Source organism: Anguilla anguilla, chromosome 5 (assembly GCF_013347855.1).
Source record: "Anguilla anguilla isolate fAngAng1 chromosome 5, fAngAng1.pri, whole genome shotgun sequence".
NCBI lineage: Eukaryota > Metazoa > Chordata > Actinopteri > Anguilliformes > Anguillidae > Anguilla > Anguilla anguilla.
This window is the reverse complement of record NC_049205.1, coordinates 39,373,538-39,434,485: the sequence shown is the minus strand read 5'-3', so window position 1 is coordinate 39,434,485 and position 60,948 is coordinate 39,373,538. Positions and strand designations below refer to the sequence as shown.

Sequence of the window (60,948 nt, the reverse complement as noted above, 5' to 3'; positions counted from 1 at the left end):
CCCTATGCGCAACATCAGTGCCCAACTTCACTAGTGCACTTGTGGCTGAATGGAAGCGAATCCTTGCAGCCATGTTCCGAAATCTACTGGAAAGCCTTCCCAGAAGAGTGGAGACTTTTACAGTAGCATAGGAGGGTCCAACTCTTAGCATATTAATGCCCATCATTTTGGAGTGAGATGTTCAACAAGTACATATGGGGACGATGTTCAGAAGTCCACATACTTTTGGAAATGTAGTGTAGAACATATACTTAGTTCTACTGAAAAGGGTGGTGAAATGAGTTATTGTGATTTAATCACATCTCCTTTCTTTAAAATTATGACTGGTGAAAAAACTGTAATATATTTTTTTCTACTACATTTTTAGCAAAACTGCCTGGTAAAATTATAAATGCACATTATGGTAATACTTGCCTTAAGGTAATAAGAGACATTTAATAATTTTTATAATTTCCAATATTTACACAGAAAATAACAATTTACACAGGAATAACAACTTTCAGCAGTCATTAGGTGAGTCAGTAGGTGATCCAATTAGATTGCATAGTCAAGCACGATATATAATTTCTCATTAACATCATAACAATTACAAATGAATCATGAAGATAATTACAAATTACCACCTATCAGATACTACGTATGTTATTGTAATTACATTTTCAAATCAAAGCTGACTGCTGGCTAATCTGCTGTTAACGCATGGTGTTTCATCCTACCAGTGTACTAGCAGATAACACTCACAGACTCTTGCACTAAAAAAAGTCCTGGCATTCCAGCCTGTTTTCAGAGGAAGGCCAGCAAATCAGCAGAGAGCATGAAATGCACAGGGGAGGCCTGCATGTGAGACAGTTGCCTATTGTATTCCTCTTGGCACCACGCAAAGACTTGTCATCTGCATGAGCATAAAAATGTCCAAAAGTGATGGGTAACCATAGAAACTGTCGCCCAGCACGTCTGCCAGCACTCCATGAGCCTGCCCCAATGCATTCACCTAAATTAAATCCAACTTTCCTTTTGTCAACACATTCTACCTACCTAATTCTCTAGCCTGGAGATGGAGAGTGGAGATGAGAGAAGAATCATGGTGAGGGGAGAGTGAGCCAAAATTTGTCAGTAGAGGTGTTTCTCGTTTATCGGCCTCATCCAGGGGCAGATGGGACAGCAATCTGTTCCAGTGGGAGGAACACATATGAACTGGAGCATCTTGGTAGAGGTGAAAAACATCAGCCAAATATATCAACCTCCTGCAGAGACCTCTGATCGAGCACGTCAAAATTTAGATGGACTCATCTGTCGAAGGTGCTGAATGATTGGTTTGACACACATGCTAGTAATAGATTTTTTGCAATTACACACATCCTACTCTTACATTGTCAATAGTGCTGCATTCACTGAAAATGGTCCTCACCGAAGGAGTCAGCACAGAAGTCCAGGTGATGAGCAATAGCAGCTGTATGGGAGGGAAGGGCCAGCACCAGCCAGGTGTGGTTTTCATGGTCAAGGCAGCACGTAACGTCCATGCAAACGAAAGATGCACACAGGCATTTTCAAGATGCTTACTGGCTAATTTGAAAAGATCTTTTGCCCTTTTGCCTAAAAACAAAAATCACTCCAATCACCCCTGAAGGAATTGCACAATTCAATAAGTATTTGCACATAGTTAAGCAGTGTTGCCAGCAGTTCACTTCCTGTCCATACATTTAGCTTAAATATGATGCATTTTCACATGGACATAAGCTAACAGGCCAGTAATGTAAAAACCAGATCTGTACATAAATTTATATTTATTGTCCTTTCAACAAATTAAAAAAGACTCCTCCTTAGGCTAGCTTGCCAACTGATCACCAAGACTACCTTTCATACAATGCAGCCTTCTGGAAACGTAATATTCATTTCCATTTAGGAGTACATAATTTTCCAGACACTCTTATCCAGAGCAAATAACTTCAGGATGACAGATTTGCATCATCCACATATTAGCATTTGATTTTTACATTGGCAACACCTCACATACATTAGGATCTGCACACTGCAGGCAGAAGTCCAACAATGGCAGTATGGTGATGCCTCGTATTCTCATAGTACAGCAGCTGCATCCTGTTTCACTTCCCAGAGAGTAATAAAAAAAAAAAACAACCTTGTGATACTTCGCGATTTCAGTGTTTCGATCTGTCAGAACAAGCCAGGCAACACTGTCATTCTACAGACTGAAAACATGACTTTCAGATTCTTAACCCCTTAAGTTCGGCTTTATTTGCTTTCACTCAATTTTTTTATGGTGATATTCTCAATCTGGTCACACGATTCAAAACCGGCCATCTGCAGAAGTATACTACTTCTGCCACAATTATGCATGAGCAAGGGGAAAGACGGCAATTCTACTAATTCTAGCACAGCAAATAAATAAATCCCACAGCAATTCAGATTAAGTGAATGGGTCACATTTTTGACTCAATCTTTTGTTTTTTTGTTTTGACACAAAACATTTTATAAACGGCTCAATCAGGTTATATTAATGATGCTCAGTTTGAAAATGCACAAAATTGTTTGTTATATGAAGTAAAACTGATAAACCAAATTTGTAAATGGCACGGATTTATACTTAATACTTTTCGCTATGTGCCAGAAAGTTGAACGTTGAATCAACCTGAAATTACCTCAGATGAAATACAGAAGAAAACAATTTAGTGGGAACTCAGTCCTGAGCAACAGCCATTTATTTGTCAGCCTTCAAACCACCAAGTAGTAGCAGGGATTCATCACAAGTTTTCATTTTCCTTTTCAGCATTACATCACCATGACTAATATCACACAGTACATGTTATGTCACCCTTTTGATCAGCATGTCAACAACGTCTGTATGGCATACAATGGCCCACATTCCTTCAAATAAAACCTTAAGGAACAATACCACTCACAAATTGCCACAGTCAAATTACAGTGGCAGATTCATTCTAATACTCATTAACGCCAGTTCAGAGCATCTTTGAGCAAAGCATTGATTTCCTTTCACCTCTTTACTACATTATTTCTTTCCAGGTCATTATTCCCAGATCCTTCAAATTATAGCCTACATTACATTTCCATTGACCGCAACTTCTAAAGCAGAGCAGGCTTCCTTTTCAAATAGAATCCGCACACTGTGCAATTTCTAGGCTATTTCTCATGGCTGAAGGCACACTAAATGGACCGACTGGGGGTCCAGTTGTGAGCCGCCACCTGCGGCCCCTTATCAGAACTCCTCCTCGGCGTTTCGGCAACGGGACTGGCTCAGCAGTGTCAGCCTGGCCAGCACCTCCGCCACGGACAGCTCCCCGTGGACCTTGTTGTCTCTGGTGCGCACGTTTACGCAGTTAGTCATCTTCTCCTTCTCGCCCACCACTGCCAAAAAACACAAAGAGCAGCCGCTCTGTTAACAGGGAAAGCAAGGCTGCAACAATATACTGGGCAGATTGCAAGCAAAGTGCTATGGGCAAGTAAGCCAGTTTAGCTTCCTTGTCCGCCTGTCACAAAATGTTAACACGCTGGCCACCATCAACTGTTAATATGTTGCAACAGAAGGCGGCCTCCAGTGACAAGTGGTCATGTGCACCCATGCGTGCACAAAAGTAATGACCCATTTATGACTGGTTCATTCACCCATTATCAGGAGTGCACTAGTTCCTCTTACCCAAGATGAAGTTATACTGGGCCAATTGTGCATTACGGATCTTCTTGTTGAGAAGGCAACTGGAGTCAAGGTCAGCATCTGCCATAAAGCCAGCTTCCACAAACAGCTTGCAGACCTGTGGAAGAGGAACAGCAGCAGACCCCACTTCAATGAGTCAAACTCCAGCCTGCTGGCAGACAGCACACAAACTGTAAATAACTGTATTCAGACCCCTGCGCTTGAACATAGAATTTGCTGGTTTGGGTGGTTATCACATCAAATACAAAAAGATTAAAAGGGGGGGGGTTGTACCTTTTTGGCATATTCCTCACATGTTGGGTTGACAGGGACCAGCATCACCTGTCGGGGAGACAGCCAGAGAGGCCTGTGGGACAGCAGAGAGATAGCCAAATCCCGAGAAGTGAACAAACAAACCAAAAATGCATAGAAAACCACACTCCCTCGCTTTATCACATACACATAAAACAAGTGAACTGATCACACCAGTGGCACTCAAATACAAAAATTGACCTGTTATCAAACATCAGTAGATTCGTCAGTGTATTTCTCATTAGAAATGGCCGTATACATTCTTAGATCATTTAGACACCCCCACTTTTGATCCTAATAAGAAGGAAAAATTAGATTAACCTTTCAGCTTAGAGGACGTCACCAGCACATCAATGCAAAGTGGCAAGGCCCCCAGACCTGATGGATGTCCAATTGAATTTTATAAGGAATTCTCAACCAAATTAGCCCCTCTCCTCCTTGCAATGTTTGAGTACTCTCTGCCCTGAGGGTCCCCGCCACAAATTCTTACAGAAGCTTCTATTATACTTTTATTGAAGCCTGAATAAGATGCATCAGAGTATAGCTCCAGCAGGCTTATTTCACTTCTAAAGTGAGATACAAAAATATTAGCTAAGCTTTTTTGCTAATAGGTTGGATACTTGTTTGTCAGAGATTATTTCCCCCCAGAGGTGGTGGTTTCTTTCGATGCAAAGGAAGCTTTTGATCGAGTCAAATGACAATATTTAATTGCAGTTTTAGTAAAAATTGGCTTCGGTCCAAAACTCATTTAATGGATTCTCCTATTGTATGAATCACCAAAAGCATCAGTAATTTTCAAATAAATTGTGCTTTCAATATTTTCCACAGTCAAGAGCTACACGGCAGAGTGTCTCCTTAGCTCGCTGATTTTTACCTTAGCTATTGAACCCCTTTCTATGCTTAAAACCTCACAGTGCTTTAAAGGAATCATTAGAGGGGGTATTGAATACAAGGTATCTCTATACACAGATGACCTTTTATTTATATATATCGGACCTTATGCGCCCATGACACTGTAGACTTGTTACACTGGTTTGGCAATTTTTTTGGGATATAAACTAAACTTTTTCCAAAAGTGAATGCTTCCTACTTCAGCTTTTGGAATCATAGAAAAAATAGAAAATATATATTTTTAAAAAAAATGGTCATACATACACTCTTCTGATTTATCCAAATTTATATAAAAGCAAGACGTATATCATTTACACTTCAGGCATTTAGTATGTGCAGAAATTAGTGCCAGCAGAAATTGAATTTGAATTGCATAACTTGAATTAGCATTGCACAAATCTGAAATACAATGTAATGGTTTGAAATTGAATTTGGTCTTCACTGCATTCAGTTTACACTTTTAATTTCAAGTTAAAATTTTTAATTCAATATGCTTTCAGATTCAGCACTTATAGTTCAATTTCAGTTCTTACAATTATTGCAAAATGGTCTGAAAATGACACAAATGCCAAATTGCAGACTTAACAATAAAACAAAGTTTGGTCATGCAGCCTGTTAATAAATGAGGCCCATATCTTTCCTGAGTCAGTAAGTAATCCTGTCTGTCTGACTGCTTCCTGTGTGTACAAGTCAGCTGCACTCCGGCTGATGTGACTTTGAGCTCACCACTTCCCAGCGTAATTCTCAGTCAGAATGGCAATCATTCTCTCCACAGAGCCCAGGATCGCACGATGGATGATGACGGGGCGTGCTTTGTCATCCCCGTCCTTTCTGCAAAGGGGGAGGGGGAAATGCATCAGAACCCAACATCATAAGAATGCTGATTTAAGTGATGCACCTCAAAAAACCAGGTGCATCGTCACACCAGCGGTAGATCAATCAGAGCTCAAAGTCTGTTCTAGATTTTGGGAGAAACTGACTCACCCCACAAAGGTCAAGTTGAAGCGGATGGGCAGCTGAAAGTCAAGCTGGATGGTGGCGCACTGATGATATCGCCCTATGGCATCTTTGATCTTAATGTCAATCTAGAAACAAACACACACACACACACACAGTCAAGAGTGGATAGTGCCCAATGTGCAACTGGGCAGAAGCCCATATACAGAGGCATGCTCACCTTGGGCCCGTAAAAGGCACCATCTCCAGGGTTGAGTTTCCATGGCTCCCCAAACTCATTCAGGCTGTTCTCCAATTGCTGTCAAACAGATGAAACCAGTCATACATTTAGATGCCAATATACTGCTTCCGCTATAAAGTACATTTACTTAAACATTAGAAAATGACCGCGAGCAGAATTCTCCATTGAGCATTTGCTTGACACTGCCAATATGGCAACTTCAGTCATCATCAGTGCTAAAATGGGAACTGCAGTCATCACACTGCAGATGGGTAATTCTAGCTAATAGCATCCCTGCTCCACAGCTACCTTCTCAGCTTCGTTCCAGATGGCCACGTCGCCCAGGTACTTCTCAGGACGCGTGGAGAGGTGAAGCTGGAAAGAGAAGCCGAAGACGGCATAGACGCAGCGCAGGAAGTCCAGGCAGCCCTTCATCTCCGACTCGATCTAAAGGAGCGAAAAGGAGCAGGCACAGTTCAGCTGACAGGAAGCATCGGATTTGCAGGGTTTTTTTTCTCCAAAATAGACAGCTTTGCGAAACGCCCCCTCCAGTGCCGGCTCCAGTCAGTCACCTGCTCCATGGTGCAGAAGATGTGTGCGTCATCCTGCTGGAACCGCCGCACCCTGGTGAGGCCAGTCAGCGTCCCAGACAGCTCGTTCCGGTGCAGGACCCCGAAATCCGCCAGCCTCAGCGGCAGCTCACGCCAGGACCGCGGCCGGTAGCCGAACATCAAACTAAGACAGAGAGGCGGGTAGAAGAGATTGGATGGGGATTCAGAACTGAGGAAGACCAGTCCATCATAACTGGAGATAAGCAGGAGAATAGGGCCCACCAGTGTCCTGGGCAGTTCATGGGCTTGAGGGCGAAGATGTCCTGTTCCACAGGGAAGGAGAACATGTTTTCGCTGTAGTGCTGCCAGTGGCCCGAGGTCTCCCACAGCTTGCTATTGTAGATGTTTGGGGAGGCAACCTCCTGGAAACCCCGCCTACCGTACTCCTCCTGCAGTCACAATAAGGCCAGGCCCACCCCAAAATCAGGCGACATTCTTAAAAGCATTGAACCCTCGTCAATAATTATCCAACTTACTTATCTAATGTTTTCAGTCAGTAACATCTACATCCCATGTCATACCTATGCAAGTAATCTTCTACCGGGAGTGCCAATGAAAATAGCCTACTGTTTAACATAGGCATAACGTGTTGATTGTTTGTTACAAATACGAGAATTGTATATGGTCTCTAATAAATATATACCACAACCAAGTTGGTGGTTGTTCAGCAGTAAGAGGGAAGAAACTGTTTGTCTCACCCTGATGAATTCAGTGAGGGTGTTGTACAGAAAGGCCCCACGTGGCAGGAAGAAGCAGCTCCCAGGGCTCAGGTCGTGGAAGAAGAACAGCTCTTGCTCCTGCGCCACACAAAAGCAAAACACAGGCAGCTCAGTCATCGCACAAGCAAGCGTGCACTTGCACGGGCACCTTTATTCACCATACTGCTAGCGGGTCCACGTCCAGACTGACTCAGAGAGGGCAGGCTGTTTCTCTCTCCTCTCATTCATGTGATCATGGAAAACTTGCTGGGAAATGACATGTCCGCTCGCTGTCTCCTCGCCCTTTCGAGCGACGCGCCAGAAAATCGGCCGAGAGCCGGTGCCAAAAAACGTAGGGAAATGTTCCGCTGTCAGCTCCGAATGGGAGGCCACCTGCTGTCTCCAGCAGGGAGGAGAGTGAGTAATACCGAGGGGGGGGGGGCCACCAGCTGAGGCGGCCACATGACGCACTCACAGAGCGCTCGCGGACCACCGCCGACTGGGGCCAGACGAGCCCACCACCCTGCACGAATGAGTGCGGCTGGCATGTGCATGCATGCCATGACATGGCATTACGACGCAGGCTGGACCGTGCCAAAAATTCAAGGCTAAATCCTCCTTCAGCACAGGGGGGATTTTTTTTGCAGGAGGGGGGTCATCCCACCCCACCGTGACACTGGCGACGGTCCGGCAGCAACCCCCCCCCCTCCCCCCACCTTTCCGATCTTGCGGTGGTCGCGGTTCCTCGCCTCCTCCTGGAAGCGCTCCCACTCCTTCAGCATCTTGGAGTCGGGGAAGGAGATCCCGTAGATGCGCTGCAGGGTCTCCATGTCGGAGCGCCCCTCCCAGTACGTGGAGGAGTTCTGCGGATCGACAGAGCAAGAGACCAGGAGAGTCACGTGACACGTCCTTCAACTCCAGGAGCATTAGCACAGAGGTGGCCAAAGTTGCTCCTGGCAGGGTGAAGAGTGTACCGTTTTTATTCTCATCCTAAATTCATTAACAGTTTGGCCCCACCGGTATAAATTACACCACCATGTAAGCTTCATGAATGAGTGTAAACACTTCCATACCTTGTAGATCTTCATGGCTTTGATCTTTCCGGTGTGCCTGACATGTGGTCCTCGACACAGGTCAATCAGGGGCCCACATCTATGACAACAAAGAAAGGACCCAGCTAACTGAGGACTGAGGAAGGAGGTTTAACACGACTCTTACAACCAGCCTAGCAAAGAGTTCTCAGGACTTCCACTGTGCACTGAATTGAACTGAAATTAAATCAGATACTTTGCCTCAGGAATTAGTTCCTCATTTCAAAGAGACTATTCACATAAAAGTCAATGTAAGTCGGATCATGGAAACAGCTACAGGCCAAGTAACTGACTTAACAATCTGAAATTAGATGATCATTAACCTGAACGTAATCTCTACGACTGTCATAAAAGGACATAAAAGAGCAATAATGAGAAGTTTAGGTTTGATCTTTTTATCTGTATAAAACACCTTCAATGACAGATTAGATAGTTACAGTATTTTTAGTAAGTACTATCAGATAAAAAACAAAATTCACATCATCATCACAGCTGACTCACTGAGCCTCACGTGAATTGCAACAACTCCACACAGTAGATCCCTAGAAACATGACTCAAAGCCTTGCCTGCCAGCATAGCAGCACTCACAGCATTGGAATTAAAAGTGCAATCAAGCAGCAGTTGCTTCTAGCCGCCTTTCCACCACATGGTACCGGCTAGACTCGACTCGACTCTACTCGCTTTTGATACCAGTAGGCTACTTCGTTTTCCACTGCAGATAGTACCCCCGTCAATGTAGCTGGTCGTTATTAGCGACGCCGCACGAAATGCGTTGCTCTGACAAATCAGTGGTCTGCAGTGTTTTCACGTCACCTTTTGGTATCGCCTCAGCTTGCTTGGAACCTCGACGGAGGTGATACCAAAAAAGTACCAGATACTATCCACAACTTTTGCCTGATGGAAAACCAAAAAAGTCCAGTAGAGTCGAGTCGAGTCGAGCCGGTACCATGCGGTGGAAAAGTGGCTTTAGAATTACCCCATTGTAGCATCCATGATCTTTAACAAACCTGAGCAGCTCACCTGTAGACTGTGGTAGTGGGCGTAGTGACTTTCTCATTCAAGATTCGACACTTGAACTTGTTATACTGAAAGACACATCCAAATACCAATTAATCTGCCAGACGTCTTCTGAATGGTTAAGAAAGCTTGAATTGATCACAGAATTTCACAAAACCCCTACTACTAGATGTAAGGCTTTAAGTGACTATGAATGCTTCCTACATAATAATTTTTTGTTCCAGCATATTCTCCTGGTATACCTACTAATGCACTTAGGTACTTTGCTTTGTACCCTACCCAAGATAAAAAAATAAAAAATAAAAAACTATTAGCCAAGTGAATTAAATGTAATGAACCTGTCAGATTACTACTTAAAAGCTACAATGACAGAATGTGTTTCCTGTAAAAGATTAAATGTTCAATAAAATGTACAGATAAAATGTTTGATTCACTGATGAAGATCAGTTCTCACATCCTAATTATAAAAGAGATTTTAAAAATAATTTTCATCATTTCATCCAGGAAAAGTTACATATACATTAACTGAAGAATTCACAGGAAGCAACAAGACTTTTAATTTAGTAACAAGCAAGTACTACATGCTTCAAGTGATTTACTGATGATACCAATAAGAACATATGAGGAATGGAAAGCGCAGGAATTGTATAACTGATCCTCTCACCTTAAACATCTTCAACAGTGTCTCCTTGCTAACCTCCAATCTTTCAAATGGTTGTTTGTCCTTCATCACTGACTTACAGATAGTCTCCAGGTCCCCAAATTCAGTGCTCGACACAGCCCTGAGTACAATCACATGGATACATGAATGTACATATAAACATTCACCCTATAGTACCAAACTCAGAAACTGCCATCAGACAAGAACAATAGTTACATTAATTTCATAAGCGGTAACGTTTTGTCTAGTTATCATAACTTTGTTTAAGCTTAAGATGGTACATCATGCAAATATAAATAATTTTGATACCATAAAGTAATCCCACAATGCATTGCTTCCTCATACACCAGTCCTCTTATGATTTTTTTTATCCAAATACTGTTTTTCCCCACCAAATGTTTACTATGCACTACAGATGAGATCCATTTTTCCCCCCATCATAAACAAGTCCTCACCCTTGCCCATCCAGATACATGTCATAATAAAAGCCATTCTCGATGGGTGGCCCATAGCACAGACAGCCGCCATAGAAACGCTCCATAGCCTCCCCTAGGACGTGGGCACTGGAGTGCCAGTACACCTACAGGGTAGAGTGTTACAGTCAGCAGGGGAACAAGGCATGGCAAGGGAGAGGTTCAAACGAATGGGCGGCCACTCACTGCTTGGGCGTCTTCATTGTCGAAACGCAGCACTTCCAGGGAGCAGTCCTTCTCCAGCGGCCTGTCTAGGTCCCACAATTCCCCATTGACCCGGGCAATCACGGCGTTGTCAGCCAGGCCCTGACTGGGAGAGACACCACTCACTTCATTACCCAGCTCACCATCTGTTACTGTTGTAAGTGAGAGAGACACCAACTGCGTGGCATCACGGAAAGACACCATTGCATTTACAGAGATGATGTCACTGTTCCAATTAAGCGTGAGAGACTTTGCGCAATGCATTTGACGACACCCGAATAAACAGGAATTCCTCACCTGATGCCACAGGCGAGCTGGTAAGGGGTTGTAACCCACGCTTTGGCATCCACGGTCCTCCTGTCCGGCAGCTCCACAGAGATGGGGTGACTCTCGGCAGCACGCTTTGAAAGCAGGATATCACTCTCTTTCTTGAGCTCTTCGTACAGTTGGAGCCTGTCTGTCACGTAGGCAGGCCAGGGCTTGAGCTGCGAAGACGACGACAGCAGTATTGAACTTACTCGTATATGCACCAGGTATTCTGGAAATGACACCTAACATGGGATCCTGTCAATGCAAAAGTCTACCGCGATTTACCTCTCCCGTTCCACCATCTCCCCTGGCCTTCTCCGTCTTCTCCCTTTTCTTGTTCTTGTCTACTTGCTTAGACTCGGTCGCTGCAGGCTGTGGGAAAACACAGTTCAGACAGACCGGAATGCTCGCAAATGTACCAAGAACACGTGTACTGTATAGCGTGTCATACTCCTTTACAATGTTTACAGAGCGCGGAATGTCGCTGGCGAGTTTGCTCTGAAAGCAGGATATCGTATGGGCTTTTCACCCGAGCGAGGTGGTTATTTCGAGACGGTTAACGACTTGGCTCTTTACCTTTCGAAGACGACCACTGAATAGTCTCGGAGTGCATGCATAAACCAAGACAAGCGATGCAAAGGGGAAGGGGAGAAAAGCAAACTTACATGAGAATGACCGTGGATGATCTTGGCGTTCTCCCTTCTGTTTTCCTTCTCCGAACATTGCTTTGCTGATGCATCTCGGCCCTGCTTTTCCAAGTCCTGCTCCGCCTGCAGACTCCGGCGCAGATGCAATATCCTGTACCTTAGCTTGTCATTCTCACTCCGCAGGGTCTCCAGCTCCTTAGGGCTGTCAAAACTGGCGAGCGCACCAAGGTCGCCAAACAGGCTGTCCTGCAGCCGGCTGACCTCCCTGCTGAGCAAACCTATCTGCTCCTCCTGAGCGCTCAAGCGTGCTGCCATATGCTCCGCCATTTTTAAATCCCGACTATCCCAACTAAAACAAGAGGGGATCTGGGATTCGCTTTAAACCCGTGGATGAATGAAAAAGGAAATAGCACGACAGCGCCCTCTTGCCTAAAAGGCGATTTATGATGCAATCCTGAGTAATGTACATATCCCTACAAGAGCGTCTGAAGTCACAGACAAATAGGCTACATCATTTCAAAGACTTTTATTAATTTCCAAATTACAGTTATAATGCGACTACACCAAAAAAAGTGATGCAGTTCCGGCAATTTCGACGTGGAACGAAAACTTCACACAGACCACACAACAGTAACCCAATTTCACCAGTAGGGGCAACACTCCATTTTATCCTACCATTCTACAGTGAGTCAACATGATCTGTAGTTGTCAGCGAGCATGTTTTACGTTGGAGCTGACGTTAGACACATTCTCTTTCTGCAAGAGAATTAGATAATTTGGCTATATTAGTGCAAACGCAGATTATTTAGATATTTATATTACATGTGTTGGCTTGTAAATAATTATCACAATTGGAAAGATGTATCTAACTAGCATGACAAGCAAGTTAGCCTGGCTGGCTAGTTAACTGAAAAGGTTGCTATATATCCAGATCTGTGTAGCTGGCTAGCTAGCAGGTACGGCTAACCAAGTGTGTCTTATGGATAGTTAGCTACCGTTTATGTATTTGTGGTGAGTATCATATCTGGGGGTGTATCGTTATGTCGGAAGTTGTACCAAACTGTAACGTTAGCTATTCAAATAGTTATTCACACCAGTGTTTACCAGGAAGTTGCGATGTGACTCTGCAGTTAACCACACTTGCATTTACGTACAGCGACAGTAACTTCCCACTGCTTCAAGGAGTCCACTGAGAAGTCGCACAGGTACCCGTCGGCAAGTTGTTAAGTGCGGCATGGCTTCGAGCTTCGCCCCGCCGAAACTGGCGGACTTCATTCTGACTGAAAAGCTGGGCAGTGGTACCTATGCGACAGTTTACAAGGCATACCGGAAGGTTTGTGACACACCCCCTGCTTTCTATAAAATTCCTGATATCTAGATGTAATTATCCAGCTTGCTGAATTAATGAAACGTAAATAATAAAGTAATGCTTAGAGTAATTTCTTATCATTCAATAGGAGGAATCCGTTTTTGTTGATTTCGTTGTGATCCACATGCAATTCGCTGCCGACAATGCACCTTTGATCTAAGCAACAACACATGTCCCACTGATTAATGCGACATTACATAGCCATAGCTAGGACTATGTTCTACTGTAATAATGTAATGCCTAAAGTTACACTGGATGACCTAAGCTACATTCCTGCTTGCTGCTGTGGGCCGTTACTGTTGAGTGCTCGTGCGCATTGCTTGAGTCATGACGACCTGGCTGGGTCTGTTGCAGGGCGACAGCCGGGAGGTGGTGGCAGTGAAGGTTGTGGGGAAGAAGAGCCTGAACAAGGCTTCCATGGAGAATCTACTGACGGAGATCGAGATTCTGAAGACCGTGCGCCACCCGCACATTGTACAGCTTAAGGACTTCCAGGTATAGGATAGTACCCCACTCCTTTTTACCCCACAACTGAACGCCTCCCTTCTTATTGCCCTTACAAACACCCCCCCCCCCCCCAACTCACAGTCACACGTTGTGACACTGCGTCACTATGCTCCCAATCCGGACTTCAGTCAGGTGTTTTAAAGTTGTAACCCTGGTGAACTCACTGTGGTAGTTAAGCTGGATGTCCCCTCTTTCTCCGGAACCTTCTGTACAGTGGGACAGTGAGAACATCTACCTGATCCTGGAGTGGTGTTCGGGCGGGGACCTGTCGTGCTTCATCCGTAGCCGCCGCCTGCTGCCGGAGAGGGTGGCCCAGCGCTTCCTGCAGCAGATCGGTGAGGCTCCGCCCCCCCTCGAACCCTGCCGTCTCCTCAGCCTCCGCCGTCCCTGCACCAGCCGTTATTTTGGCTGCACCCCACGGCTCAGGGTAACGGGATAATGATATGGTGCGAATGTGCTAACTTTGAAATGATAAGGTGCAATTACACGAGCTTCCCCCAGAGACTGCGGCTACACCAGAAACAAAGAGCAGGGTAGTTGTTACGCTGAAATTAAGCGCTGTCGGAGCTGTCAAGGGCCACCCTTGTGTCAGTTTAAACCACCACTTGTTACAGGGTGCCAAACGCATTGTAAACAGGTTCCCTGTCTTCGGCTTTCTCCCTGTCCATTGTTTGTCTCACTGAGCTACTTGTTTTGACCCAGATCAGAAGTGTAATGGCCCGGTCTCCCGCCTGCGCTCTCTCTCTTTCTCTTTCACTCTCTCTCTCTCTTTCACACACTTTCTCTCTATCTCTCTCTCTCGCTGTGGCGGTGGAAATAGCCTGTGCTCTGCAGTTTCTTCACGAGCGCAACATCTCCCACCTGGACCTTAAACCTTCAAACATCCTGCTCAGCGGATCAGTGCTCAAACTGGCAGGTCAGCAGCTCTTCTACACCAGCACTGTTCCCACCACCTCACTGTAACACTCACACAGTTCCCTACACATACATGCATCCACATTACTCCAAACAGCTCATTGTCATAACAGTATTACTCAAACCACCTCACTTATAATAGAAAATGACTCTGTACACCTTACACATAATACAGCAATACTCCATACTCCTCACATATAATACAACATTACTTTGTACACTTGGCGTGTCGCACAACATTATTGTGTACACCTCGCTGTACAGGGTATACAGCAGCATTACCCATAACTCCTTATTTAGCAAACGTCACGCCCTATTGCTCCCACTCTTTGGGACTGATGTGTTGAGATTACTGGGTGAGTTCTCTGTAGTGTGCGAGAGGAGTTGGAATGTGGGTGTGACATTGATGTGAGTGTGGGCGGCGAAGTAGCACAGGTCAAGGAAATGGCAGCGAGGGAGTTATCTATTACCATATATAGAGCATGGCTTCAGTGCACTGCTCTGGCATTTCCAGTGAATCGGTTTCATTTGCATTAATGCATGGGCGTTGCTTATTTTCTGTGTTCATAAATGTTTTTCATGAAGCGCTCCCGGCCGCTTTGCGTCGGGGCGAATGAGGACATCTGAGGCTCGCCCGGGAAAGGCAGTGCAGTAATGCCTATGATTCAGGCCTCTGAGGCGAAGCTTTGTGTTACACTGTGTTTGAGCTGTCAGCACAGTCAGGATTGTCATTACTGTGCCAGCACAGCGCTGTTTCACCCTGACACGTTTTTTGCGTTTGTGTATGTGGGTGAACGTGTGTGCGTTTGTGTGTTTGTGTGTGTGTGTGTGTTTGTATGTTTGTGTGCGCGTGCGTGCCTGTGTGCCAATGTGTGTGTATGTGTGTGTGTATATACGTGTGTGTGTGTTTGTATGTGCGTGCATACGTACCAATGTGTGAGTATGTATGTGTGTTTGTGTGTATATGTGTATGTGTATATGTATGCGTGCGTGTGTGCGTGTACGCCTGTGTGTGTGCATGTCTGTATTGGTGTGTGCGTGCATTCGTGCGTACGTCTGTGTATGTGTGTGTGTGTGTGCGTGCACGTATGTCTGTGTGTGTGTCTGTGCGCAGATTTTGGCTTTGCGCAGTACATGTCTCCCTGGGACGAGCAGAGTGTGCTGAGGGGCTCCCCGCTCTACATGGCCCCGGAGATGGTGTGCCGCCGGCAGTACGACGCGCGGGTCGACCTCTGGTCCGTGGGGGTCATTATGTACGGTAAGCCTCCGATACGCTCGCGTTCTATGAGCACCCCCTTCTCTTTCACTCCAGCCCGTTTCCATTTCCACAGCAGTCACAGAATAAAATTAAACACGTCAGGGGATCATTTGTGCAGAATGTGAAGTGAACCGGGGTGTAATATTAGACCATCAGGAAGATCAAAAGCTTCTCTGGAATCGTAGCCGAGTGAGATTATCCCTCATTAGCAAGTGTATGCTGACCGGATGGATGGCGGTATATACTCTCTGTGGTCTTGTCACATAGCTATTGAATTTCGTACCTGATGAGTTCCTCTGTGATTCAGCTGCACCACGCGAGGACAGAAATGAGTCATTTCTCACATGTCCGTGTCCTTGTTCAGAGGCCCTCTTTGGACGCCCGCCGTTCGCCTCTCGTTCCTACGCTGAGCTGGAGGAGAAGATCCGCAGCGACCGGCCCATCGAGGTTACACCGAGCTTTCGCTGGATTACACTACATTTATTCCACTGGATTACATATAACTGCATGTTCACACACAAGGATGTGCTGGGTGTATTGCTTACTTATTTGAAGAATAACACATGCACACACACTCACACACACATACACAAACACACAAACAGCTTGAGTGAAGTGTCAATTCCAAGAAACAGTATTGTGGTATTCAGGTCCTCTGTATTTACAGGCATTTACCATAAGGGGGAGACATACATCTCCCATACCATGTATGTTGAGTATACAGATTGTCTGAGGTGTTGAGGGTCTCTGAGATTGTTGGTGATTCAGAGAACAGAGACAGGAGTAACTACGTTGACAGGTAGTCACTCATATAATTTCAGGAAAGTCAGTTTTGAGTGAGTGATTTTGAAAGGTCCTCTTGGTGGTGGGAGCTGTATTTGTATTAATGTTGGGTATGGTGTTCCAGTGGGTAACTGACGTTGGTGTGTTCCAGCTGCCAGCAGGAGGAAGAGTATCCCGGAACTGCAGAGACCTTCTGCTGAGGCTGCTGGACCGGGACCCCGACACCCGCATCACCTTCGCCGAGTTCTTCACACACCCCTTTGTGGACCTGGAGCACATGCCCAGTGCAGAGAGCCTAGGGAAGGCTGTAAGTCTCTATGGGTGGGGGTGATCTAGAAGAGCCAAATTGGCCACCAGTGTTTCTGAATTTGGGGAAGGCTGTAAGTCTCCATATGTGAAGTGGGGTCCAGGAGAGCCACCATTTCTGAACCTTGCCCATTGCCTCATCTTCCTTCCTTTACTCTCTCAGTAAGGAAGGAGTGAGAGCCGAAATGGCCACCAGCATTTCTGAACCTTGCCCATTGCCTCATCCTCCTTCCTTTACTCTCTCAGTAAGGAGGGAGTGTGAGCCGAAATGGCTGGCAGCATTTCTGAACCTTGCCCATTGCCTCATCCTCCTTCCTTTACTCTCTCAGTAAGGAGGGAGTGAGAGCCAAAATGGCCAGCAGCATTTCTGAACCTTGCCCATTGCCTCATCCTCCTTCCTTTCCCCTCTCAGAAAGAGCTGGTGCTGCGGGCGGTGCAGAAGGACCAGGAGGGGGACAGGTCTGCCGCGCTGTCTCTGTACTGCAACGCGCTGGAGCACTTCGTCCCAGCCATTCACTGTGAGGGCAAACCCAGCCGCCGGCTCCACACTGTCACTGACACTCCCACTCAATTCAGTACAGTAGATTCAGCTCAGTGCACTGACAACAGGTATTGCAGTTTTCACAAAGGCAATAAGAGCCTTGGAGAAATTACCATAGAAACACTTTGGAAAATGTGTTATTAGGTGCTGTGAGCTGTAGGCTGCTATTGTGTATTGATAGCTCATAACTGAGTACTTACACAGATAAAGCCCAGTGAATTTGACTAGTAAATTGTTGTCTTCCCCCTACCCCAGATGAGATGGACAGAATCCGCAAAGATGCGCTGAGACAAAAGGTGTGTGCCGGGATGCGCAGTCATAGATATGTAGTCTAAGGATTCAACCAAAGGATTTAAATGGTTCTTGCAGACAATTTCAGTGTTGGTACCATTTTCGACATTAAAAAGCAGTTCATCAAGGAGTGTTTTTGTTATCATTTTCAGATATGAAATTAACATTGGGTAAGAGTTGTGTATTGCAAGGTTTGTGCAGTGTTTTTTTATGGAAGGTGTGTGTGTGTGTGTGTGTGTGTGCGTGCACGCGTGTACACGCGTGTAATTACATTACATTACATTACATTACAGGCATTTAGCAGACGCTCTTATCCAGAGCGACTTACACAACTTTTTACATAGCATTTTACATTGTATCCATTTATACAGCTGGATATATATACTGAAGCAATTTCGGTTAAGTACCTTGCTCAAGGGTACAACGGCAGTGTCCTTACCTGGGAATCGAACCTGCGACCTTTCGGTTACAAGTCTAGTTCCTTACCCACTGTGCTACACTCCGTCCTACAGTGTGTGTGTGCGTCCTAATTAGTCATTAAGACACACCTAATCTCCTGCAGGTCAATCAGTACGTGTCTCGGGCAGAGGAGCTGAAAGCGCTGGTAGCATCAGACAACAGAATCATCTTTGAGGAGGCCAGGTCCTCCCGGGACATCCTCAGAGGTAACGCTAATTATTTTAATTCCGCCATCTCGACAGTGCCACTGTAATCCGCCTTAATTTGTAATCCAGTGCGTTCGCTGCGGATTGTTTTTGCTGAGCTGCTGAAAGTTCTTTGAAGGACAATAAAGTTTTTTGAACAGTATAAATCTACGGTACTTTGATAGATTGCCATTGTGTGTCAGTCTCCTCCGGGCACCAGATCTGACCCTGACTCTCTCTCTAATTAGAGATGTGCCGGGACCAGCCCCGCTGGCTGGCGGCTCTGGACGTGGCATCGGCTGCTGCGGCCAAGGCAAGCTGGTTCAGGATCCTTGGGGTAGAGGGGGCCCAGATGGCGGTCGCAGTGCCCTTGTTTGAGACATTTTAGATTACGCTGGAAGTAGGTTGTACTGAAAGGGAGCCATCTGCAGACATTTTGGCTCAAACCTGCAGTGAACCCTGCAGATGTTTCCATCTCTGAAAGAGGACCCGAGAGTGGTTGTGGGGGATCTAGCTCTGTAGCTGCACCGACTGTTCTTTTGCATGTTAGTGTACTAGCTGTTCAAGCTTGTGCAGGCCTTGGCCTCCCTCACTTGTGTCATATTGCCCTCTCCTTTCCCAGGAGGAGAGTGGGATGGAGGATCAGGACACCCTGGATCTGTATCAGCAGAGTCTGGGGGAGCTGCTGCTAGCGCTAGCTGGTGAGACCCGCCAGGCGCCCCACGTCTGTCAGCACAGCCGCCGCGTTAGACCGAGCTGCTCGAGCCCTGCGCGTCTGAGGGGCGGGGTTAACGTATTAATCGATGCGTTAACACGAGCACGTGTCACTCTCGAGAACATTTGGGGCAGGGGTGTATAACAAGGGCCAATCTTCTTCTGTATTTTTTGCCAAAGATTTTTTTCTGCTCTTAATGTTTAAATTAGTTCAATCATATGTTGAAATGACATTTGTGTAAGCTCCAGCTTTAGCCGCACACTGAAAGTGTATCCTAAAGATTTTACTGTGCTCAAGTACAGGCCATACAGTATGATCATATTTTAACCGTTGGTCCTCAGAATGATTAAACTGTTTCTGCACAGCTACTTCATGACTGAGCTTGCTTTGTGTAGGCTCTACCCAAGAATTTTATGAAAGTGAAGTCTCCCAGATCTGTACAGTGTAGATCTTATACTGCTGTTTTTGTTATGCGAGTAAGGAACATTTGAAATGCAGTGATGCTCTGTATTCCCCCCCACTCCCTCTCTCTCTCTCACTTTTCTGCCTCTCCTCCCCTCCCTCTCTCCTCCCCTCCCTCTCTCCCGCAGCGGAGGCCCAGGGCCGCCGGAGAGAGCTGCTCCACAGTGAGGTGGGTTCTCAGGGGCCCATTCAGGGACCACACTCATTAAAAAGAAGTGACATAGACACACACACACAGGGCCTCAGTGTGGACATTACAGCAGCCTATAACAGCACAGACCAGCCCAGCTTTGCTACACACAGGCATTATATTAGTACAACAGGACAGACCTCCCCAAGCGTACTACACACAGTTATTAGCACGACAACATAGACCACCCTAGCTGTACTACACACAGTCATTAGTCCGATAGCATAGACCAGCCCAGCTGTACTACACACAGTCATAACATCAGTACAACAGCACTTGCCTTTCTTTGTACTGGCTGTGGTCAGTGGGATCAGCCAGTTCAATTCTTATTGAAAGTGTGACCGGTGTCTTTGCATTTTCTCGCTTTTACAGATTAAAAGGCTGATGACCAGAGCTGAATACCTCAAAGAGCACTTGAAGGTAGGGCTTCAAACGAACGAACATGTAGCAACTAGTGGATGGCATGGCGTTTGGATTTAGAGAAAATTCAGCTGCGTGTGTTTAACCGTTCCAGAGATCTGTGCCCGTTTGTGAGCGCCAGTTTGTGTCGCACCTTTCAGATGCGGGAGGCCCAGACAGACGTGTCAATGGACAGGGAACCCTTCTCGGAGTCGGTTCGGAGCAGTGAGTATCCGTGACCTGCGCTCGTGACTGGGCTACGCTCTGTGCGCATCTGAGGGCATCAGCTCAGTACGCAGCTATGAGTGTGTGTGTGCACGGGGAAACCTCTCATCATTGTTGTACTATGAATGCGTCTCCTCTGTGTGTGTCGCTACTGCTATCAGATGCACGTGTTGCCGTGTGTGCACGTGTGCACAGTACGTATATAAAGCACATAAACATGTAAAGTACGTACTTTATATACAGTAAAGCATATAAGTTTATAAAACAGTAGATCCTGTAAATTTGGGTTCTGTACATTTTGATGGTAATAAATGCAACAGTCTTGTGGTATTATAATAAAAGGGAAATGAGGCTTGGAATTGAATGTGAGAGGTAGGGACCCCCCCCCCCCAGTCATTACCCCCATGCAGTCTCCTTCCTGACTGTGGTGCACCAGCCGTCACATCCCCTCAACTCCAGCAGCTCTCGTAATGGCCGCCCTGCTCTCCTGAATCTGCCACACCTGCCTTCCCTCGTCGTCAGGGCTCTGCGGGGACCTCGGTCTGCTCTTTTCGCCAGTCGATATGTCAAGAGGGAAACGCATCCGAGCTGTGCATGGCTAGCCTACTTCCACACCTGGGCTCTGTTCCCCAGCCACACGCAATTAAATCAGTCACAAGACGGCTACCGTGGTAATGCAATGTGTTGTGGGTAGTCTCCAGAGATGCCCTTCCGCAGTGAAACTCTGGACCTTGCCGTCTGAAGTGATTCCACTGTTGCCCCACGTCTCTCGCTTGCCCATTATGGTCTGGCGGGCGCCACGGCGACAGCAGCTGAGGGGAGGGAGGGTTTGTGGAGGCACAACCTGGCTGTTTTTAACGATCCTGCTTCCTCATCTCATGAGGGACTAGTCTCCTGTTATCCTGGAAGCCAGAAGGCCACTTCTGTGGGCTCAGAGCCCCAATTCTCAGGGGCTGTGCTGAGGCAGGTGTTCTCCTTAACCTGAGTGCGTGTTGTGACCCCTGACCTTTCAGCCCTGACCCCTGCAATCTCAGCTGCTTGGTTGGTGTTTGGCTGAAGTGTTTGCTTGGGTAAAGTGTGTGTGTGTGTGGGGGGGTGGGGGGCGGCTGGAGTCTTCATAACCTTTTGTGGAATGAGTGTTAGGTTAAAAAGAGAAAAATAAAAGGATCTAACCTGACATCCTCCCTTCCCGTTTTGGCTTAAAGTTGAAAGCCCAGGAGTCATAATGAAGATGTGGAATGATGTGTTTACTGTCTGATATTTGATTCTTTGTTCTTCTTTTCCAGCCTGCTGTGTGCAGTGAACATTGGTCCAGGCCTTGGGGACAGCATTGCACACCAGGAATGTAATGTGCCAGAACCAGGCCAGTCCAAGAAAAGAAGCTGGATCTACCAAAATTCACTGCTCAGGAGCTGCCAACCCCTTATGGTTTTCCACAAACAGCAGGGCCTTCAGCTCCCTCTCACTGTCCAAACCTTACACAGCAAGACTAAACGGTCTAGAACTTGGAACTTAAAACTCATTGCTCATTACATGTCTGTCTCCATAGCATTTGTAAAGGTCTTACTCAAGATGAAAGATGATGTATTTGCTGTCAAGCTGCTAACTCAGTAGTCATTTGTAGTAGTTTCCCAAGGAACTGATGGCTGTGCATCTGAATAGAATGGAAACTGACCCGTGTAAATGCTTTCAAAAGCCCTCCGTGGCCACCCCTGGCTGTTCCATTAGCTCACGTACACAGACGCACGCACGCACGCACATGTATCGCAGTAGTACCATAGTCCTACCACTGTGTGTTAAGTAGAATGCCAGTCACAACCCTTGAGCGGAGCTACACTACTGTGTCGCAAGGGAAGACATGCTTTTTCCTTATTGGTTTACTTCAGACTTTGACACAGTCCAACTGACAAATGCGAAACGGTGAAGCCCAGCACTTTGTACAGTTTGAGCTAATGTACAGTTTGATCAAGCTGAGGGCAAATCTGCTGTGGTTTTGGTGTGTGCCTGAATACTACAGCTCTCAGCTGCCCCCTACTATGATAAGAGAATACAGCTGTGAAGAGGCTTAACTGTTATTTATCAGTATACTGTTGCTAGCATCCTCTGAAAGGGAGTATTATTCCATACAACAGTTGAGATTTTTAGGACTTGAAAATTCCCTCATCTGGCAGAGGCAACGCTTTAGGAAAGCCTCTTTAACAGCTCAGGTCTGTTCATCACACTGGTTGTGTAATGTTTGTTTTACAAATATGCTTTTTAAAAAAGAAATTGATTTGCTTATGTCATGGAATGTGAATTTGAAATAAATGTGAAATTTAACAATTTGCCTTATATTCAAGTGTCTCAATTAGTAAATAAAAGCTCAAGTCCCAGTGACATCATTTCAGGAAAACATTCAATGCCCCTTCTCTTGGCACACCGATTGAGCCATTTTGCTCTGTTATTATTGTTTGTTTTGAGTTTCAGTACATAGAGTGGAGGTAAGTGGACATCCAGTTATTTACCATGTCACTTGAAAACGGGCAAATGCTGGTTACTTAGTCTGACAATGGAAAGCAGCATAGTTATCAGAAAGATTAACAGATTGGTGTGAGCAATATTGTCATCTGATGGCAGTGACAGGAAGTTGGGGTTGGTGAGAATATGCATTGTTTAAGATGCTAATGAGCTATATGATAACTCTCCAGGATGGCACATTTACAGCATGATCCAGAGAATTGGTAGAAAAGTTTTAAAAATGTCAATTTTTGACAAAACAAGTGTCGTGAATTATAAAAACATGTAAGTGAAAATATTTTCACAAGTATTTTATTGAATGCCCCTTGTAGTGTAGGTTTCTGTTTAGAATATGGTTTTGAGATTAAGATTCGACACTCCTGTCCTCTACAGGTCTGAGGAGATTAGGAGTTTGAGTTCCACCACATTCACACTTCAAGCATCTTGACCCATTTGACCATGATAATGTCAAGTCTCCAACGTGCTGCAATTATTTTCATCATTGAAAAATCTAGTAAATGTGCTTAACTAAAACATGAGACCAAATGTTACATTTACGTTTTTATGCAATTAAGACCCTCGTGATTCTCAACAGTCAGTGGACACCTTTGTGAACGATGAATCTGTTGTTTTTTAAAATCTTGTTTAAATACGCCACTCCAAAAAAGGAACCTCTGAATTTGCATGATCCCGTCCCCCTCAGAGTCCTTTCAATTCTCAACAAAGCCGTAGCAACTACAAGATATTAAAGCAGGGAAAAATAAGTAAAATTCGAATAATATATATATATTTTTTTAAAACGTACCTTGGAGGAGCACGGGTAGGCCTACTCGCAGTTACAAAACGCATTTCTGTTATAACTAACCGCATTGCGCAGTCGCGAAATTGGCTATACAAATTTCAGAAAGCAAGGTGCTAACATGCTCAGTGATCTATACGAATTACTCAGAGAATTGTTTTTGAATTTCGTATTCAAAGAATTTGCTGCGATATACAAACTCCATTCCTAAGAAGTGCCAAAAAGCAATGTTTCCTTGAAGTAAGGAACAGGGGAGTTTTATAGAGCTTGACTCCTGCAATCAATAAAAAGCTGTAATCAGTTCACAATTTGTCAAATAGGCGTGTTTTAAAATTTGCCTTACCCCCAAGTGAATAGCCTATAAATCCAACCGCAAAAAACAAACAGAATGGCACACAATAGGCTTAGTATAGGCTAGCGCAATTTGCTATCATACTTAAATACTTCAATAATAATCAATATCAGAGAGGCATTCTTGCTTGCCGAACGATTTAAAGTTCTGATGGTATAATGGTGTTTTTGTATTGATAAGCATATATAGGCCATACGTAGAACTTTTTCAGCTTATTTCACAAAATAATGAATATGTGCCACGGTGTGCAAATAGCTTTTAAGCATAAGGGTTTGTTTTTATTTCAATAAAAATGCCCAAGATTTTGTCAAATTTGTCTGTGCCACAAGTAACTGTGATGTGTTGTGATGTAACAAAGAAGCAACATTTGAAATTCGAAAACAAGCGTAGTGTAAAGATAAACGTACGCATCTTCGTTACCAAAACGACTACAAAAGCGAATCCTCTGAATCTGGTAAGCAAAATATTGCGGCTAATACGGCAGTTTAATTGCAACAGGGATTTCGGAATTTCAGGGCGATGGATTATTCTGAAATAAACGGATGAATTAATTACTGTTCGTACGTGATAATTTAGCCAATACAATTCGTAAACTTATCTCTTAGCTAATTTTGGAATTTTAGTGCTATTTTAAATGACCATTACTTAAAATTTAAAAAAACTTTAAGTTGGTACAGCGAACACATTTTTGTTATTCATTCAGTCGCATGAACTGTTGTGTTGCCTTCACCTTTTGACAGCATATCACTCTATAAAGTATTAAAAAGAAATAGTACTCAACCCGCAAGCTACTCTGTTGCTGTTGATACAAAAAATATTATAGAAGGCGAACAGTTATTTATACTATATAAAGACTTATACTGTATGGCTATGAATTACGCATAATTAAAAAAAATATATGATATGCTTTTTAGAATAACTTTCTTTACCACCATGAGGGGTAAATCGGAAACAGAGGGAAATGCTTTGTACAGCCAAGATCTCCAGAATTCTGTGAGTAGCTTCCCAAATTCTGGGCTTTCACATAAACATATTTTGAATTCTTGTGAGGCCTATATTATCTGTCTCCCTTTTTTTTGTAAAAAGCTATTTTTTCTTCTGATTTCACAAATGAGCTTTCTCCTTCATTAATATAGCTGAATCATAGAACCAGTAAGCTATGCTAAAGAGCCTGCAGAAATCTTGGTGTGTAAATAGGTTCCATTGTGTGTGTAGGTACAAACAGCAAGTGGGGACAATGTGGAAGGCAAACATTCAAGGAAGTCGAGTGTAAGTTGGATGCTTTTAAGAAGGTGCTGTGAAAAATATATAAAGAAATTATGACAGAAGTTAACATTTGAAGAATGTATATATCATTTTGTATGGTGAACAGATAATGACTGATCTTTTTACAGAAATACACTAAATTATTAGCGTGACAGTATCAAACAGGCTATGCTAAACAACATAAGTAGCCTAATGGAGTGAGATTTGAAATACTTCTTGAGAGACTTCCCAAATGAGTGTAGTTTGCACTCTCTATGACTCACTGAGCCAAATTAAATATAGTATTTTTCATTAGCGAGAAAAGCATCTTTGCCTGTTAAAACAGTCAGTGATTGAAATCACATGGTAGCACCACCCATCATGGTCACTCCTGGTGCTTTGTTCTCCCATCATTGGTAAACATATTAGTGGATATGATCTCTGATTCTCGGATTTCAGCCCGTCAGTCTGGACAAGACAACCCAGATGGAGAAGGTTGAAACTCTTGTGCAAGGCCCTGCACGATGGCACCTGGTAAGACCACCTGAACACAAAACTTCTCTTTCTCCTGCCAGTTCTTGTGGAAGTGTCTGAGTACCAAGCTCAACATGACACTTTGTGTTTCCACAGGCCGTGGAGTCAGAGGGCAGAACCTCTAGTGCACTCACAATGTTGGAGGACCTGTCTCCTCAGAAGAAAAAGAAGAAGAAGAAGAAAGAGAGTGCAGTGAGAGAGGCTGCTCAGCCAACAGAGGGAGGGAGAGAGGCAGAGGTGGCAGAGCTGTTGAGGAAGATTAAGGAGCTACAGATCCTGCGAAAGTCGGAAAGGGAGGAATGGAAGCAGGAGAAGGAGAGAATAGAACAGGCCAGGGAGGAGGAGAGGAACAGGTGGAGGAATATCAGGAGGAACATGGAGAACACTATGGAGGAGCTGGACTTGGAGAAGATGCTGGTGCAGCACCTGCGCAAGGAGGACCAGGAGAAGTGGTCCAAGACCACCAACAGCCTGCTGAACCAGCTGATCATCGAGAGGGAAGCGTGGCAGATGGAGAGGGGGCAGACAAACAAGCATCGCCGGAAAGCGGCAGAGGAGTGGAGGAATGAGATAAAGGAGAAGGACAGGAAGATAGCGGGGCTGGAGCTGGAGCTGAAGAAAGCCCTGAGCCAGATGAAGGAGAACAGGGAGGCGATGGAGAATGAGAGGAGGGAGATGGAAGCCGAGTGGGATGAGGAGGCGGCGTTGCTTCAGAGGACGCTCCGAGAGAGGGACCAGGCTATCAGGGCGGAGGAGAGGATGAGGGAGCTGGAGAGGCAGGAGAGGGAGAAGAGGGCAGAGGAGGAGAAGAAAGCCATTATTGCAGAGGTGAAGATGAAGGAGGAGAAGAAAAGGGCTAAGGAGGCAATCATGACCCAGAAATCAGAGGAGCGACGGTGGGAACAGGAGAGGCTGGAGAGGGAGAAGGAGGAGAAGAAAAAAGAGAAGGAGCAGAAGGCCATTATAGCGGACCTGAGACGAAAGGAGGAGGAACTCCTGAGGAAGCAGAAGGAGATGATAAGGATTCAGGTAGCAGAGGAGAGGAAGAGGGACAAAGAGCGAAAATGGTGGAAGCTGGAGGAGTGGAAGGCCACAGCAGTAGAGAAGAAAGCGAGAAATGAGACCAAGACTATGAAGGATGAGAAAGAAAGAGAATGGTGGAAAGAAAAGAAAAGAAGAAAGAGGAGGAGAATGAGGAAATTAGGTGTGCTTGAAAATGAGACAAGAGAGGAAGATACAGAGTGCTGTCAAAGGCTCTGTGTTCGTATACCTATCGGAGATAACAAGACAGAGTACTGCAACTACTACGTTAAAAAAGTGAACCATGAAAGTGAACCACCAAAAAGCATAAAATCACTTTGTTATGGATTGATTAATTAGATACTAATGTACGGTATATAATATAAACTTTAAATGAATTTAAATATAATACAAATGACATAAATATAACCATTCAGTCTTATTTTGTGTCCATATTTCTGACACAGGTCAAAATATTTGCTAACTGGGGCATGAATCCAACACAGTTGTATCCTCTCAAATGGGTATTATGTGACAATGTTCTGCATTGCTCATTTGTTTGAACTTATAAGCAATATTAAACAAAGTAATTTACAAGCAATTTCTTGCCTCTCGACCTGTTTATGGACTTTCAGTTAAGGTACTTGTTTCTTTTTACTTGTTTTTAAATCTAGGATGCATATTAGTGTACAGTATGCCTGTATTACTGATAACTACAAATGAATACTGTAATTACGTTCTTTGAAATCTCAACAGTCACTCCCTACATCTCACACGCAAACCCTCCCACACACATGCAGACAAATGCACACACCCACATGCACACACACATACACACACACACACACAGGCACACCCACATGCACACACACATGCACACCCACACACACACACACATACACCCACATGCACACACACTAGCACACACACACACACAGGCACATAAACACCCTGGGATTGGGAAGATGACAGAAGGCAGGGGTTGTCAGTGAGGCCAGAGTGACTGACTAAATGTATGTTACTGCAGTAATAGCTACAGTACATAATGAGAAGCAGGATCTCCTAAAGGTAATTGACAGGCGCAGACCAGGCCCCTGAGCAGGACGTTCCTTTGACCCAGAGGCATGGTGTGACCAAAAGGAAAAGGAAGGAACAGCAGAGGCCGGATGGAGAAAGAGGGAGAGGAAATGAGAAAGAAAGGAAGATTAGTCAACTAAAGTGGGATGGAGATTACAGAAAATCCTGGAGTAATACTTGGCAGTAGAACTAGAGGGCATCAAGGAAAATAACATCAGTATCAGGGCTGTTTAACAATGGCCACATATTTACAGGAGGACAAAGAGAGTTTGCACACATATGCCTATTCTTCTATAAACCAAGGAGAAGACACTCCTTTGTTTGGCAGGCGGAACCTACTGCATTTAATCTATTAAGAAACCAGAGCGATCTGTTGTGGCTTCCATTGCCCTTGAAGAGCAACAGTGTGTGCTTTTACCTTCAGCTTAAAATCAACAACTAATCAGATCCAAGAAAATGGGTGAGGTTACTGTAATGAACTGCTTTGTTTTACCATACAGTAAGTTCTGTGTAACAGTGAAAAACCGGAGCATCTTACATCTCTCCAGGGTAAAGAGTAAATATTTTAGTTGTCATTGATCACTGTGATAGGCCTAAATGATCACAATCGCAAATATTAAACACATCACAAATCTACAATCTAAAACATGTATCTTAAAAAATATGTTTATTGTATTTTTTTAGTCCAACAAAAGTCAAGGGCTTCTTTAATCATTCAAAAATCAAGTTTAAAATGAGAACCTTCAAAAAAAGGTTTTTAGAAAAGAATCCTTGGTTGCATAACCTGAAATTGTATTCATTAAAACCATTAGGCCTATGAAGTGGGAGTCAGTTCAATTATGGAGGGTTGCTCAACATTTCCACCTCTGTGCCAGGTACATAACAAAAAGAGCAGGAAATGTTATTTCTTTCCTTTTCAACTAATTGAAGCGTGATAATCATTCTGAATAACACATTTAAGCAAATATTTTTCATATTCACATATATATTGTCAATTTAATCAAACTTTCATCCTAAATTCATAATGAACTGTAAGTATGTTTCTAACAAATGTGCTATGTCCTTTCTGAAAGATCAGAATGTTCCTTTCTCAAAGTCTGGTTAGATTGAATGCCACCTCCCTTGTTACCAGACTGTTAGTACAATGAGTGGCAGAATGTAGAATTATGGATAGGGTATGACTTAAAACTAAAACATTATGGGTACGATTCCCAGGTGGGGTGCTGCCATTGTACCTTTGAGCAAGGTACTTACCATAATTGCTTTAGTAAATATCCAGCTGTATAAATGGATGAATTTAAAAAAAAATGTAACCGGTGTAAGTTTCTCTGGATAACAGCATCTGCAGTAAATGTCCTGCACATTATCAAGAATTTTGTGAGCATTGCCGTCACCTATTTTTGACATTTGCAACTTTCTTTGCTCTAAGTGGACAAGCAACCTGTACTACAGTATGACAACCCACAGAATTGAACCCAGTCTTACAGACCGCTACCCCCCTCCACAATTAAAATTAGTGAAACAAATTAGTTTTAATGAAATGCCACAGATACGCACAAAAACACTGAATTTGCAATTTGACATTTTTGTACATTGTGAGGCCCCTACTCCGTGACCTGTGTCCTCACTAGTCTCCAAAAAAACATTTACACAGCAGCTTTACTGAATTCTGTCGTAATACAACAATGCTGACATATACCAATATACCTACAGGAGTGTATGTTTGTGAGTGTGTGATTGTGTTTCTAAATATTGAAACCAGTACTTTCACTCATAGGATGACACCCAAAGACAGCACTTGACACATCATAGCAGCTAAACAATACCAAACCACCAGCACAAAACGGTATTATTGAAATGGCGGATTTATGGGTGGGGTTAGGGGTGTCAATTTAACACGTGGAAGAGATCATGGGACCATGAACACAATGAGCTACAGAGCACAGGCAGTAAAGAGTAAATGGGCAAAGGTGGCAAAAAAAGCCTGCAAGTGGGCAAGATTTCTTGTGTATGTAACCTTGTATGTAACCCCAACCTCCTGGAAGTGTTCTACATGTCTTCATGGAGGAAACTACACATATCTGCCTATAGCCTCTCCACTGGATATGTGTGCCTTCAAAGCTGTGTGCAACTGTTACCATGTGATCACAAAACTGTGTGAGTGGGGGGAGGTCAAAAGGACAGTGAGTGACGGTACGGAGCGTTGACTGTGGGAGAGTGAAATGCAAAGTGTGCTTCTGGGCGGGGTCAAGGTCACATGACAGAGCACTTCTCGGCAGACTGCTTGAGGTCCTCCAGTGTGGCCTGGGCCTTGTCCTTCAGCTGGTCCAGATCCACGTTCTGGATGTTGGTCAGCTGCCCGATGACCGACTGCTTGTGCGCCTCCTCCTGGTTGTCCTCCGCGATCATCTTGGCTAGCTCTGTGGGCAGCTCAATGTCGTCTCCCGCCTGCTGGATCTGAGTCTCGTCAGTCTCGTTCTGACAGAGGGACAGGGGATGGAAGGGGAGAGCGTGAAATGTGGAAATTGGGTGAAAAAGAAAGGAACAGAAATGAAGAACAGAGCAAAAAGAAAATGTGGCAGTGAGACAACATGGCAGAAAAGAGTAAGATTGTGTAGGGCAATGCACTTGTTTGTTAACTGGGAGCATTAAAAACTTTTTCCTCCAGAGCAAGAGCAGGACACATTGTTTTTTATTCAAATGGGGGAAAATATGTATCCAGACAAGCAGAAGATGTTTCATTGAATGTTTTCTACAAATAAAAATAAGTTATGGATGGTATAAATGAATTGCTTACCTTTGGCAGCCTGTATTTTTCCCGAAAGTGACTCCTGACTGTGGCACGTTCTGCTTTCTTCTGGGCAAAGTTGGCATCTCGCTCCATCCTGGGAATAAAACCATTGGTGTCTTCGGATATGCAAAGCTTTGGAATATGCTTTTAAGGTGAATACAAAAGTGTATCTTTAGCCATTTTTGAGTTTTTGTCTAACATGGACATGAGCAGTGTGTGTAGGTGTGTGTGTTTTAAAAGTACCATTCCTTCATTTATCTCTCAAAACAATGACAACTTTGCTGAAGCTTATTGGTGCATGTCTACAGTTAAACGTCTAGACCCATGGACAAGGGTATCTCTTTGCTCCTCATCAAGACAGCAATTCATTGTTTTTTATAATCTCACTTTTGATCAAACAAGGGATATAAATCTTAAATAAATCTGTGATGAAATTGTGATGTGAACCACACCAAATTTTATTGATGAATACAATCCCGTTTAAACACACCTAAAGCTATGAGACCAGCGCTGAACATACACAGTAGACCATACAGTCCACGCAAGTCCACAAAGCACAACGTAGTCTAGTCCAGCACAGTAATGTAATGTAATGTAGCCCAAACCTACATAAAGCAGACCAAAGTATAAGAAAGGAAATACTTTGCAAATAGTACAGTATAGTTTAACTCTCAAAATGAGGAATAAGACTAGAGATATGGTGGAATGTGAAGCGCTAACTTGTTTGAACCAATAAGAAGAGTTCCGTTCTCCTCTCCATAGCAGAACATAATGGTTGGTCTAAATGAGCGCTGCTACGATATGGTAACTCCACCCACGTTGGCTTCATGAAGACACAGTCCCATCACCACAGATGACAAGACAGCAATGCAAAATTCTGCCTAGGGGAAACAAAATACAAAAGCACAACAAAGAACAGCTGGGGGGGAAACTGTGCGGCTTAGGAGAATATAACATAACAGCTCTGGGTAAAACTGATCCATTCACAGACTCCTTGTGCAAGAAATCTCCAGCAGCACCAACTGCCTGACATTCATCTATTTGGAAAGGTAGCTGTTTATCACTCTCACACTTGGCAGTTTGCCAATCTTGACATTTTTGGATTCTTCAGACTCAATCCATTTGCAACACTATTTGGAAGGCCAGCAAACAAATCCATTGCACAAACTGCAATTATATCACTCTTTCTGTGCCATGGTGATTATTATGAAACTTGTTCCTATCAATGAAATGATATGGAGTAATTAATGCTAGAATACCTACTTTATTAGATTTGTATTGCTGCAGGAAGTATTGTAGTGCCCTCAACATCCAGAAGGGGACAGTAAAGAAACAACTTCAGAAGGAATTTACAGAAATGATTACTGTAAGATGTTCTTTATTCCAGTGGTTGGCATTTCTCACAAGTCACATACCTTACAAAAGGATGGGTATGATATATGTTAAATCTAAGCTTTTGGCACATGCACACTTATTTGTGAACAATTTCAATAGAGGCTATAAGATTCATAATCAGTCATGCAGGAGGGATAATGGTAAGGGACAGACCCAACTAGCGTGCAAAATGCTGATAATGTTCAACGAGATGTCTGAATGAGAACATGACTCCTGTTAGTGGGCTCAAACAGGGAAGTGGAGCAGCGATGGCACAGATGGGTATTAGTGGTGAGGGTGTTACACTTGTGAAATATGGCATGAGAGCCTAGAGGATGCATGAGTGCCAGGCGCAAGACACCAAGCAGCTGATGTTGCTCTGCGTTTGGAGCTCTGCCTTTTCATTTGTGCTTAAAAGGGGAGTGGTTCTGTCTCCTTGCATTACATTAGCTGGCCTGCTTTCCTGACCTCCTGTCTGTGTGGTTGCTGATAACATGTTAGCTGCCTCACCAAAAGCAATTCAGTAAGCCTTGTGCATTTGGCCTCAGGCTAACTGAAATCACAATACCTGAAAATCTTGATTAGTTGCGAAATGCTATAGTACTATTATGTACTATTATTCTGGTCTGTGCTCTGAATAATCCAAATACAATGCATATGAAAAAAAAAATCATTTTTTCTGAGCGAGCAACGAAGCAAGCATGTGGCTGGAGGGAGAGAGCGCATGTTGTGACGTGTTCTTGTGTCTGATGGTGCTGTATAGTGAAGCTTGCGGACAACGCCATGCAGCGAGGGTCAACGCAACGGCTTGCATGGGGCGCACGTCCAATATAAATCCGTGTTCAGCCGCGATGGCCGGCATGTACGAGTGATGATGCTGGACTGCCGGCGGGTAAGCCAGTATCCATGGCTAAAATAGTTCATATGAGTCATGTGCTTTAGAAGTCGCAGAAATACACCAGCAAGGATGAGATGCGTGTATTCGAGTTATTTCTGCTAAGAAACGTAATAGGCCGACTTGAAAAGACTAAGACAAGATGCCCACATGAAGCCACAGTCCGTCCAGTTTGTCAATATATCGAAGCGTCTCTAAGGAACATCCTGGTTTTACACATACGCTACTTTTTAGCCAAGTCAGATTACAGGATTGAGAATTTAATTAAATGCAACAGAATCTCTGGATTTCAGCGGAGAAAAAACACGTTCCCACGCAGGATCACATCTTCAGTTGCTCAGTTTAACACCTAGCATGGGGGTATTAGTGAGCGAAGAACATAACAATAACAATATGAACTTCACACTTCATATTACTATCAGGAATTGCATTACATCATGGGCACCTAATTCGTGTCTAATTTGTCTCTTACCAGATAACAGCCAACCCCATTTTAATGTAGGCTAAGTAATTAGTTTCGGTATGGTTGCATCTCCTTGCCCTAATCTTTTATATGCACTTTCATATCTGATGAATTCATTACATCAGGGACGAAAGAATGCGTACCATGTTAATGATCGTAACCCTCTGCCAAAATCTCCTTATGTGAAATACAAAGAATAGCTAATCTGTGAAAACATAAGTGACATCGACTTTTCCAAGGCGCATATTAGACTAGTTACTCGCGCCTTGATAAGTCAATTTGTTTCCGTGTGTGTTTAACGCAATTAGCTCTGACTCTGAGAATAAATTACATTATTTACAGTGTTTGTTTTGCCCCATAATTCTTGGATTTCAAGAAAAATAGATGGCCTAATTCCTACTGTACATGAGTACTGAACGGAAAAACCCCCTGAGAGCGCAGCTGCTACGGCGAGGTGAGCATGGAATCTGGATCGCCTTGATGCGCACGGAAGCGCGAGGCGGTTTAAGAAATAGCAGGACAGACATGCAAAACACACAATCTACAGTCCAGCGCTGGATGTTCACGATTCATTCCTCTGATCAATTTCTCACCTCAGCCGACAGGAGTTCGCAAACACAACTTGCGCTACAATTAAAACTTACACAGTAAGTGCTAACGTAAACGTTTCTTACTTTTCCTCCACCAACTGCTGTTGGTATTGTTCAAACTCCTCTTGTGTCATTCCTTTTGCTGCGGCTTCCGTCTTTTCCCCTTCTCCGGCTTTCATCTCTTCTCCTAAACCGCCAGTCAGGTTCTTCAGTTGTCCCCCCACCATGTGTTTCACCATGAAAGCCATCGTTTTTCTTCTGTTGATCTCTTGCTTTTGTAAAGAAACCGCTTTTATCCCGGGTGTAAAATAAGTCCAGTATCAATGTGAAGAACGGGTTTTTAGAAAAGAATTCGAGCTGTGCTGCTACAGGCTGATCTCTAGATAAATGATAACAGTGTGTTCATATAAATCAAATTTAAAACTGCGTTCCGCGGATGTTGTCCCACTAAGATTGAAGTGTTTAGCACCACTGCTAACGGACAGCTCCTCTTTGCTAGGGAAGATGTGAATTAACGGGAAGCTGCGGAAATCAACTTGAACCAGCAAGTTTGTCAGTTTTTCTCACCAATCCTATTTTGTTGGCTTAAGTGCTCGCTTGGATGACGTTGCTACCGCATATGGCATCCCGTGATTCGCCCTCCGATTATAACTCACCATTGTTCAGATCAGCGCTTCTCACATTCAAAACTGTTTCAGGCAGTGACAGACACACGTGACCTGTCAGAATGTTTCTCGTGGTCGGAAAGGGCGCTTCGTAGCCTACTATCACAGCAACTGGGACAATTTCGCTTTTAGAAATCTTCTAGACGAATGCGTCGACATAATACTCATAGCACATAATCGCATAATGATTACAGAATGTGCACCCGTCCGAAAAACGTGATCTGTATGCGAGCTTATCACTACTAGCCTAAATATATCCAGTTGTGGACATAAATAAGTAATAAATAAACAATAAACAAACAAGCCACTTGAAGAGTCGACGTGCAGCTGTCTGATTAGCGGAAATAAGGGTCCGAACTGGTGTGTATTTGGTGTTTTTAAGGTTCTGATACTTAACTGAGTATTCAACCCATAAGTGTAAATAACAACACACGCAGTCTCTCGCGCTCTCTCTCAACAGACTGAAATTAGTATTGTATGATGAACTTGGTGTTTTTTATGGTCTCAAAGCAAAGGGGGGGAGAAATAGGATTGGATGTTAATGCACTAGAAAAGTTCTAAATAGAGGGCCTTCACAAATGGAATGAATGACATTTGCATTGTGATGTACACAGCATGACCAAGAGACTGACTGACAGACTGTTCCACTTTCAAAGGGATTAATAGAGAGAACAAGTCTAAAAGCACTCTGCTGAGAGTGTAATGGAGAGGTGTCAAAGTACCTTCAAATCCAGTCAGAACTTCAAAGAGTCTTTTTTTCTTGTTATTTTATGGATATGAATTCTAGAAACAAAAATAGCCAATTGGAAAAGAATTGCAATTTGAGGAGATCAATTCCATTTTAACAGCAGAAAGCACTGTTCTTTATAATGCAGAATCAGATTGGCAATAAAACAAAGCCCAGAACAGCTGCTAAATATCTAGAACTCCATCATACAGGCAACAAACTCAGCATGAGTTTTCCCATTAGGTCATATTTAACCAGGACATATACGATGACTTAACTACACACTATATTCAAGAATTATTTGCAAATAGTAACATTATATTTTATGCTAAATAATCTTGAGCAATGAAACAGTGATGTGTATGGATTGTGGAAATGACAGCAGTGTAGGCTAATTCACTGGTTTCATAACCCCAGCGAAACCAGGGAACGTTCTCACCTCCATGACTTTCACAGCTCACGGCAGTTAAAGACGTGAAAATAGAAAGACACTTGAGTTTTACTGTGAATACAAGCGGAGCAGAGAACATTCTCTGCCTTCTTTGATTGTAAATCAGCATTACAGCCTGTGACTGAAAATGCGCGAATTCAATCTGCAAAGTGTGAAACCGGCTAAAACGCGAGGGACAAAAAAAAAAATGTTGATTTGAATATTGTGCCCCATGCTGCTTTCAAATGCAGATCCGCGACTGCTGGCTGAGGAAATATTATATATAGACTGTGTGCTGAACATTAACATCTGCAACAGGCATCATGTGAGCAGTACTCAAGGACAGGCTGACATATTTTCTGTGGTGCTGAACAACACTTATGTCAACAGCTTCAGAATTGACAAGTGATTCATTAGTAGAAGTAGTAAATGATTTACATGTCAAAGTATGTATGGTGTAGTCTGTAGGGTGGCCAATTCCCAATCCCTATATAAATCTCCCTGTGTGGCTGGGGGCCCCTCCATAGTACTTTCTATACTGTGATCCCATTTCAGTTGAAAACCCTCTCTGCTTTCCTTGTCTGCTTCCCTTTAAAAAAGTTTTTAAAAGCATTTGTTTTGCTTCTGGTTAAAGTATAAAAACACTGAAACATTATGTAAAGAATTAACATTTCTGAGTATGAAGCGTCTACTATCTAATATCACTAGGCTTTACACAAAATTTTAGAATCTGTAACATGTAAGCCAGGTGAAGGCAGTGGTCATCCTGTGGGTTCACTCTGGTAATGTGGGTTTTCTGCAGTCTTTTTTGAGATGCAAGTAATGTTTAAAAATCCCTCCGTGTAAATTGCACACGCATGAATGCGCATCTCATTTCTGTGCGCCCTCGTTGGGGCACAGCTGGCTCTGCCTCGGTGACACATGCCCCGTTCATGCGCCCGTGTGTCACAGTGCATGACGGAAGCTTCCAGACACATCGTGTGGGGCCCTGTGGACCACGGAACGGTGTGCTCCAGAGGCCGGCCCCCTGTGACCGACCTCATGTCCGTGCTGTGACTGTGTCATGTCTGGGCGATGGAGAGCAGCCATGTTTCCTGCACTCCACAGCCTCGTTCAGACGCAGTGAGGCCAGCGCGGTTAGGGACGCATCAACCGCAGCCCATGTCTCTGTGTTTGTTGTGTTTTTGTGTCAGACCTTCATGTGTTGGTGTTTGTGGTGCGTGTGTCTGTCGTTGTCATACTGTCGCAGTGTACCTTATATAAGATTGTGTTTGCTCCTAGCTGCCTCTGGGGAAAAAGTCTGTTCATACATACATACATACAGTATATACCTAATACATATATGGTATTATTTTCTTGATTTGGCCATGTACTCCACAATTTTAGATTTATAATCAAATGATTCACATTCTCAGCTTTTAGTTCAGGGTATCTTTATACACTTTGGTTTCACCTTGTAGAAATGACAGCACTTTTGAAACATAAAAATCAAGTAACCATTACAATTACACCCTTCTAAAACAGCATTATGAATAAGATGGAAAACAACCACTAGTGTGTGCAAAACTAAAGACATAGTATCCATTTATACAGCTGGATATATGGTGAAGTACCTTGCTCAAGGGAACATTGGCTGCGTCCTACCTGCAAGCCCAGTTCCCTAAGCATTAGTGGCAGTGTAGGCTTGACTGACATGAAGCAGTAATTGGAAAGACTGGCACTGTAGGGCATGAGATGTCATTCACACAGTTGGATCCAAAGATGACATGTCCATCATTACGCCTTCCTCTGTAAATATGTGGACACTGAAAATCAACAGTTCCTACCTCTCCAATTAGTGTACAAAGTCGATAATTCGTTTTCTGAATTTACTTGAAACTATTATTCTGAGCAAAGATATCATATATTATGATGAACTATACTTTATCAGTCACTGCCTTGCAGAAGCCCCACATCACCTAACCAGTCAGAGAGGTGATTTATCAAAGATGACGAAGTTATTTAACTTGATGAAAGTCAAGCCTTGTGAAAAATCAAGAAAGAAGCTCGTCTTTTCCCAATAGAACAATGTAATTAGCTGTCAAGGGTGTTCATGGTTAGCCATTTCTAATTTGTTACCTGATCCTGCAAGGGTAGGGTTTAGCAACCTGAAAAAAGGCTTTCCAGAGCAGTCGAGTTCAGTTGTGGCCTCTGTATTTATGTAAGTGAGGATAGCCGTTGTTGATTCTTTCCATGAAAATGAAAGATAAAACTGCCATTTTAAATAATCATCGTGCCATTTGATTCACAGATTACACGCATGAAAAGGACTGGCACAGAAGGGCTGGTCCTTCAGATGCCAGGCAGACAGTGCGTGCCAGCTTGCAGAGCACTGGCACAAACATGCTACCCTATGCTGCCATGTCACGTGCTAAGTAGAACGATGCTTTTCAAAGCGCAGGTGGAGCTTACAAGTGCGTGTAGAATCACAGTCAACCAAAGCCTGAGGAGATCAGGCTTCAGCACACGAACTGAGGGGTGGTGGTCCAAATCACCTGAGCATATATTTTTGTGCATCAGGTGAGTTACATAAGAAGAAACCAGACTGGTCTATACCAGCTTCTGGAAATGCTCAACCCCCCTCCATCCTCCCTCTCCCTCTCCCTCCCTGTCTCTCTCTCTCTCTCTCTCTCTCTCTCTCTCTGTGTGTGCTTGATTTAGAACTGTGGCCTTAGAGAAATGGCGCAGCACAATAGGTTAGCGCCGGCTGCAGTTAAATGGGATGCGATAACCGGAAAATTCTCTCTCAGCTGAGTTCCTGCGGATAATCGGCGTGGAGAGGACACAACCTTCGCAAGTGTGGCAGGAGGTGTGGGGCGAGGGAGAGAGGAGTGAAACAAGGACAGAAAAAGAAGAGCAAGATGCGTAAAGTTGAGTGAGTGGATAAACTAAAGATAAACATCAGGAAGGCAAGAAAGATGATCTCATGATCCAGCTTACTGCCATTTGGAGAACCTTTAGTGTGTCATGTTGGCACAGTAATGTGGATGCATGCCAGGTTCCATGATACGGGCTGGGTACGTGCCAATTTAACATGGTCCCCTGAGCATACCTAGAAAACTAGAGCAACCTTTCCTAAAACATGTATATTTGCCAAAATTCTGGATGTCCCTTGAATGCTATTCTTCAGGAAGGAATAATGAAGACATTGCAGGAATAGCGTACGACATTATTCAGTGCTGTTATTTGGGTTTAGAAGAATTTTAATTGTGATTGGTGATTTGGTTATCGGTAAAATAGGGAATGTTCATGGAATCTGGCATTTCAATTTGTACATTTGGAACATTCTTGGAACAGGTTATAAGCATCAGGGAACATTACCAGTATGTTTGTAATGTTTCCTGCCTGGAAGGTTTATTATTGTTATTTTTTTATTTATTGGACAGTACTTGTTTCGACCAATAAATATGCTGTAATGTTATAAAACATTCTTGTGACCTGCCATCCAAATGGAAATCTACGTCAGACTTTCCCTGATCTTCCTGATGGACTGGTGCCCTGCACTGTAATAGTCTGCCTCCACAGATAGCACAGCTCACCCTGTCCTTCTCAGACAGGATACCTGCCCATTAGCTGTACCACAGGGATAATTCCCATTATGCTACAATTTCTTTGTTTTCTAATTACAGCTTGTCAATTGGAACTGTCCCTGGGCTGAGACTCCTTGAAACTCCTTCTGTTTTCTGTGATGAGATGTAGGCGGCCACACGACAAACACAAACATCCAATCAGATCAGTTGAGCATATGCTCACCAACACTTCACTCCATACCCTCCCTTCTCACCAATCTCACCACACCCTCACACTCTCAAAATGGCCAACATCCACTCTGTCTGAAAACCTAAGGAGCAATTCTGTATCGCTCAAATATTGAGAGTGCATAGAGCTTAGAATCACATGGTTCTAGCTAACATTTCCAGCCAAAATGAGCTAATACCACAGAAATGTTCTTTGTTGAATCTGTTTGATAGGCAAGATGAAATACCTGAAATTAGTCATTTAAAAACATATTGTAATTCTGAGCTCTAGTTATGTGCCGGTTGTTCCTCAGTTTTCAACAAGGTTTTCCTTTCCAATGTGTACTTTAACAATTCTAAATTATTTCTCTTCTGTACATAAAAATATAAAAAAATTTTGAATATTTTTGTATTTTCAAATGAATTTGTCCTTTGTAGATTGCATTTTACAAGACAATTTTCCCAGCACTGTCTCCTAGAATTGCACCTTAAGAAATTCTTCCATTCTGTCATGTGCAAACGGATTGGCCCAGATTCCCAATGAACACCAAAAAACAAAATGCAGAGCCTCTGACAGTACCACAGCAGAGAGGTACATCTTTTCAAGTGAGCACAGAAACAGCAGCTGCTCTGCTTCTGTTCTGCATGCTTTGGGGAGCAGCGGTGGGGGGGCCAGCCTCCCGCTGGGAGCTTTGCACACTAGACTGTGTGGAAATCCTGTCAAACAACAAATTCTCCTCCAGTCAGACTCTCATAACCACAGTAAACATGGTCAATGGTCAATGGTTACTGTGCACCAATAGGAACTGACCATGAGATGGACCATACAGACAGATCGGTATGGACAGTTGGGTCGATCTGGTGAGGGGGATGGGAATGAATGAGTGGGTCCAGGTGATTTTCTGTGGAGCAGCTCCAGAAGGGAGGATGGCCAATCTGGCGCTCTACCCCAGCTGGACTGCATCAGAGCTAAACGCCACACACACACACACACACACTCACGGGCCAGCGCAGCTGAGACCCCCGATAGGCTGTCAGCACAGGAATATGCGCTGGGCTCGTTCTCTGAACAGCATCTCTCTCCTTCTGTCATTTTTTTTCACCATGCATTACTCAGGCCGCTTTAGTGCAAGCCGATCTGGCGTGTGCTGCAAAAGTTCCCTGCTTGCATTCTCCCTCTACATACAACGCACAACTACGCGCAAACGGACATACATGCTCACACAATCATCTGCACAATCACTTGGGTATTCCCAAAAGGCCAGCACACAACTCTCACACACACAAAACGTGTGTGTGGCACAAGTAGAGGAGCAGGGTAGCCATTTGGTCATTAAGTTCCCTTGTTTATTTTGATCTCCAGACGACACTCTAAGAGCAGACAAAACAAGAGAGGCAGAGAGATGCCAGATGTGGATGACCCGTTTACAAACCAGGTCAGCTTTGGCTGAGTGACTCTGGATGACCACTGACTGATGCCTCCCTAATGATCTCCTGTGGAGAGAGATGAGGATCTTCTGCCGTGTCATGTCCTCATCACCTTTCTGCCGTTTCTTCTTCCTGTTCGCCATATAGAGCGGTATTGTGGGGGATGGTTAGACGGGTCTCGAGGAGACGGCAAGCTGAAAGTGATGAAAAACCCTAATGAGCAAGATCTCCCTGTCTCTGCTGTCAGAGCACTCTTTCAGAATGGCGCTGACAATTTCCTAATTTCCTCACATTGAACTTGTTTAGTCTTTTATAATTAAGACAGTAATAATTTCATTTCAGAGTTTGCGTTTGCTGTGTTCAACATGCTTGGTTTCGACTGGCTTAGCAACTGCCCCCAAAACAAAACCTGAACCAGTGACATGGCCCCCCCCTCCCCCTTCCCACAAACAAAGCCTGAACCCACAAACCGCCCAAGTCACTATCCATTTCCGTGAGAGGCCTTCTAGCTTTTATTTTGAGGGGAGATCAAAGAGTTCTGATTGTCCTCAAAGCCCCAGACAGGGGCTCCCACCCCTAACATCAGCAACCGTGAACTTTCCCTTCTAACCACTGGTGAGTCACTCTTGGAGCCACCAGGGGTGAACTTCTCAGTGTGGAATTACCCTTCAAATGAACCATCACTTGCCGGATAGAATAAGGAAGAGTAGATGAGATGGGTTTAGCGGTGGGTGGCGGCAGCCAGCTCGGACATGAATTCTTGTGGGGGTACTCGAAAAATACAGCAGGCCACCCTGGGGAGGGGGGATCTTGTTAGTCCTTCCTCTCCCTCACTCCCTTGCTCATCAGCACTGATCCTCCTCCACAACTCCATCAATGCTACCACAAGAGAGCTCCCAGCTGGAGATCCCAGCTTCCATCATACAGGGTGGGGAGGTTAGCCTGTAACAGGAGGGTCCTTAATGGGATTTGTGTCCAAATCAAAAGTGAGAGGCATGAGAAATTCCCAGAAGTAGGCCCATTTTTCCCCCGGCGGATAGGCTTCTGGATTTGTGTGGTGGTCTGCCAGGAGGCGTTAGAGTCAGTACCACATGCTCGTGATTTACTGATTTCTCTCTTGCCTTCGCATACAGTAAACAGCTCCCTTTACAGTAATAATCTATCCATGCAGACTGTCAAACAACAGCTAAGACAGCAAATATCATCAAATCTGATCAACAAAACTGTCAATCAAGGGTAACCAAATAGTACATGTAACTGCTACTATGCACAAATGAGTATGCATTGTCAAACCAGTATGATTTTACATGTCCATACCCATGACAAGGTCCTGTGAATTTATTTCCAAGAGAGGGTCTAATGATGTCCTTCTCCGATCCCTTAGCATAATTTCCCAGAGCTTTTCTTTCCTACGCCAAAGCCTACAGTTGTATCCCTTAGCATAATTTCTCACAGATTTTCTTTCCTACGCCAAAGCCTACAGTTGTATCCCTTAGCATAATTTCTCACAGATTTTCTTTCCTACGCCAAAGCCTACAGTTGTATCCCTTAGCATAATTTCCCAGAGCTTTTCTTTCCTATGCCAAAGCCCAGTTGTGCCATAAGGGGCAGCAGTGATTGGCGACATTCAGAACCAATCACGTCACTGTGCTTACATGACAGCTTGTGCGACAGCCACCTTCATTCCAGTTCAGGGCTTCCCAACCCTGTTCCTAGAGATCTACCATCCTGTATGTTTAACCAGATCTCTATGTGTTGAATTAGGTGTTTCTTTGGATTTGAGAGAAAGGCAACAGGACGGTAGATCTCCAGGAGCAGGGCTGGGTAGTCATGCTCTAGTTTGAAAGCCAAGCTCTTCACATATCTGGTTTGGATACAGATTTCAGAAAAATGTTTACTTGACAGAGGCTGTGCATTGTAGAAAATATTAATCAAAAACTGGATCTTTTGATCTTCTAGTGCTCATCCCAATGTCCAAACCTGGTCATGTGTTTACCAGAGGAGCCTTTTACCACTTACAAATGGCTCCCTGGATAGTCTTGAACATGTGAGTGAGGAACTAAAACATACATGCTTTAAAAAGACTATGCAAATCCAGCACTGTGCTGTCTCCAGACAAGCTGCTTTTTGTACAATGTTGCTGCTAGCCTTGGGCTCATAATGATGTCACCTCTGTCAGCTGACCCAAAGCAGGGTCAGGCAGGACCCTGCAGACACAACCCTGCCATGTCACACAAAATAACACAACACTTTGTGCAATCAGGCAATCCTGCACAGGGCATTTCAAAGGTCCTACAATATTACAGCCTTTTCAACTACACTTTATTGAAAAATGTGTACATGGCAGTCGTAACAGGACAAATGTCACTGTCAAGGGTGATATAACTGACGTGTACATTATTGCGTCAATAAATGTATATATTATTTGTTTTATATTTATTATTTTGTATTATTTTTCTTTTTTCAGTGGTAATGGTAGAAAAATGTACAAAAAGTGCTGTCATTTAGACAATGTGAAACTAAAGTATATAAACCCTAAATAAAATATTCCTAAATAAAAGCTGAGAATGTGCACTTTAACCACATGTGAATTATGTGATTACAAATCTAAAATTATGGAGCACAGAGCCAGATTAATAAAAGAATATGTCTTTGTCCCAAACATTATGGAGCTCACAGCATGTGCATCTGCTCACATGAAATAAGTTGAGGCAATGAAGAAATTAATAACTTTTGCAAAGTATCCGTTCATATGTGGAACTAGCATATCCTGACAATTGCAAAGTGTTGGCGGAGGTATGTTACATTACAGGCATTTAGCAGAAGCTCTTATCAAGAGTGACAAGTAGAAGGTATGCCTTCCAATGAGAGCCATCTTCTAGTTACTATTATTTTATTGCATTCTGTGTCTGTGTAGTGGTCCACACTCTATGACGGGCTGCTCAAGTTATTTTTGAGTTAACATTAAAACATTTATTATTTTATACCACATTTTTTCCTCTTCATTCTGAGTGTAAAAGAACAAAACAACCTTTGCAGGAATAATGCTGTTCTCAAAGCTGCGTAGTAACAGAATTCGAAACCCGAGAAAACTGCTCCACAGCCGAGCAGCACAGACGGTTTCCTGAGGTGGAATACGTCGGATGCCTTTGACTGACATATGAAGTAGAGCGTGCGGTGTTCTCTAGACTGTCATGTTGAAAAATATTTTGTTTGTTGCCTGTGTAATAAGCACATGACCCATATTTTATATGTGCTTGAACTGCTTCAGCCCAACTTGTTTTTGTGTTTGTTTGAGATGTATGCCTTCCACACGTCGTCCTGCATTCGAGTTGCCACAAAGCATCATCTTAATTAATGTGAATGCGCCCACAGTCATTCCTGTTTAATACAGATGCCGTTGCGTCATTTGTTTGCTGCCACACCGATGCTCTTGCTCTTGCTCTTGCAAATATATTCCAAAATTCATTTTGTTTTCCTCGTAAGCCCATCCTGAAGTCCTGTGCCTAGACCTTGCGAGCGAAGCAGAGAGAAACACGATAGCGTTGAGCGAATACGAGACGGCTTCTCCGTTAGTTTACGGGAGCTCGTGCCTAACCCTGCGCTGGCTTTCAGCCTTCATATCCATCAGGATCTTTCCTGAGCCCATCTTTGGGTTGGCCAGTTCGGCCTGTGTACGGATCTCATGGCGATGGTATTCTCCCCTGGGCTGTAGAGGGAAAGTAGGGCAGGGGCCACATCAGCATGTAACACAGACAGGAAGATGTGGGGACGGGGATGCCTTCTACCATTCACCGCATCTGCCTGTGTTCCATACGCTTAAAAAAAAAAAATATATATATATATATTTTTTTTTAATGTAAAAACTCACCGGCCACTATGAGTGTATATATATACATATATATATAAACACACACACACACACACACACAGAAAGTGAGCGAGATAGAGAGGAGGTGGCTTCCCCCTCATTGATGTAAAGTGCTTCAATATTGTGAAAAGCACTATATAACCATAATCTTAATCATAACTAATAATAATAAAATTGTTTGTATTATTAGAAATTGAGGAAAATAGGCAGACTCCATAAAACACACATTTTAACATTTACACGTTTTCAATTTTATACCAGCGAGCAAAACTGTGAGGAGATGTTGCTTGCAATAGCAGGGCTTTGTATGCCCATGCGGTCACAAATGTCACTTTTAATAACTGATCAGAGAAAGCTAACGATTTAAAACGTATGAACATGTAAAATGCGTGCACAGAACATCGAGGACTCTCGCGCATATGGGCTGCAAAGCTCTGACTCAAGGCCTGGCTGCTGGCAGAATTCTCCCATGAACAGCGCGGTGCAGTGCACACGCGCACGTGGCCAAGCACTTACAGACTGCATCTTCCTTCTTCTTTTTTTTGTAGCAATGTTGAGGATTCAAACGAGGATTGCGATTATTCCAGATGCATTTTCACTTGATGTCTACAAGCCAACATATGGCCAACTTGGGTTCCAGGCGGCGTGGGGAATAATACCCAGAAGTAAACCAGCGTTCACAGGAAACAGACAAGTGTTCTTCGTGTCTATGTGTCGATGTAGGTACAACCTGTCCTTTGTAGATCTGTTCTGGTGATAGAAGATTCATGGGTGAGCAGGTGAGCATCAGACAGAGAGATGGAGAGGGGGATGAGAGGAGAAGGAGGTCTCCATATATGGAATAAAGGACCCGGGGGAGAGTGGGCAGTGGGAACATAGCAGTTCTGACTGCAACCTCTTTAGGTGCTACACCTTGTCCCCCTGAGGCAGGTCTTCATGGTGACTAGGGACAGGAGGCAAAATTTCCCTGGGGAAATGCAAATACAGCTTGACAAGCGGTGCTGGAAATATGCTCCTCTGACTTGGGGAACCTTTGCATTTCACAAAGTCAACATAACATGTCACCGACTCAAAAAATCTGTTTATTTACAGAACCCAAAACCAGCAGGCCTTTGCACCACAGGAGCAGCTTACAGCTGTTGTCGCTCCTCTCTTGCTCTCATCCCTCTCTGTGCCTCTGACTGTGCAAGAACAGACAGCAAAGTTGTATTCAGTCAAACTGAGACAGAAAAATGATATGAGAAAAAGCTGACTTGTAAGGTCTTCAAAGAGCACTAGGTTCTCCCCGGATATATTTGGAATTAACTCGAGATAGAGTCAGCAGACAGGTTTTATCCTTTCTGTTGGAGCCATTTTTACATATATTATACATTGCTATTTATTTGTGTTTGTATTCAATGTCATTCACTTCTTTAACACAGGTAGATCATACAAATAGGTGAGCTCACAGGAACAGGAAGGTGCGTTGATTGATGGGGGAATGAGACAGGACCAAGCTAGGTCATGTGTCACGGAGTACTGCCCATTTGCTGCAAACGCTGGTGAATGTAGGCCTAGCCTACTGCCTGGACTGAAATCAACTCGCACTGGTGATGAGTTTGATTAGCCATTGCACTGATGGACATCCAAAGATATATATCACTTGGATAATGTTGTTTTAGAACAGGTCAGAACATATCTGCCCTTCAGTGGCTTATTTGGTAGAGAGAAAGTAATTACACCCTCAGAATACCTTATGAAAGTCGACAACAACGGTCGCATTCTGTCAACCGCCACTGGTTTCCATACTAGCCCGCTCGCCTGCATGCGACAACCGTTGTAGTTTCAATATAGCCACTTGTTAGCAACTTACTTTTTAAAAGTAGGCTACATTACGGCTTTTGAAATATTCATGGGTGTGATTTATCTCGTATAACCAAATGTGAAACTCTCTTAGCCTTACGTTAACCACAAACCTTAGTTTCTACAGAAAACGAAATCCCTATGGCAAAACCCATTGGAAATATGGCGTGTGAACCAGAGACTGTGAACCCATGGCGGAAGATACTTCGGAGTTGGCAGTACGGTCTATGGTTGGCCTACAAAAAGACGTCATCATATTTTGGAGCGTACATCACGTTTACGTCGAGACAGTTGCGCACACACTGTGGTGGCAGAAAACCATTAAACTAGTAAGAGATTTGGCCTTGGCCAAGTCACTGAAACACCGACAGAATGTCTTGTGCTGTTGGCTGTCAAAGGAGAAATAGCAAAAAATATTATTGAATATTGAATACCTTCGTAGAGTACCCCTTTTGAAGCTAATGCGCAGACAAGTGGCTGCAAGCCATTTAAAAAACAGATTTAGTCTAGAGGGCTTTTCACACTGCACTTAACTCTGGGCTAGGCGAACCTCTTTAATCCTGGGTTAACTATGCAGGTTTACAGCATAAAAAAACATATCTAACGGAACCGTTTCTAGCCTGCTTTCTACCTCAGTATAATGCAGCAAACAATTTGTCTTGGTGCCGAAAATAATTAGACAAGGTGTCATGATCCATAACATTGTTTTATAGGAGTTAGCAAGCTAATGATGCAAAAAATCTTTCTTTTATTACCACCGGTACATTAGACAAACTGTCAAAAGTCTGTTCTTTCTGCCGCCAGTTTGGCTCCGGCAATAATAAAAATGTGTAATCGATATTTACTATTAACACCAAAATGGTCTATACGGTTGTTTGCGCTTTGCTCGTCTCCTCCAATACTGGGACACTGGAGGGAAGCAGCACACAAAGATCGGTTTGCGGGGCACGGAGGAGACGAGGTGGCAGTGGAAGAAAGGAGAATACATTTTTAGAGTACTGGGACGCACCCCCTGTCTCCTGGAATCTATGACTGTGAGAAAGATATTGCGGCCGAGGGCACTGTGATCCATTGGGCCAAGAGTCAGTCCTGAGACGCGCATCTCGCAGTCTGCACGAATGGCCGTCTCTGCAGACTAATTGAAGTGGAGACATCAGCTGGAAAAAAAAACAACAATTATTTTTAGGCTGTGCAATGAAGTGAGAGACCTGCAAACAGACGGAGGGGATTGTAGGCGTGCGCGCAGCTGAGACTGCTGTATATTAGAATAGCCACTTCGATACAATACAATTCAGCCACAATTAACATCATGACTTTTAGTTGTGAAGCAAATTGTTTGGAATCTACAAGACGCCGTCGTGGTGGTCGAGATAAAACGGCCAGGTGAGCTCATGTCTCTATGCACTTACTGTACGTCGCTTTGGATAAAAGCGTCTACCAAATAAATGTAATGTAAACTAACATCTGTATGAATCAAATTCAAAGCTGTTTTAATATCTAGCTCTTTAATAATTTCAATAATTTCGCCCAAAAGCCCGACCAACTTGTCATTTCACGCACAAAGTAAATATTATTTACACGATTAAACCGTTTAGTAGTCTGATGAAGGAATGTCAAATTGCTTTAAATTTGTCCGAATATGTCATTGCAGACCTTCTCACCATTTTGTAACCATAAATCTATACAACATGGTGGCAAAAGTAACTGCGCTGAAATAGTTTGCCTCGCAGACAGGTCTCTCATGCCAGCTCCAAAAACAAATATTAACAATCAGGTACTTATAATTTATTTTTATTATTTAATATAACCATTTTGAACAGGGGTCCCTGGACCACAAAAGGTTGAAAAACCTCTGCTTTAATGGGTAGAGATATGATCTGCTATCATTTGGACTGGCATGAACCAGTCAATACTGTCTTAAAGCAGCATGACTGATTCACATCAGAGTTATTGGTAACACAATGACCAGCGTTTTCCTCAACATTCCCCAGTAACTACACAAGACAAATCAAGGAAAGATATTCAGCTAAGAAATGCATACCAATGCTCACTCAGTGTTACATTCTGTAAAAGCAACTGATGTTCACTGTGGTGTTCAAAGCAGTGTGCAAAATATTGAATGCTCATCTGGATGAGTTCATTATTTGCCATGCAACACAGCTGCAGCTCATTGTTCCACATGGGATGCGTGAAGAGGGCGCTTTGCATCACGGCCCATGTGATGCTGCTGGCTGGGGTTTTGCCACTTAGCACAGAAATCCTGCCACTCAATGCATTCATTGTCTCAACTGCAACACTACACCAGTTTGTGCATATGTCAGTCTATCTTAAGCTTGTTTCAGTCGACCCTCACTGGAGGCACATGCATTCATTAAATCCAGGGCTTGCACAAAGATAGTTGTATGTACAACAACTGGATGGAATATACGGAATATATTAAAACTGAATAAAATATATTCTGGTGAGCTTAACATTACAAAAAAAAGTCAATTGTTGACATCACAATCACCAGACTATGAAATCAAAGGGCGCATTCCCCTGAGTGTGGCAGTAAGGATTATTAGATTCCACTGTGAAAGGCAGAGCTGCCCTTGAGAGATCCCCAGGAGTCACCTTCCCAGGGGAGGTGACATCATCCCAGAGACCACCAGTCAGAATCCCTGGAGGGCGGAGGTCACATGAGCGAACACACAGAGGGCAACTAAGCAGCCGGTTAGAACAGCAAGTTGAATTGCAAAGGGCATTTACAACACGCCGAAACAGGACAGCCACTTCAGCCTCCGGGTGACATCATCAGTACGCAGCACACTGCCACCAGCTGGCCAAACATACAAACTACAAAGAAAAGTAGTATCATGAGGAAGCTGCAGAATAAGGGGTTACTTCAAGCTCTGGATAAAGGTAAAATTTATTCTGTCTTGTCTAAAGCAAAGAGGAAAATTAAACCCAGATGCCTGGGATTCAAAATGCTTCCATGTAAAATTTGTGAGATCCAAAACTGCGCTGACATGCTATCAATAGAACATGCATGAACACTGGCAAAGCATGTTGATAACACACATTGTTACACTGAGTACCTTTGACAGAAGCAAGCCCCTAGCCATGCATTGTCCATGTTACATAACTGTACTATTGTCCTGGCTCAGGCCGAGACGTTAAGATTCATATGAATAACATGCAGTGCATGACCGGGCCTGGTTGGAAACATGTCAAGCAATGGAGGAAATGAAAGGAGAGCAAGCTTCAAGATGGTGGAAGAGACCAAGTCACGCAAATATTCTTTTACAAACAAAATGAAAAACAATCAATGGCATCAGTGGACCAGGTTTTTCACCATACTTGTGCAGGCAAACAAGTGTCAGGTAAGAGTACTGAGAGAGGAACAGCACTGACGGAGGACAGGAGAAGACTAATCATTCTTAATGACATGGATACACAAACTTTTGCATTGACATCGACCGTTTCGGTGCAACAATTTATTCAGATTCAACTGTACAGGGATAGCTATGAAACTGTCAAGCCGATCCAGAACTTTTTTTTTTTCATAAATCCAGCAGGGCTGAGAGAAAGGCAAGGAAGATTACCTGTTGATTTGGTCTGACGAGTTACATCACAAACTGAAGCCCCTGCAGATAGTGTGACAGATCTCGCTGACAGACTGACTAATCGAGGGCTGGCTCTCTCAGAACCTGACATGAGTACGAATGTGCACGGGGCACATTTGAGCGTCTGTGCACGCACATGCACGGTTGTTACTGCCAGTGTGAGTGTGTCTGTGTGTGTGTGTGCGCGCGCGTGTGCGTGCGTGTCCCTTCATTATGATGAGGACGCTCCTGAATTTTCTCCTGAATCAAACGGAGTAAGCCAGTGGTAACCAACTCTGATCCTGGAGATCTACCATCCTGTAGGTTTTCATTTCAACCCTAATTTGACAGAGCTGATTTTACTAATTAGCAGCTCAATGAGATCTCTAGCTGTTGAATGAGGTGTGCTTTGTTAGGGTTGGGGTGAAAACTTGCAGGACAGTAGATCTCCAGGAACAGGGTTGGTTACCACTGGAGTAAGCAGATGATTGGTCTCCTCCTCAGCTGATCCTGGGTCAGCCGCTTACACACGGCACCTTCACCTCACCAGGGGGGGTCACCAATTCCTCCTCATAATCTGTTCTCTGAGTGAGGACACAAAGGAACTCACTGATTCAGGACCAGCCCTCTGCCCTCTCATCAATGAGATAAAAGGGCACCTCACTGACCCTGGACCAGCTCACTAAATCAAAAAAAGGACATTCCACAGAACCCGGATTGGTAGATCTCGTCCTGTGACCCGCACCCGCTGTTGATCGAAGACTCGCGTGATCAGCTCAACCCTTCCGGGTCGCGCCGGGTGGGGGCAGAGCGCCGTCAATCAAACACCACACACAAAAGCACACACTTCCACACTTCTTTGTACTTTCTTTTTTTTTTTTTTTTTTCCTCTCCAAACTGGTCAGATGGAATGATTTATTCATAATCATGGAAGCATAATAAAATGAACATTAATAGCACTGACAGTAAAATCAAGGCCTCTCACACAGCATGCACAGCCCCCCCTCTCGGCTTCAGCGAGCTCGCAGGTTCCAGTTCTCTTTGCTTTGCCGCCTCAGCAATCCTTTGGAAATTTTTTTTATTTTTTTTGTCCTTTAAATATTTTTTTTTTTTTGTCCCAATACAAAACAAGCCACATACTGAGAAATGTACCCTTTTTTTTGGGAACCGCCGCCACCTCGACCTGACCCCCCCGTGCCGGACGCGCGTACCCCTGCGCCGATTGGCCGATGGAGAAATCGGCCGTGTGCCGCGCGTTTCTCCCGTCCCGCCTCTCCGGCGCCGTCTCTCTCTTGCGCGTCCGCACGTTTTCCGACGCGCGGGGGGGGGGGGGGGGGATGGAGCCTCGCTCTTCGGCGCGAGGGGCGGAAAGCGAACGAACGAATTAACGATAAAAAAGTCGATTTAAAAAAAGGATTAAAGTAAAAAAAAAAAAAAAAGGTGTAGTCCGTGGGAGGGAGGGAGTGAGGAGGGAGGGAGGGAGGGAGGGGCCGGAGGCTCCGTGTTGGGGAGGCACTTTGGCTCAGAGCGAAGGCCCTCCGGGGAGAGCATGCTGCACGACACAGGGACCCGGGCTGACCTGGAATGCACCGTCTGGGGGGGGGGTGGGGAGGGGGGGGGGGGGGTCTGTTCAAGTGACAAGAAATGGACGAAAAGGCCAGCCTCGCCCCCATCCTTGCCACGCCCGGAGAGAGGGAAACGGAGACATGGACACACAGAGAGACAGAGAGAGAGAGACAGAGAGATGGAGAGAGAAACAGGGAAAGATGGACAGAGAGAGAGATGGACAGAGAAAGTGATGGAAAGAGGGCATCAGGTGAAGATGGACAGAGAGCGAGTGAGAGATGGACAGAGATAGAGAGAGATGGTCAGAGAGAGAGAGAGAGAAACGGACAGAGAGAGAGATTGTCAAAGTGGGAGAGGGGAGGACGGGGGGGGGGGGGGGGGGGGGGAGGGCAGGCTTCTCTCCGTGTCTGAGACAGGTCCCCGCAGAGCTGGCTGCAGGGCTCAGGGGTGTGGTCCTCACAGGTAGAGCTCCTTGGTTCTGATATTCTGCAGCTGCTCCCTCAGCTTGTGGAAGGAGGGCCGCACCAGCGGGTCCAGGGTCCAGCACTGCTTCATGACGTCGTACACCACCTGCGGGCAGCCGTCCGGCGCCTCCATCCTATAGCCCTTCTCCACCCGGGGGACCACGTCCTTCAGGGGCTGAGGGAGGAGGGAGGCGAGGGATCAACCAATGAGGAGGCAGAACTCATCACATTTTCTTAACATGTAACAATAAGGATAACAGGAAGTGGGGACTTCCACGCCAAAAAAAAAGAAAATGGGCAGAAAATGATTTTAACCGAACGAGTGCCGAAATACAATTTACAATATGAGATTTGAAAGATAAAACAAGCACAAATATGTGGCTGTGCCATTTCCAGGATCAAAAAAATTAATTTTGAAAAAGCAAAACAAGTGTTGATATGGGACTATAATTTCTGTGCCGAATATCACAAATTATCTTAAACATGACCGCCCTCTGCTGGAGAAATGGCGGAACTTATTGCAATGGAAGACTCACTTAAGTGCAAACTTAAATACAGACACACCATGTCACATTAATAAGCCGGGTGAACAACTCTGAAAATATCATTTTCATTCACATGAACGGCGAGCGGAGTGCGAACTGGCAGAAAGAGAGCTGAACTTAGGAAACGAGCAGCACGGCGTACGTACTATTCTGGGGTACGGGACGCGCCCGAAGGAGTAGATCTCCCACAGCAGGATGCCGTAGCTCCACACGTCTGATTTGGTGGAGAACTTCTGCTCCGCAGAAGAGAAAGACAGTTCGATAACACCTCCGTTCAAGCAATTCATGTACCCTAACGCACGTAGCTGACAACAATCTACATGCACACAGCCTATGAGCCGACCGTAGGTTGAAGTGCATTACATCATAACACACACACCCAACCGCAATAGACACACAAACACGCACAGCTCATCGGTTGGTCCGTTGAAGGTCGTAAAGTGTCCCATCCAACAGAAAATGACAGATATGAAAGCACAGCACGCACGCAGACAGAGACACAGACATGGACACAGACACACAGTCCATGGAAGACAGCGAAGTGCTATCATAAAGAACAACCTGTGTGTGAGTGGAGAATGTTTAAGTTCCAGTTCCAGTTGGGTAAGTACCATTCATTTGCCCCCCCCCCCCTCTCCTCCCCTCCCTTACCTTCTCCCGCAGGGCCTCGGGGGAGGTCCACTTGACGGGCAGCTTGGCCATGTCCTGCGTGGAGGACGCCTCCTTCGTCAGGCCGAAGTCGCTGACCTTGGCGATGTTGTCCTCCGACACCAGAACGTTCCGCGCCGCCAGGTCTCTGTGCACAAAGTTATTGGCCTCCAGGTACTCCATGGCCTCACATACATCACTGTAAAAGAGAGAGAGAGAGAGAGAGAGAGAGAGAGAGAGAGAGAAAGAGAGGGAGGGAAGAGAAGAGAGAAAGAAACAGAAAGAGAGAATGCTAATGTGAGACAATGCCCAAAATCTTACTAAGGCATGACCCATTCGGTTTTTACTCTAATTTTCTATTATAACCTAATTTAAACAGTACTTTGTAAAAGGAGCAAATGCAATACTAACAGATTCAGACGCGTTTAAAGCTGAATCGCACGCTTCCTTGAACGGCGGTCAGGAAAAGCGCTGGCAGGTGTCCCACGGGCAAAACTCACACTGAAAATTTGAGCAGGCAGTCTACGTTCAGAACGGTTCGCCCTCGCGAGCGCAGGTAGTCCACCAGACTGCCCTGCAAAGGCAGAGAGGGGCGGTTTCAGGGCATGGAAGAGGATCTGCTCATCGGCATTAATGGCACAGGCAGGTGCTAACATTTCACTTTGGCTTGTGATTGGGTTAGAGCACAGCAGGGCTGAGTGTCCTATTAGAGCACAGCTGCTCCAGAGCAGGGCTGAGTGTCCTATTAGAGCACAGCTGCTCCAGAGCAGGGCTGAGTGTCCTATTAGAGCACAGCTGCTCCAGAGCAGGGCTGAGTGTCCTATTAGAGCACAGCTGCTCCAGAGCAGGGATGAGTGTCCAATTAGAGCACAGCTGCTCCAGAGCAGGGCAGAGTGGGTCTGATGGTAGTGAGCTCACCTTGGCCATGTACTCAGTGACTATGTACAGGCTGCCCCTCTCCTCCACGATCACACCCAGCAGCTGCACCAGGTTGTTGTGTCTCAGTTGCCTGCAAGACAAGAGGGGCGTCGTCGGCACAATTAAACACACACATGAAAAACATGAAACTGTACAAGCAACGCATACACACACACATCCATGCACGCATTTCACCAAAAACTGCTTCCTAACACCCGATGATCAGCGGGAGCTAGCGGCGCGGCGCGGCGCGCAGGCAGACGGACAGAGGGACGGACGGGCGGCGGCACTCACGTCATCACGGAGGCCTCGGCGATGAAGGCCTGCGCCGTGGCGTCGTGTTTGATGCACTTGACCGCCACCTTGGTCCCGCGGTAGTCTCCCACCATCACGTCTGCGGGGAGACGCGGAGGCAGGTTAGCGTTCCCAGCGCTACACCTCGCGCTAGCCTTCCTGCGCGTGAGCTAATAATGCAACGGCACACAGCCGGCCAAGAGACCGCCGAGCGGCCAATTAACCAATTCCTACGGTCCTGTGTATAAAAAATGCTTTCAGCTTTAACGTACTGGCATTTGCATCCATATCTGATGAACCCTCATGTAAATACCGCCAAATGAAAGCTGAAAGCCTGCACTTTAACCTTATGCTCAGTGTTTCCATTTTGAATCCAATGTGCTGGATTCAGAGCCAAAGCAAACAAAATTAGGGGGCTGTCCACTTATGGGTCGCACTGTAAGTAGATACATCTACATCTGTATACCCCTGCACAAGGACGTGGGAGAAACCAGGATTGCCTGAACATCGAAATATCATTCTTGTAGCTCCCATGGTAAAAACAAATTCATTTAGGGAACAGAGTCATTAATTTAGGGATAAGCAAGTGAAAAGGTTTTAATCTGGATCAATTACACGGTTCACTGCAACACTGACTGAAGCGGCTTCTACGAAGGTTTTGCTTCTACGATCACGGCACTGTAGTACACTGGTGGGCTGGTGGCAGCTCCTCATTGGCTGTAGTCCCATTATCCACCTTAATGGGTTTATTGCTGGACCACGTCCTGCCGTTGGTGAAATAAACACACTTACCTCCAAATTCCCCTTTCCCAATGGCCTGGAGGAGCTTGAGTTCCTTTCGGTTAAGGGCCCAGCCACCTGCGTGACAGAACGCGATGTTCAGCTCGCTGGTGCCACTGGCAGCACTTCTCACACTGCCGTGAACGTTACGGGCACTACATCATCATTTGCAGAGGTGGAAAATCCAGGTCCAGAAAGTAAAAGCTTCACCCCAGGATTTTGTTCCAATAACCTGGATTTCCCACTTAGCATAATTCCTCAGCCAGCAGGTAGAACTAATTAGTGAAATCAGCTGGCTGAGTTCATGGGTAGAAGAAACACACGGCAGAAATTTTACCGACCCCTGGACTTTCTACCCCTGATCATTTGTAACTGTATTGTTTGTATTTTATCATTTGTAAGCGTTTTCTAGCATGCTAAGCTTCACCAGTAATTGGGCGCAAAAAACAGGTTTTAGATTAAGGGTTGCCTTAAGCGTCGCCAACACCGGCCCTGGAAAGCCAAGGCTTAAAGTTTTTTTTATCCATTTAGATAAATTTAGGTCCAAATTTTCAGTCAGAACCAGTTTAGGCACAGAAATTCAGTAAAGGGAGTTAATCTATTTTAAGCAGTTGATTACACAGTAAATTAAATTCTGAATAACAAGGACAACCAGCAAATCTGGCACTCGAGGGCTGGGGACCCCGGCTTTAGACTAAAAATGACGAGATATAAATTCACAACCCAGGATAGCACTTTGCAGCATAATCACAGAACTGAAGAATAAATGAATGCTCCGTTAGGAATTCCTACTGAGACGACAGAACAGATGCTCCCTCACGTACGACAGGGCAGATATTGACTAATGGCAGACAACAACAAAAAAAACACGACATTGTTTTAGAGAAGGCTAAGCGAGCGAGGGACCAGATAAAATGACGCAACGCAAACAGGAGCCGGGGGTCAAATTTAGCAAGCTGTGTGAAAAAAAACAATAATCTCATTAGTCAGCTGAAACTTTGCGCGCGCCGCAGCCTGGCGTGATGATAACACTGCCGTCGGCCAGATAACGGTCTTTAAATAGTAATGAAAGGCCGTCCGTTATCTCCCCTCTCGCCGCTAACACCGCGCCCTCCTCTCGCGTACGTCAGTGCTCCTCTTCCTCAGCTTGGGCTTGCACCGGGTGCTCTCGCTCCAGGTTGTCAACTCACCCGTTGACGCCATTTTGGCTCAACCATTGTTTGGTTCACTTATGGGTCTACCAGAACTACCAATGCAATAGCTAACACCGTGTCCTCAAGCCCACTTGCTACTTATAGTGCGACATGCTAAACCACCCTCTCGCATCTACGAGGGCACTTAGCCCTATGTGGCAGTTTTATGCATTAGCAACTACGCGCTTACTCCTCGAGAACTCGTCCTGGGCAGCGACCGTTCCTTCCATCAATTTTGGCTTGATGAGTTTGGTACAGAGGCCGTCGGCGTCTTTGGTGTAATGCTGTGAACAGACAGACAGACAGACAGACAGACACAGAACCAGGTCAGGAGAGAAGAGTTCTGATCGACGCAATTTAGCAGACAAGCAGAGGCTGAACTGGAAGAGCACTGTTTTATTATGAAAAAGAAAGGCAGGTAGACACCTTAGTCATCTTGGCGTCATCGCCATGGAAAAAGCAACCAAAAACTCTTCAGAAAAATTCAGTGAAGAATAGGGGGGAAAATACAAACCTCAGGAAATGTCTAAAACTTTAACTGAACGTCACAGTGGCGGAGAATGACAACAACCGGTGAACAAAGAAAAACGTTTATGTTCGAACAACCGTCGTCAAGGCCATGCACAGAAAAACAAGCACTTACATCAGTAAGTCACATGCCACAAGATGCCATAATTACACAGAATGCAAGAAAGACACGTCGTTTTGATTAGATAATTACTGCAAACAGACAAGGGTCACTGAAGATGCCTGTTTGGGGTTCTGAACAAACACACGGAGACAGACAGAGGTCATTCGAAGAGGCTTGTTTTGTGTAATGCTGTCAACAGGTGTTAGGCCTGTTTGTTGTTTAATTACCATTTCAAATCTTTGTCTGTGACATATGAGGCCAGCTATGTTTTTGTGCAGGGGATGGAAATTCTTTTTCCAATATGGTAACTATTCCTGAGAAACAATCAGAATGTGCGTGAATTTCAACGTTAGCAGCGATACTGAGGACACAACGCAGCATGAGCAAGTGCGGTTGAATAATTTTGTACGTTTTCCCACACCCCTTACAGATGCAGGGACTGTAGAGGGGGACAGCTTGGAGTAATCTGAACAGACAAGCCAAGATGTCTGTCGGCCAGCTCACTGGCTCATTATGGAGGAAGGAGAAGGACTGCAGTGCTCAGCGCTACTGCGCGACCCCACTGCCAGAGGAATGGCGTGGGTGTGAGAGAGAGCGTCTCCTCAGTGACCTTTCACGTCAATAAGAAACAAAACGAGCCACTTCATTTACATAAATATCGACAGCGACGCTAGACATCCATAATTACTGGCTGTGCATTGCGAGGTGTGTGCAGTGCATGAGGTGTATTACATCATCATATCCACATACTGCATTTGAAAGGAAAGAAACAGCCTGTGCAATACACAGTGCGAGCCATCAGAGGGCAGCATAACACCCAGAAGCTCTGGTTCCCCAGTCATTCTACAAAGAAAGCGAGTAACTCCCGAGCTCGTGGGGACATGAGCATGATTTTCACTCGGGCTTAAGCCAGGCATCCCCTTGGATCAGCCTTCGCTTTCAAATAGAGTAGTAAGAATTTTAAACATTACGCTCATTCATGCTCATTCAGAAGAAGAGATCTAATGAATCTCAACCTGATGAATCAAAGACAGTTTCTTTGTGCATAAAACTCTCTGGGGAGAAGATTCAAAGAATGAACAAACACACACGCACACACACACACACACAGTTAAGGGTTACACTCTGCAACTGTAAAATGACTTGCAATTCATTGAGGCTGTGAACACATCAAAGCCATGTTAACCATGTAACACCCCAGCCCCGATACAGGAAGCCCAGGGTCACGTATCAGAGGGCCGACTGCTCAGAGCCTCTGACAGAGAAGCAGAAGAGGAAGGAGGGATGGATATAGCGAGAGAAGGTAAAGGAGGCACGGAGGATGGGGAGAAACCGAACACACAGACCGGCGGCAGGCCGTTCAGACGTTAAGCCAAAAGGGTTTGCATCGATCCGTTCACACTCCGCTGGCAATGCCGTATGACTGACAGGAGACAGACGCACAGAAGAGCTGTGCACCTGAATCCCTCCCACTGAGGCTCACATATTGATCAGAGGATATGATCCCACTCATCAATAAGCATTAGCGCGTGCTCGTCTCTGAACTGGCCTGCACAGGTGGGGTACTGACTGAGAGAGAGCGTGAGAGAAAGAGAGAGTGTGAGAGAATGAGAGAGAGATGAAAAGCAAGTGAGAAAGAGTGAGTGAGAGAGAGAAAAAGCAAGTGTGAGAGAAAAAGCGAGTGAGAGAGAGAGAGAAAGAGTGAGTGAGAGAGAGAAAGAGCAAGTGTGAGAGAGAGAGAGAGAGAGAGAGAGAGACAAGACCAGACAACAGCACTTGGGAGTTAAACTGAATCAGTTCTCTCACTTTAACCAGCAGGACTTCAGGGAGAAAGAAGAGGGAGCTATTAGCCAAACGGGCTATTCCACAGCACGCAGACATGCACGTATATGCAGAGGCGAGGGAGGGAAGCCCTGTCCCTCTGCAGACGCGCAGGGCCTGCGCCGCGGGGCCTAGCGCACGCAGAGCCTGTCGCAACAGGCCGCGCTGGAAGAAGGGACTCCCGTTTAAAGAAGAGAAACAGATAAGAATGCCAGGAATTCAGCAAGGCTCCATTACAGGGAGAGGGGAAAGAGAGAAGTGGAGGCACGAGGGATGGGGGGGGAGAGAGAGAGAGAGAGAAAGAGAGAGAGAGAGCGCGCACTGTCAGTGTGTGGCTTCCTGCTTGACTCAGTGGCAGGAACAAGCGTAATTAAAATTCGATTTCAGACTATTTAAAGACGTTACCATGATACTGAAGCGCACACGCACACACACAAACACACACACAACCACAACCCACTCAACACCACAGCCTTTCCTCTTTTAGTCTTGACAGCAGGAATGAGCTGGAACTGATTACGTTCCTCACACCGATAGCGCCGACCCCTCCGGCTGCAGCGCCACCGAAGGACGTGCAGCACTTAGTGCGCATCAATTACTCCTCAGGGAACAGCTGGAGTCAAAATGTTACATTTTTACATGTGTGTATTTTCACTAACATAACTAATCAGTATTATCAGTAGTTCACAAGTACTCGTATTGCAGTTCAGATGGGGGGGGGGCCTAGGCTCTCTCTCCAAAGCAGTAAATCTAACCTTATTTAGGAGACCACTGAATGTAACAAACGATGATTTGCTAAGCTGAAGGTAAACACCGAGTGACGTGATACGAACGCTCGAAATGCTCAGAGGGACTGCCCCCTCTGTGGGACTGTGAACATAAAGCTTCTTAATGTGAACCGATTCCCCTTCTGCAGAATAAAGAGTACCGATTGTGAACAGTTCCTATCATGTACTTTTTTCCCCCCAAATCTAACAGAACCCTTTGCGTTTCCTTCATTCTTTCTGCAAAGAGCACGCTGCGTTCACGCCCTGTTCACGCTCACACACCACAGACAGAGCTGCTCCACCCGCTTCAGTGACAGCAGAAAAGCACTTATGCGTGTGTGTGTGTGTGTGTGTGTGTATAAGACAGCGCCTGTGTGCCAGTCTGTACGCATGCTGAATCGCTCACTAGTTTGTTTCATATTAGGGCTGCCCAACAAATCGGTTGGTTAAATTGTCCATTGCTCGAGCTGAGCAGTAAATGAATTGGAAAATGTCAAACCCATTCATTAAATACAAACTTTATTACGCAACAGAATCCAACGCTAGCTGGAGGACTGCTTCCAACCCCCTGTCCTTGGCGACGCCAACCGGCCAGCCGTCTGACGCAAACCAGACCGCGGCCGAGTTGGTAAGTGCTTTTCTTTCAGTGAGCGTTGACTTGAAAACTACGGCCATTCTCTTAGCGTTAGGTGGGTGCCAGACAAGCTGAGTCAGGCGGGCCGTTGGAAGTTTGCCCATCCCTATTTTCCCCGCTGGTTGCTAACAGCAGTCTATGAAAGGATGCTTTGCTTGCAGGTGATACTGTAACATTAGTCACGCTACTGCGACATAAAAAGCAGACGGTGCACTTTGTTTCTAACAGAAACGTTTCTCTCAGTATCTAGCCTAACCAGAAATGTCCGTGTAAATGTGAGAAGACTGAACTGGGATTCTGGAAAGATTTTTCTCTAATTGTCCCCGGATAATAGCGACTTAATTACACATTTAAAACTGTTAAA

General features: G+C 44.7%; 5 protein-coding genes across 12 annotated transcripts in view; 2 read left to right on the top strand and 3 right to left on the bottom strand.

Annotated features, from left to right (window-relative positions):
• Positions 1–2,683: 2,683 nt before the first annotated feature.
• LOC118227771 (threonine--tRNA ligase 1, cytoplasmic-like) lies at positions 2,684–12,134 on the bottom strand. The gene is made up of 19 exons (XM_035418637.1): positions 11,778–12,134; positions 11,398–11,484; positions 11,101–11,288; positions 10,786–10,909; positions 10,582–10,706; positions 10,130–10,247; positions 9,469–9,533; positions 8,430–8,508; positions 8,073–8,219; positions 7,357–7,455; positions 6,881–7,047; positions 6,620–6,782; positions 6,357–6,494; positions 6,048–6,125; positions 5,855–5,955; positions 5,597–5,701; positions 3,962–4,034; positions 3,671–3,785; positions 2,684–3,381 (listed from the first exon to the last, which is right to left on the bottom strand). The coding sequence occupies exons 1-19, from the start codon at positions 12,084–12,086 to the stop codon at positions 3,233–3,235; spliced, it is 2,430 nt and encodes an 809-aa protein (XP_035274528.1). The 5' UTR covers positions 12,087–12,134; the 3' UTR covers positions 2,684–3,232.
• A 306-nt stretch (positions 12,135–12,440) lies between these two features.
• ulk3 (unc-51 like kinase 3) lies at positions 12,441–22,697 on the top strand. The gene is made up of 17 exons (XM_035418638.1): positions 12,441–12,770; positions 12,916–13,092; positions 13,483–13,623; positions 13,850–13,970; positions 14,456–14,551; positions 15,665–15,808; positions 16,173–16,255; positions 16,743–16,898; positions 17,310–17,415; positions 17,694–17,734; positions 18,292–18,394; positions 18,622–18,686; positions 18,996–19,074; positions 19,679–19,719; positions 20,113–20,160; positions 20,301–20,364; positions 21,651–22,697. The coding sequence occupies exons 2-17, from the start codon at positions 12,994–12,996 to the stop codon at positions 21,665–21,667; spliced, it is 1,404 nt and encodes a 467-aa protein (XP_035274529.1). The 5' UTR covers positions 12,441–12,770; positions 12,916–12,993; the 3' UTR covers positions 21,668–22,697.
• A 1,533-nt stretch (positions 22,698–24,230) lies between these two features.
• LOC118228174 (golgin subfamily A member 6-like protein 2) lies at positions 24,231–27,305 on the top strand. The gene is made up of 6 exons (XM_035419510.1): positions 24,231–24,465; positions 24,926–25,004; positions 25,227–25,280; positions 25,716–25,790; positions 25,887–26,947; positions 27,278–27,305. Exons 2-6 carry the CDS (start codon positions 24,945–24,947, stop codon positions 27,303–27,305), a joined length of 1,278 nt encoding a protein of 425 aa, XP_035275401.1. The 5' UTR covers positions 24,231–24,465; positions 24,926–24,944.
• A 1,232-nt stretch (positions 27,306–28,537) lies between these two features.
• Positions 28,538–34,779, bottom strand: LOC118227144 (complexin-3-like). The gene is made up of 3 exons (XM_035417309.1): positions 34,085–34,779; positions 30,685–30,772; positions 28,538–30,365 (listed from the first exon to the last, which is right to left on the bottom strand). The coding sequence occupies exons 1-3, from the start codon at positions 34,246–34,248 to the stop codon at positions 30,141–30,143; spliced, it is 477 nt and encodes a 158-aa protein (XP_035273200.1). The 5' UTR covers positions 34,249–34,779; the 3' UTR covers positions 28,538–30,140.
• Positions 34,780–52,259: 17,480 nt separating this feature from the next.
• LOC118228322 (tyrosine-protein kinase CSK-like) overlaps positions 52,260–60,948 on the bottom strand; it is a 48,870-nt gene continuing 40,181 nt past the window's right edge. For all 8 annotated transcript variants that reach the window (XM_035419766.1, XM_035419769.1, XM_035419768.1 and 5 more), the window contains 8 exons: positions 56,922–57,015; positions 55,551–55,616; positions 54,759–54,858; positions 54,465–54,555; positions 54,047–54,120; positions 53,550–53,745; positions 53,045–53,131; positions 52,260–52,528 (listed from right to left, as the gene is read on the bottom strand). In XM_035419766.1, coding sequence (XP_035275657.1) covers positions 52,346–52,528; positions 53,045–53,131; positions 53,550–53,745; positions 54,047–54,120; positions 54,465–54,555; positions 54,759–54,858; positions 55,551–55,616; positions 56,922–57,015 — 891 coding nt within the window. In that variant the 3' untranslated portion in view covers positions 52,260–52,345. The remainder of the gene's footprint in view (positions 52,529–53,044; positions 53,132–53,549; positions 53,746–54,046; positions 54,121–54,464; positions 54,556–54,758; positions 54,859–55,550; positions 55,617–56,921; positions 57,016–60,948) is intronic.

Coding starts and splice junctions, on each gene's coding strand:
- LOC118227771 (XM_035418637.1), bottom strand. CDS start 12,086: ATGGCGGAGCATATGGCAGCACGCTTGAGCGCTCAGGAGGAGCAGATA. Junction 8,220..8,429: donor AAGCCATGAAGATCTACAAG/GTATGGAAGTGT, acceptor GTCGATCCGCAG/AACTCCTCCACGTACTGGGA. Junction 6,495..6,619: donor TCTTCTGCACCATGGAGCAG/GTGACTGACTGG, acceptor TCGCTCCTTTAG/ATCGAGTCGGAGATGAAGGG.
- ulk3 (XM_035418638.1), top strand. CDS start 12,994: ATGGCTTCGAGCTTCGCCCCGCCGAAACTGGCGGACTTCATTCTGACT. Junction 16,256..16,742: donor GCAGCGACCGGCCCATCGAG/GTTACACCGAGC, acceptor GGTGTGTTCCAG/CTGCCAGCAGGAGGAAGAGT. Junction 17,735..18,291: donor AAGATGCGCTGAGACAAAAG/GTGTGTGCCGGG, acceptor AATCTCCTGCAG/GTCAATCAGTACGTGTCTCG.
- LOC118228174 (XM_035419510.1), top strand. CDS start 24,945: ATGAGGGGTAAATCGGAAACAGAGGGAAATGCTTTGTACAGCCAAGAT. Junction 25,005..25,226: donor GCCAAGATCTCCAGAATTCT/GTGAGTAGCTTC, acceptor TTGTGTGTGTAG/GTACAAACAGCAAGTGGGGA. Junction 26,948..27,277: donor GATGAGAAAGAAAGAGAATG/GTGGAAAGAAAA, acceptor TTTCTGACACAG/GTCAAAATATTTGCTAACTG.
- LOC118227144 (XM_035417309.1), bottom strand. CDS start 34,248: ATGGCTTTCATGGTGAAACACATGGTGGGGGGACAACTGAAGAACCTG. Junction 30,773..34,084: donor CAGCAGTTGGTGGAGGAAAA/GTAAGAAACGTT, acceptor TTTTATTCCCAG/GATGGAGCGAGATGCCAACT. Junction 30,366..30,684: donor AAAAATACAGGCTGCCAAAG/GTAAGCAATTCA, acceptor TCCCTCTGTCAG/AACGAGACTGACGAGACTCA.